Below are 60,948 nucleotides of genomic sequence, written 5' to 3'. Positions count from 1 at the left end.
CTGGGTTGCTCTGTTAGTAGAAGCCAGACATCCCCCGTCCAGGCTCTGGGCAGGCATCCCCCGTCCAGGCTCTGGGCGGGCATCCCCCGTCCAGGCGGGCTCAAGGGGACCCTAAGGGTGTGGCCCGAGTGCACTGGCCAGCGCTGGCTCGACTCCAGGGCGAGGCTTCCTGGGCCGCCGGTCTGGATGGCCCGGCGGGGGCCAGGTGTCTTCAGGCCAGGCTGTAGCACACAGAGCCCTGGGCCCTGGTGCTTCACAGCGCCTGCCCTGGGCTGCCCTTTGCCCCCGTCCAGCGCCTCATCACCTTGGTTCAGGAATAGAAACGCAGAGCGCTCACCTCCTCTCCGGGAGGATGGCCGTCAGCTCTGTGGCCCCCGCCGGCTGTCCCTTCACAGTCAGAGCTCATTTGCCCTTCACAGCCTGCTGCACCCGTGCCGTTGTTGGCGATGGTGTGAGGAGGACACGAGCTGACTTGGTTCGTGTATCTGTGCAGGTGGCGGGAGCGATGGTGCCCCTTGGGGAAGGGAGCGATGACCCCGTGCTGCCAGACCTGCCCCGGGGGCCCCTGCATGCGGCCCGCGCCCGCGCCTCCTTCCCCTGGAAGGAACTGGCGCTGTTCTGGGAAGGGCCGGACATGCTGCGCTTCAAGGTGAGGCTGGGCTGGGCGGCGCCGGGGGACCCTTGCGGTCGGGCAGGGTCTGCTGGGTGGCTGGGTCCTCGGCAGAAAGGTGGGGCGGGCCCTCGGGGAATCATAGGGAGCTGGGAATGAATGAACACAGACAGCTGGAGCTTCCTGAGCCTGGGCCCTCGCTCTCCCCTGGGAAGGACTCTCATCTCTGTCCCTGCACGTCTGAGGCCATGAGACGTGGCCACGAGAAATCCACATAAGCCAGAGCATAGCGACATTCCATACTTTACCTCCAAATCAGCCATTCCGCGCCCCCTGCGTTTCCAGAAAAACATCTTCTCGGCGCTGGAGAACGACCCCCTCTTCGCCCATCCCCCCGGCAGTCTCTCGCTGGAGAAGTACCGGGAGCTGAACTTCCTGCGCTGCAAGCGGGTCTTCGAATACGACTTCCTCCGCGTGGAGGACTTGCTGGGGAGCCCGCTGAGGGTCCTGGCGCTGATCCAGTGCCTAGGCATGTACGACTGGTCCCTGGCCACCAAGTTCTTCCTGCACACGCTGGTGAGTCGGCCCCGGGAGAGGAGAAGAGAGGGATCCCCGCTCTCACCCTGCGCCCCGGGGCCACGACGGCTCTCTGTCCACGTGGACCTAAAACACACTCAGCCTGTGAGAGGGAGACAGGTGCCTTTGCGGGTTCATGGTTGTCAGCGTTTGCCTGCTTCTAAAGTTTTGGGAGATCTGTGCGTTGGGGAAATATTCATTTAAAGAGATTTCTAGAAAATAAGATAGGAAGCAAAAGCAGAGATGAGAATGTGGGGGCAGATCTTGTGACTTTTAGTGAGAAGACCGGTGTTTTTTCAGCCATTTCTGCGAATATTTACGCGTTAAGTCCTTGGATAAAGTGCAGTGCTGTGAAGTTACAGCCCCATAGGAACAGGAGCGTTGGGAATTTTGCTTTATACCAAAAAAGAAAGAAAGAAAGGGAGGGAGAGAGAGAGAGAAAGAAAGAAAGAGAGAGGGGGGCGGGGGGAGGGGGGAGAAAGTAGGTCAAAGGTGAAGCCTGTGTTTCTGCCTCAAATACACGGGTAGAGCTGAACTTGAGAAGGCGGCCTCATCCACGTGCTGTGTGAAGGAAAGGTGGGCTCACTCTGCCCTTCCTGCACCCTCATCCCTCATCCAACCCCCACCTCCTTGCTGTTCGTGGACCCTCACAGTTCAGTGTAACTCAAGGTAAACTGCTTGGGACAAGGACCCACTCCACGAGCTCGAGGCTGTGTCTCAGGGGACCCTGGGCCTTGGGTGCCGGTGCCCTTACCTCTGGGAACCTGATGACCTCGCTGTGGGATGCTGTGGTGCTGAGGGACCATGGTAGGGTGGGTGTGAAGTCCCAGGGCGGCGGCACTCATTAGCTTCCACCTTTTTACGTCATGGTGTTCTGTTTTCAGACCTTTGGATCAGCGATCTACAGCTCTGGTTCTGAAAGACATTTCAAATATCTTCCAAAGATCTTCACTATGGAGGTCAGTTGAGGGTCGTGGTAAGTCGTGAGCTCACGTCCTGTTCCCTGTTCCCCTTAGAGGTTTGTGGAAGGGGCAGCTTGCAGCAGGCGGTAGGGATGCCCCTCCTATCTCATGATGTTTTTAGGCTTTTCACCAAATAGCTAAGGCTGTTGTTTACCAAACTGGGATGTGCCAGATTCCCAGCATTATAGGAATTTAGGTTTTCGTTATCGAGGTAAAGCCTTCCGTTCTCTTCTGCTGCCCGGGAGCCGTTCTTGCCGCCGTGCTGACTTAGCGAGGCCGGCGTCAGCTCTTCCAACCTGCTGTTCTCACAGGCGGGAGCTGCGGCCAGCGGCCGGCATGGCAGGATGGCTCAGTAAGGTCACTGGTTGTTAGATAGGAAATGGAGATTCGGGGCTTTGATGGGGGGTTTAGGCTGTAAGGGAAAGGGTGTTGGCAGGGCCCCTCCATGAAGGGGACCCTCGCCTTACATCATTTTCTGTTTCCACATTAGATTTTTGGATGTTTTGCTCTGACCGAAGTGAGTCACGGGAGTAATACCAAGGCCATGCGGACGACCGCACACTACGACCCCACCACTGAGGTAGGTGATACCCGCCCGTCTGTCTCTGGGCTTCGAGCACGTGAAACGTGGTGTTGTCATGTAATGAGACCAGGAAACCCGTCTTTTTACGTGAGTGCACACTTGAGATCTCTCACGCAGAACACTGGAGCTTAGGAGATAAAGGCTGTGAGATGTGAAACCCAGTCCCACCCGGAAGTCTGTCCTGGTTTGGATTTGGGTGGCATTTGAATGTGGTGAAAGCACGAGCTACCATTTGGTAAAATTTATTTCTTTGTTTACCAGGTTTGGTGTTTGATTTGTAAACCGTTCAGTCTGCTCCTGCTTTGTAGAACAAACAGTAAAGAAGATTCCCTGTGACTCTTGTCCCTCTCTAGCTGTCTGTCTGCATCCCCCTGCCTGTGGCCAGGCTCTTTTGGGCAGTGGCCCGGCCCCTCCGGTCCTGGCACTCCTCCTGCATTCGTGGATTCTCGTGGCACGTGTCCGGGGGACCCTGGCGGTCCTTGCTGTCAGAGGGCGTGTGCTCTAGAGGAGGCGAGCCTGTGAACAGATGATGGGGTCGTGGTGTGTGGGGCGGAGAGGACGGGGCGTGCGGGGGATCTGTGACCTCTGCTGCTCGCATCCTGCGGCCCCTCTCCCATCATTGGCGTCGGGCCCCTTTGCCCCCATGTCTCCCAGAGGCCCGCATCCTTCTGCCACTTTCTCACGGTGCTGGGATCCTGGGACCCTTTGGCCTTCACCCGCCCGGTTGGTCGTGTGGTTCGGCAGTCCCATGCAGCAGAGTGAAGCCGTGTCCCGTGCGTCTGCTCAGCACGCGGCCATCATTCACGGGACGGCGCGGACCGAGTGTGGGCTGTGTGGAACGCGGACAGGCAGTTGTTTTTTTTTGCGGTACGCGGACCTCTCACTGTTGTGGCCTCTCCCGTTGCGGAGCACAGGCTCTGGACGCGCAGGCTCAGCGGCCATGGCTCACGGGCCCAGGTACTCCACAGCATGTGGGATCTTCCCGGACCGGGGCACGAACCCGCGTCCCCTGCATCGGCAGGCGGACTCTCAACCACTGCGCCACCAGGGAAGCCCAGGCAGTTGTTTTTGACCCCGTTCCTCTTGGCGTTTGTCCTTAAGTACAGATCGGTCAAGATTAGGATCCCCGAGCCTCCCACGGGCCGCGGGTTGTGTTGGTCTAGACAACGGGTATTTGTTGAGCACCTACTGTGTGCTAGAAGCTGCGGTGAGGGCCTGGACTCACAGCGGCGAGCAGGCCGGTGGGACTCTTATGCTGGAGGGGAGATGCCGACGGTCACCGGTGTGGAGAAGCTGGATGTGCCAGGGCTGTGGAGACGCGGGGGGTGAGGAGAGAGTGTGGAGGGTGCGGGGAGGGTGTCTGTGTATTAACTCGTGCAGTGCCACACGTACAGTTTATAAAATCACACACACCGCCGGTTACAGAAGGGAATTCTCCCTGTGAGCCCTGCAAGAACAAGGGAAGCTGAACTGGAACCGGCCTCCAGGGGCCTCGGGAATTTATGCGGAGGTGGCACGCTCTCCGCTGCCCGCAGGCGCGGTCCGTCCAGTGACCAGGACGCCCTCTCCTTGGAATGTGTCCCGGGCCCTCCATTGGGGCGCCTCCTGGGGGCAGCCCCCAGTCCTGCTTTCCTCTTGCTCTCGTGCTCTGTCCTGCCTCCCCAAGGCCCCGGCTGTGTCCTCGGAGGACCTGTCCCCTCCTGTCTGCTCCTTCTTTGATTCCTGTGCTTGTCTGCCTCGTGCTCCTGGGCTCGTGGGGTGTCGTCCCCCTGTCATCTCTCCCAGCCTGTAGGTGGGAGAGACAGGGCGAGCTGAGGGACAGAACGTCGTGAATCAGAAGTGGATGAGGGGCCAGGCAGGCGTGAGGCAGGGGAGGGGACCCGTGCCTCATCCCAAAGGCCGTGTTCAGGGGAGGCTTGCTGGGAAGGTAAACCCTGTCGGGCATTGGCAGCTTCCAAGGTATTTTGCGTATATTTTATTGTTCGACATACTGGTCATCGTTTTCCATAGGAAGGTGCTTCTTTAAGTCGTAAGACCCAGCACGTGCTCTGTTTAAAAGCAGGGCGACCTGTGCCACGCAGGAGATAACCTGCAGCCTGTTCTTGCCTTTGCCTCAAGAGACTTTGAACAGAGAAAATTGAGTGTGTCAAAGAGAGAAAGAAATTCCGCGTATTCCCCAGTCTCCAGCTGTAACTTTCATTTTTTTCCCTCGTGCAGGAACTCATCATACATTCCCCTGATTTCGAAGCCGCCAAGTTCTGGGTTGGCAATCTGGGCAAGACGGCTACGCACGCGGTGGTGTTTGCTCAGCTGTACACGCCCGGGGGCCAGTGCCACGGGCTGCACCCCTTTGTCGTGCAGGTAAGGGCAGGTTTTATCGAGGGGGTGTCTGGCCAGTCTGGAGACATTTTCATCACAGCTGGGGATGGGGTGCTTCTGGCATCTGGGGTCCAGACCAAGGGTGCCTTTAACACCCTGCAGTACACACGACAGCCCTGCTGCCAACCCCCGCCAGAAGCCTGACCAGCCCCAAATGTCAGTGTGCTGCCGCTGAGAAACCCTGAGCCCAGGATCAGCTCGGGGAGGATCTCCATCCTCCTGGGGGCCACACTGGCATGGTGGGATGCCTGTCCCCACCCCCCAGGCTCTGGCAGCCGGTCTCAGGGGCTCCAGGAGTCCCGACGTGAAGTCTGACTTGGGGGCTTTCGTGTAGCCCCTTCCTGGGTCACAAACAGAGCTTTGGCCATCGGGGGTGCCTGGGATGGCCGGCCTGTTTCCCGCTGCCAAGGGCGGCTGCAGCGTCCCTGGACTTGGAGCTCTGGGAGGTTCTCCAGGACCTTTCTCTCTGGGCTGACTGGATACTGAATGACACCCTGCTTCCCCCACCCCCCAGACCCATTCTGACATTTTTTATTCTCAAAGACTTTTCTGATGGGGGCGGTGCTCTCATGAGAGAAGAAAATCATCATTTTTTTTTAATTGAGCTGAAATTCATGTAACATGCAATTAACCATTTTATTTATTTTTAAATTAAATTATTTTCTTGGCCTTGCTGTGTGGCTTGCGGGATCTTAGTTCCCCGACCAGGGATTGAACGCCGGCCCACGGCAGTGAAAGCGCAGAGTCTGAACCACTGGGCCACCAGGGAATTACCAAAATTAACCATTTTAAAGTGAGCAATTTAGGGGATTCACGATGTTTATCTCTCTAGTTTCAGAGCGTTTCCTTTCTAGAAGAAACCCCGTGCTCATCCAGCACTGCCCCCCTGCCACCCTCCACAGCTCTGGCAGCCAGTGGCCTGCTTTCCGTCGCTATGCATCTCCCTCTTCGGGATGTTTCATATAAAACGCATCACGCGCTTTGTGACCTTTTGTGTCTGACTTCTTTCTCTTCACGTGTCTTTGAAGTTCATCCACGTTGCAGCCTGTCCCAGAACCCCCTTCCTTTTCAAGCCTGAATGATCCATTATGTGGATGGTCCACAGTCTGTGTATGCATTCGTCCTTTGATGGATGTTGGGTGGTTTCACCTTTTGGCTGTTGGGAGTAATGTCACTGTCAACATTCATGAGCAGTGCCTGTTTGCACACCAGTCTTCAGTTCTTCGGGGTATGTACCTAGGAGTGGAATTGCTGTGTCGTACGGTCATTCTGTGTTCAATTTTTTGTAGAATCCCGTACTAGTTTCCACCATTTTACATCCCCACCTGCACTGCTGAGGGCTCCAGTTTCTTCACATCCTTACCAACACTTGTTATTTTCCTTTTTTCCCCCATAACCACCCTAGTGGGTACGAAGCAGTATCTGGTTGTGATTTTGATTTGCATTTTCTTAATAACCAACGATGTGGAGCATATTTTCCCGTGCTATTTGCCTATCTTCTTTGTCAAAATGTCTATTGAAATCCTTTGCCCTGTGGAACCAAGCAGGGACTGAGAAAGCAAAGGCTGTTTGCTCAGAGCTGGCTGAGCCGGGGGTCAGCCTTTGTCATTGTTATTGGCGGAGACCCAGAGGCAGGCAGAGGCGTGGGCGAGCTTCCCAGTGGAGAAAAGGGGGCTCAGGGTGCCTGACGGGGCTGTGGGCTGTGGGGGTCTAGAAGGGGGGGCATCCCTTGTGACTGGTTAGGGGGCAGGTGGGGCCTTCTGGGGTTGGTCCTGAGTCGGAGGCAGGACAACGATTAGGGAGGCCATCAGTATTGATCGAGTCCTGGCCGATTGTCCAGCGGTGGCTGTTTGGCCTCCTGGCTTGTCACTAGAGACAGCAGTCTGCCCTCCTGCAGGTCCGACTCCCAGCAGGCTGGCTCCCGGGGCTGGCAGCTGCGGGCCGAGGGTCAGAGCCCTGCTCTCGCACGTGGTCTGGTCACCGTCCAGTTGTAGTATGTTCAGACCCTCAGTTCCTTTCTTAATCGGATTGTTTGTGATTTTTGGTGAGTCGCAAGGGTTCTTTATATATTCTGCATACCAAGCCTTATCAGATGGATGGTGGGCGAATATTTCCTCCTGTTCTAAAATTGTCTTCACTTTCTCGATAACGTCCTCTGTGCACAAGGGCTTGAATTTTGACGACGTCCAGTCGACCCATTTCCCTTTGGTGCTCATGTCCTTATTTTTCAATTTGCAATGAACCCCTGCAGACCAGGTGTAGTTTTTGATACCTAAGGCAACCACACGCTGTTTCTGGAGTATAGATTTGTACCCGAAGTGAACTTCTTATGGAAATCGGACTTGAATGCAATGTCTTTCAGCGTCTCCGGCTCTTAGATTGTAGAGCCGCGGTGTTCTGGATTCTTGTGCTTTAAACACTCAGTAGGGTGTTGCGGCCCTCCACCTGACACATCCTCTCTGTACTTAGTGTACTTAGTGCCTATCCAGTGCAGGCTCGAGGGCGGCATGGATCCTGTCCTCGTGGAGTTTACCGTCTACTCAGAAAGAGAGGTTGCAATAAGTCATCCCAAAGCCATTTAATTAGAATGTGGTATGTGCCACAGGCCATTAGCTGGTAAGTGGAGGGGTATAATTTTTTTTTATTGGAAAGTCCAACAGGATTAGTTTAATGCAGTGTAGTGGTTTACGCTATTTAGGTACCAATACTTCTTTTCCTTTAATGAAAAAAGTTTTGTGGTTTTTTTTATTGAGGTATACTTGATTTACAACGTTATTTTAGTTTCAGGTGTACGATGCAGTGATTCAAAATTTTCATGGTTTTTGCTCCATTTAAAGTTATTATGAAATATTGGCTACACTCCCTGTGCTATACCACGTATCCTCGTAGCTTATTTACTTTATACGTAGCAGCGTGTATCTACCAGAGGGCATAATTTATTGCAGGTTGGTTATATCACATCAGGTGGACAGTCTCCAAATAGTATGGGAAATGTTATACGTAAATTGATACAATTTAATACTTTTGAGAAGAGGAGCCCATTAACTTAATTCTGGTTTTGACTTTAGTGAGCGTCCTTTCCTTGATTTGAGAGGTTAACATGAAGTTTGTAAGGACGATGTTATCATTTCTTTCTAGATGAACTGAAAACTGGCATTAGCAGTGTTTTTCTGTTTGATCACTTGAAAATCACTAACTGTTTTTTATATCTCTTCTCCTCTCCATCTTTTTTGTTTTGTTTTTGGTTTTTTTTTTTGGTTTTTTTTTGCGGTACACGGGCCTCTCACTGCTGTGGCCTCTCCCGTTGCAGAGCACAGGCTCCGGACGCGCAGGCTCAGCGGCCATGGCTCACGGGCCCAGCCGCTCCGCGGCATGTGGGATCCTCCCGGACTGGGGCACGAACCCATGTCCCCCGCATCGGCAGGCCGACTCTCAACCACTGCGCCACCAGGGAAGCCCTCCATCTTTTTTTAAAAACTACTTTTTTCTATTTCATAAGGATTTCAAGAGTTTTTATCTGAATCTTCACTGAGCCTTATTGTTTGTCGCTAGCCTTCAATTTTATTTTATCAGTATTATAAAGTTCAACTAAATTAGCTAACTGTTCCACTGAAAGCAAGAAAAACTAGCAATTCATACAAATAGCTAAATTTCTAATAGCACAAATTCAGTAGTTCTTTAACACGGAGCTTTTTTTCAGCCTCCGTGCCGTTGACATTCGGGGCTGGATAATTCCGTGCTGCGGGACCACCCCGTGCACTGTAGGATGTTTAGCGGCATCGCTGGCCTCTCCCCACTGGATGCCTATAGTACCCGCCACTTATGACGACCCGAAATATCAACAGCCATCGGCAGATGACCCTGGGAGGGGAGGGTGGCGCAATCACGCCTGGTAGGAATCACTAAAGGTCTTTGAGAACGAAACTCCATACTGTCCGCTTAGAGCGCACGAAGCGAGGACCAGTGAGCCAGCTGTCTCTGTGTGTGTTAGCAAGTATATTTACAGGAAGCTCATTTGGGGGAGCAGAGGTTTACAAAAGTGATCCACAGCAGGTGTGTTCACAACCATTTTGTCATTTCATTAAAAGCCAGTGGAAAGTCCTCCATCTAAAACGTGACTGGGAAATACCTGGCCTCCTCCAGGCAGCACGTACCAGTCAGCTCCTCCGCCAGTGTCCTGGGGCCGCCATAACCAAACAGAGCGCCACACACCGGGGGCCTGAAACCACAGAAATTTACTCTCCACAGTCTGGAGGCCAGAGGTCTGAAATCAAGGTGTCAGAAAGGCCACACTCCCCCCGGAGGCTCCGTGGGAGGGTCCTTCCTGTCTCTTCCAGCTTCTGGTGACCCCAGAGTTCCCGGGCTGTGGTCGCTTCCTTCCCGTCTCTGCTTCCGTCTGCACGTGGCCCCCCTCTCTCCATGCCCTCTCCTCCTCTGACTCTTGGAGGACAGCGGTCATTGGATTCAGCGCCCACCCAGGTAACCCAGAGTGACCTCACCTCCAGATCCTTAATTATATCTGCAAGGACCCTGTCTCCCAACAAGGTCACATGTTTGGAGGACACTTCAACCCACGGCAGCTACACAGAGGGAGCCTGTGGCTCGGTCACTGGGGGTTTCGAACATTTTCATCTTGATTTTCTTGTGGTCATAAGAGTTGCCATCTGTGGTCTGTGCAGATTCGGGACCCGAAGACCCTTCTTCCCATGCCAGGGGTGATGGTTGGCGACATCGGAAGGAAGCTTGGACAGAACGGTCTGGACAATGGGTGAGCGCACACTTTGTACTTGACGGTCACTCCTCCAGGGGTCGTTCCTCAAGGCTGCCTGCTCAGTACGTCCTACCTGTGAGCCCACCGGCTCCCTCAGTGCTGTCCCCGTACCCTCCCAGGCTCCTGCGGGATGCGCCTTACCTCTGCACTTGAGATCATGTTGGAAAGGGCCGGGTCCTGTTTGTACTCCAGCCTCAGGAGACATAAGTGGCCCCAAGTGCAGAGTTTCTCGCTGGCAGGTGGCCGCTCCAGCTCTCAGGCCAGGCTCAGGCTGGACACCCGTATCCCGTGGGGGCCTCAGCCTGTGACCCGGGCCCTGCTCCCCGTCCTGGAGCTCAGGCACCCAACAGGTGTCCACGCTGGTTCTGGGGACAGAGCCGGGTGCCGGGTAGCGGGGGCAGAGTGGCCTGAGATGAGACCTGGGCTTGGGGAGCTGGAGGGGGGCAGGTGGGCAGGCAAGCCACGTCAGGAAGGGCCTTGGAGTCTCCCTGAGGGATTCCCGGGCTCATTCATGGCATGAGTTTTGGAATCAGATCTGGGTTCAAATCCTGGGTCCACCTCTGCCTCTTTGTGTTATCTTGACCAGCTTTCTTGGCCGTCTCCTCCTCTGTAAGGTGGGCATGATGTCCCCAAGCCGGGCCCTCGCGTAGCCCTGCCTGGGGGCCAGGCATGGTCTTACCGACCTTTGCTACCTGTCAGTGCTCTCCTCACCTGCGCCTGTGGGCGGGACTCACATGCTGTCTCCCGGAAAGCCTGGCTGAGATGCTTTGTGCCCCTGTGTTCTCCTGAGATGCTTTCTACCTGGGGGGAAGCACAGCCGGGGGTTCCTTAGTCGTGTACCTCACGCTGCGTCTCTGGAACGTTCGCATACCTGCCGCTTAGTCGGGTGGGGGGGTGGGCAGAGAACAGAGGAGCCTGCCTCGCCGTAGCTTGAGCCCGCTGCTTACCCTGACCCCGGTCGTTTTGAGTGTAAATCAGGAGGCAGCAGCTCATCTCTGAGAAAGACGCTGGGCCAGGTGGTCTCCCACCACCCTAAGCGTGGAGAAACCTCCTTTCAGCTGTCCCCCCTCCCCAGAGGTAGGGGAGCTGGGGGCACGGAGAGTGTCTCAAACCTCTGCTTGGACCCTCAGAACAGGTGGGGCCCCAGCCTGTACCAGAGAGGGCGGGAGAACCATCGATTTTCACTCTGTGTAGCTGGAGGAGAAAACGGAAGGGTGTTGCTAAAAAGTGAAACCAGAAACACACACACACACAGCCCTTCTAACCTATACCTGTCTAGAGCTTTGAGTGCCTCTCTTGCTGGCCTGTGAAAAGAGCCTGTTAATTAACGCTGGAGCCTGGGGTTGGGGGAGGAGGGTGTCAATTTCCTTCCATCACTGCTTTGTGCAGGTGCATGGGGCCCCCCCAACAGGGATGGGCCATGTGGCCTGTGGTCCTTGGGACAGGGGAAGCTCTGCAGCCCTCAGAGCGAGGCCGCCACGCGGCGTGGAGTGTTTGAGAAGATGGACCCGATCTGGCCGAGGTGAGGCAGCATCAAGGAGGACCATGCAGGAGGTGGAGGTGGAAGGCCCCGTCTTGCTCTGGGCCCTGAGCACGAGCGTCCTTTTATTAGATCCACGCGTCCCATTGTGGGACCCGGAAAATGCGTGTACGGTGACTCCATCTGTGGAAGGGTCTGTGCTCACACGTAAGGCCGGGCAGGTGTGTCTCCAGGCGCCTGGCGGTGGGAAATGACCCTCCAGCTGTGAACAAGTGCTGCTGGGTCACTGCTGTCCAAGGAAGGCCTTGGGTGAGGTCACAGATCTCCAGTCCCCGTTCATTTGGTTTTACAAGTTAGAACCTTTAACACTGTTTGGGGACATCCGTGAAAAACTCTGCCCTTGGTCCTCCCTCCCGTTTTATTTATTTTTATTTATTTATTTTATTTTTTAACATCTTTATTGGAGTATAATTGCTTTACAATGGTGTGTTAGTTTCGTTTCAGAGACTGTTAGTCCCGTTTTAGAGACTATTTGTTTCTTATTGCGATGGTCCCAGGGAGTTACACCAGCGTAGCAAAGGCCCTCCTAAATAAACATGTCACGTCTGAGGGGCAAAGCCCTTCTGAGACTCAGCAGTGCCAGCCCGGTGCCGCCAGGGGGCAGCATGGTGACTACCCTGAAGCCGGCTCAGAGCGGCACCCCCAAACCAGAGTCGCCGTTCCCATGGGGCCACTTGGAGGCCGGCAGACAGGACGTGGAAGCAGCCGTACCCTGAGCCTTTGAAGGTTCAGTGGTGCCTGGGGTCCCTCGGCCGCTGGGCTGGGGCTGGGATGTGGGCCAGGGGCGGTGACGCAGGCAGTGGCCGCCCCGCCAGAAACGCAGCTGTCCCTGCCAGCTTCGGGGCGCACGCCCAGCAGAGGGCGCGCGGGTCTGAGTCCCTGGCTTTCCTTGTTTGCAGGCCGCTTGCAGAGCAGGGTCGCGATTGAGATCTTTTATTTTGAAAAAGTGGTTAACGGTTCATAGGTAGATCACAGGGATTCGTGAGTCTGTGGGAAGACTGTCTAGAAATCAGAGGCAGACGTAAATTGCCCGGATTACTTTTAGCCAAATAACTCTAAGAGCAAATCAGTAAAGATCCCTCAAGTGAACTGTTGAGCCTCACCTTCAAGGTGGGCTGCAGGGCATCCTCACACTTGCTCAGAGGTGAGGTGCGGAAGCATCTCCAGAGCGGCTGGGAGGACGTCCCGTGAGGCTCTGGGGCCCAGGTGGGGCTGGGGCAGCAGTGAGAGGCCCCAGGAGCAAGGAGGCCACTGGGACGTGGAACGGGTGGCCCAGGAGGAAGGGGGTGCAGGGCCCGGGGCAGGGTCTGCCGCCCGCAAGCCCCCCAGCCCTGCCGTATGCTCACACTATCGTGTCACGCGCACACCCCGTGTCAGATACGACCTATGCGGCCCCCGCCCCCTGCCCTCTGGGGACACTGGGGATTCTGACCAGGCTGGCCAGCATCCACTGTTTCTGGAGCAGCCTTTGCCACGTGGCAGTGCCCAACAGACAATGTGTAAAATTTCGACTTCAGTTAAACTCCAGCGAATAGTTTTGCGACTATAAATACATTCCGCCTTGTTCCATCCCCGTGTGGCAGGGAAGGGTGAAGACGTTTCCACTCCTTAAAACGGGCACTCTCAGCTGACAGCATCAGACTTGGAAAAGCATTCCTCGCCTTTAAGTGATGAGCTGGACCAGGCCAGGGACGTTGGCACTGAGGCCGGGCGCTCTAGAGACTGGGTCCTGGGGCCAGTCAGAGCCGCCCCACAAAGGCCCCGACGAGTGGCTCCCTCCAGGCAGTGCCTTCGGGTGCTCGGGCCGGGCCTGCGTTTCACACGCCGGAGGGAGACCCTGGCCTGGATGCTGCTGGGGGCCTCACGTGCAGAAATCCTAGTCGCTTCCGAAGGAATCTGGGAGGGGCCCCTCCAGCCGCCCCACGCCCAGCCCCGGGTCTCAGCTCTTCCCCAGGTGCACTGGCTGTGTCACCCCTCAAGGCTGCCCCAGGACTCGGGGTTCTGTGGAGGTGCACCAGCACCCTTAGGACGATGTCTCGCTGCTGTTGATTCATCCCCGGCACTTATTACGTGTCTGCTAGGTGCCAGGCATGTGGCCCCCTTATAACAGGGTCACTAACGGCCACCGAAAGGCAAGTGGCTCAGTGGGCAACGTGGCCAGGACCGCCATCTAATGGTGCTGTGGGACCCCTGGGTGCTCACCTCGGGGCAGGGGTGGGAATCGTGGCAGGCATCTTGGAGGAGGTGGCAGCGCTCTGAGGGCCGTCGGCCCCGAGGCCAGGAGAGGGCCTGGCCGGCTTGACGGTCACAGGCAGATGTTACGGGCTGTTGCAGCAGTTGACAGGGGTCCCGCCGGAGGGCTTACCACGTTTCCCTACGGGTTTAGATTCTGTTGGTCCCAGGGACCCAAGATTCTCGTGCCGGGTGTGACCATTCCGAGCTGAGGTTTAGACAGGCCTCTGCTCCCGTGTGTGGGACAGGGGGACGAGGTGGGGTCTGGAGAGAGCCAAGGGGGAGGCTGTTGCAGGAAATGGGACAAGAAGAGGCACAGACCATCAGGACACAGCCTGGGGTGGGGGTAAGCACCGTGGCTCAGGACGGTGCCTGGGGAGCCACGCAGCCTGGGATCCAAGAAGGAGCTGGGGGGTGGTACGCGGAGCTGCCCCCCTTCTCCGCAGGGCACTGCTCTTCTCCCCAGAGCTGCTTCCTGTGGTTCAGTAAAAGAATGTTCCGTGTGACATCGAAACTGCTTAGAGATCAGATAAGGCGCTGTCGGAACTATTGATATTTTAAGATGGTTTGGGTTTTTTTGCAGTGTCTGTACCACCCGTTACTTCACATAACCTTGTTCCCTGCACTGTCGTGAGATAGATTTTCCTTCCTGACAACCACAGAAAACACCTTCGATTACTGACACACGCGTGATCCCCAGGGATGCGTGTGCCTGCGTGTTCTCAGCTGCTCAGGGGAGCTGACTCGCCTGCCCCTGGAGCCCTAATGGGATGGTGCGGTACTCCTGTTTGACTCGGGACGTTTAAAACCTCAGTTTGCTGACTTTGTCACTCCGTGTGTGGACTCTGGTGTGGGATTCAAGTGTGAGAACCAGAGATCCTCATCTTTACGAGAACGGTCCCGCCTTTTCTGCTGAATGACCGGTCCCGGGTGTTCTGGCCGCAGCGAGCGAGGACGTTTCCTCCCAGTGTGTAGTGTGGCGGGAGCCCGCGTGCAGTCCTGAGGCCCGAGCGCCGGTGGTAGTGGGGGTGGGGGCGCTCGCCTGCATCATTACCAACAGACGGCCGCTCGACCTCACGCAGAGCCCATCGCTCACACCACCTTTGGCTGACGCCTGCTCTTTTGAATAGAAAAATTTGTTGAAATGTCCTGTCTACTGGTGCCTTCTCTCTCCCGTGTTTTTGTTTTGTTGTGTTTTGTTAGGTTTGGTTTTTGTTTTTGTTTTTTTGGTGTTTGGGGGATTATGTCACCTTTTGAGCTGTCCTTTGCTTTTTTTTTTTTTTTGCGGTACGCGGGCCTCTCACCGTTGTGGCCTCTCCCGTTGCGGAGCACAGGCTCCAGACGCGCAGGCTCAGCGGCCATGGCTCACGGGCCCAGCCGCTCCGCGGCATGTGGGATCTTCCCGGACCGGGGCACGAACCCGTGTCCCCTGCATCGGCAGGCGGACTCTCAACCACTGAGCCACCAGGGAAGCCCTGTCCTTTGCTTTTATTTGACTGAGTTTCAGGAGGGAGAGGAGATAAGCCCCGGGGGCCGACCCCAGTTTAACCAGAAGTGCTGTGTCTCCACACAGATTTGCCATGTTCCACAAGGTCAGGATTCCTCGCCAGGACCTGCTGAACCGCTCAGGAGATATCACCCCCGAGGGCACCTACGTCAGCCATGTTAAGGTACAGCTGCCTCCAGGCCCACAGGACACCCACCCCCTGTGCTCAGAGGGGGACAGTCACCACAGGAGCCCGTGGCCCGTGCAAACCTGTCTAGGATCAGGTCCCAGTGCCGCCAACGGGGACGAGAGTGCTTGGGTCAGCCACACCCCCAGGGCTCCGAGCACGATGACCTCCCCCCACCCCACCCCTGCCAGCCCCCCCGGCATTTCAGTCAGGGAGGTTGCCCCCACCGGTGCTGTTTCCCACCAGGGGCTTAAGAGTGAAAGGGTCGCCCGGTGGGCTGTGCACCAACGGGGGTGACAGTGTCCTCTGGTGTCTGACCACGCCCCTAAGTTCATTGAGTGTAGACATGCAGTGGCACTGGGCGCTTTCCAGACGTGGTCAAGTCAGGGTAGCTGAGCCCTCCCGGGCCTGAACCCACAGCCGGGATGACGCGTCCCGGGAGCACGTGTGCGTGTGAGAACCCCACCTGACATTGAGCTTCGGCTGCTTGGAGCCAAGAGAACAGGGCTTCCACGAGTGTGACGGGTACCTTCAGATGACGAGAGAAGCTAGAGGTGACACAGGAAGCCGTTCAAGAATGGAAACAGCGATATAAAAAATGAATGAAAAGTACAAAAGTAAGTCATTGAGAGAACCCAACAGATGGGGTACATACAGCGGGAGAGTGAATTAGCGGTTGGAAATCAGAGTGAAGGAGGCGGCAGGAAAGGACGGAGAGAACCACGGAGACAATGTTTTGCAGAAACGATGAAGATAAATGTCTCTAAAGTAAAGAAAGAAGGAAACCTTGGCGGAGGGGCCCATACAGGGGGAGTCCGGGTCTCCCATCCCACACTCACTGCGGAGAAACGTCAGAACCTCGTAGAGAAGAAGCTGAGGCCTTCCGGAGAGAGGGTGGTGAGCCAACCCCCAGGGAATAAAAGCCCCTTCAGTCTCAGAGTTCTCCGGCACGACGCCGAACGCGAGAAGTCAGTGAGATGACATTTCAAACCGTTGAGGGAAAGCAACTGTGAACGTGCTTCTTCTAAATCCGACCGGACTGTCATTCGTGCATGAGAACATAGCACATATTGTCGGCCAGAGGCTTGACGTGTTGCCACACATATACCAGAGTGGACATAATTTTGGAAGGAAAGTCCGAATCGTAAAATAAGTGAACCCAGGAGAAGCAGCAGGGGGTAAGGGAGGTGCACGTGACCGGATAACTTGGCGAGCCTTACGGGCAGATGTACCCACACGCCGCCGACGGCCCTCAAAGCACAAGCCACCGTTGGAAACAGCGATAAGCGCCTTGCGATTTACAACACGTTCAAAATAGACGCACACGGGCAATTACCCAGTTTCAAAGATCACAGAGGACAGCAGCTGACCATCACACCGCTTAGAATGGTGGTTTGATGGACCGAGAGGAATCCCAGGTGGGGGGTGAGGGGGTGGGGGAAGGAGCCTGGTTTATAAACGAAATGTCGGTGCCAGCCACGCCCTCTGCTTCGGCTCCTGTGTCGCTCTCGGCACGGCTGTCCGGTCCTCGGTGGGACTGGGAGCGGGGCTTCGTACTTCCAGGTGGCCGTTTGCAGGTCTCTGCAGATGGAGCCCCGTCCTCCTGTCACTAGGCATCCTCCGTGCCTCCCCACAGCATCCCGTGATGGGGACGCCGGCCCCCGTGCAGCTTGGCCTCCTGGGCCCAGGGGCCTGTGTCTGGGGCGCCCTGGGGGCAGGGCCTGGAAGTGTTGAGTGAATAGAGGAGCGCCCCTCCACGTCTGTGCCCGTCCCCAAGGCAGCCTGCGGGTCCCAGGTCCGCCCTCACCTGCCTTCCTCCGGCAGGACGCCAGGCAGCACTTCAGCGAGTCCCTGGGCAGCCTGTCCTCCGGCCGGGTCGCCATCGCGGGCATGTCCGTCGTGAACCTAAAGCTGGCCGTGTCCATAGCTCTGCGTTTCTCAGCCACCAGGCGTCAGTTTGGACCAACAGACGAGGAGGAAGTACCGGTGCTGGAGTATCCGATGCAGGTACAGCTTCCGCAGGCGTGAGTTCACTTTCTTCCTGCCCCGCGTGCAGACACACCTCCTCTCTTAGGTCGCCGCACCTGGGTTGCTGGTTGCTGATCAGGTCTCTTCAGGAGTTAACAGAGGGAGTGACAGACACTCACGGGGCAGGAGTGCGGCGTCTGGGGCCACACGTGGTCTCGATAAATGGTCTTTAGTTGAACGGGAGTGTGTACGACCAGCAGGAGGCGCTCTGGTGAGGCCGAGGGAGCAGGTGTGAACGCTCATCCCACCTGCGGGACCCTGAACGTCCAGGCCGCGCTCCAACGCGCTCGTCCCATCCCTGGGAAGTGACCCCAGGACACAGCGGCTGAGGGTGTAGCACTGTTCGTGGTGACGTCCTTTAGCAGAGGGGACGCTCGCCCTCCGGGTCCTCCGAGACGAGGCAGCCCTCGATGGCAGAGGTGCAACTCAGGCTGGGCATCACCTGGACGCCGGGGCGGGGCGGGGGACGCATTTTATCACAGCGAGCCCCCACCGGTGCCCCCGCGTCCCCAGCCCTTCTGTGCGCACCGTGCAGCTGCCCTGCACACCAGGTGGGCTGGGGATCCAGGTGGGTCCCCGAGGCTCGAGTCAGTGGCTCCTGCCAGAGTCAGCAGCTAAATCGGACCCAGGTCTTGGCCAGTTAGGCCTGAGCAAAGGTGTATCTGAGCGAAAGTTTCAGGAAATTGTAACTGAATCGAAGTTGTTTCTTTTAACACTTCTTTTACTATGGCCGTGAACCTGTTTTAATACCAAATAAACAAGTAAGGAAAAGCCCAGTGCCTGGTTCATTCCGGGCTGGCACGCAGTGTCCACCACACCACCAACCCCGTGGCCCTGGTGAGGTCACGGCACGTCCGACTGTCTGGGCATCAGGCCTGGCTCAGCGGTCACGAGAGCCCACCTGAGCCACATGCTTGGGCTCCTGACCCCAGGTCCACCCCCTCCCTGCTGTGTGTCCTTGGGCAAGCCACTGGACCTCTCTGTGCTCTAGTTTTCTCCTTTGTAAGTTGGGACTGCTGATAATACCTCTCTGTGAGTGGCTGTAAGGATTAAATACGTTAGTGCATGAGAAGCAGTTGGCACCGTGACCACACCCAGGAAACGGCAGGTGACCACGGTGCTGCCGACGGTGGCACCTGTCTCCCGGGTCCTTTCAGGCTCCGCCCCCTCCATCCACGCAACAGCGGATGTGCGCTGGTGAAAGAGACACCCTCCCTCGGCTCTCCACGAGCCTGTTTCCCCGTCTGGCTCTGGGGGCGGTCGCTTCATTCCCCGTAGGCTCCCAAAGCACAGGCATCACCGGGTGGGCCCCGCGCTCGGGCACGGCCGCCTGGCTTTCTTAGTTCTCTTGTAGATCAGCATTTGCTCTGGCTCAGGGGTCACGTGGATAGGAGAGCGGTGAGGGGGCCGTGCAGGGTGGTGCACGCGGCACAGTTTCTCCTTGAGTGGGGTCGTCAGGGTGGTGCGGGAGACCTGGCCACACTGGAAGAGCGTCGGGGGGCAGGCGTCACGGGGGTGGGTCCGGGAGACGTGCAGGACCTTCTGCAATGAGTGGGGACGGCGGGCAGCGAGTTCCTGGCGCTCCAGCCCCGTCACCCACCCCGGAAGGCAGGCGGGCCCTGGGGGCACTTGGAGGTCTCCAGGCAGGGATTTGTCTGTTTCAGCAATGGCGTTTACTTCCGTACCTGGCGGCGGCCTATGCCTTGGACCACTTTTCCAGATCTCTCTTCCTGGATCTGGTGGAGCTTCAGCAAGGCCTTCTGGGGAAAGACCGGAGCGCCAGGCAGGTGAGGGTCTCCGCTTTTCTCCACAGCGTTTATCATCCTTTAAATTTCGCTGGGCTTGGGCAGCACAGATTCGGCCTTTCTTTCAAAACAACCTCGGTGCGTGGATTCGCGGGGACGGAGGCTCTGTCCGACGTGACCCGTGGACTGTGTCCTCTCGGAGCCCTCGCTGCGATGGGAACGTGTCAGGCACGTGTCCACATTCCCGATTCTCAAGGATGTGCTGACACGTCTCCTGGTTCCCGTCTGTGAGTTCAGCTGCTGTTCTCCTCTTGAGAACGTGATGCTTTTGCAAAATCCACATTACCGGCCCCTCAGTCGATTTCACGGTTCTGATCCCTTTGTAAACAACCCGACAAAGGTCTGAATCCAGCTGACTGGATTTGACTTGACAGGCGGGCTTTGCTCCAGAAATGAGCGTGCAAATCCACTGAGACCGGCCCCTTCGTGGAAAGGGGTCCTCCGCTAATTTCTGTGTGGACGGTTCATGTGTTGTTTTCTTCCCCCCTTACGCTGCCTCCTGGGCAGCGGTGAAATGTGAATCACACCAAGGGCGCCTGAAAACTGGTTAGGAACGCTGCAGATCGGGGTTACGTACCACGCCCTGAAAAGCCTGTATCAAATTAGCACGTTTTGGAATATTCAGCGTAAACATCCAGGAGCCAAGAGGTGGGGCGGGGGAGGCGGGGGGGGGGGGGGGCGGTGGCGGGGGGGGGCGGTGGCGGGGGGGGGGCGGTGGCGGGGGGGGGGCGGTGGCGGGGGGTTGCCGGCAGTGTGCACTGCTGAGCGGTCAGGCCGACGGTGACGACCGTGACCCTGAAGACCGTTTCATCAGGAGTGCAGGGTTACGCGTGTTTTTTCTCCCAAGCGTGAGTCATTGAAACTTTTGCCAGCTGACGATGGAGTTGTCCTGTTAAAAATGTCTTGAAGTGTCATCGAGCTCTGTTCTTTCTGAAACTCAGTGCTTCAACCCAGGTACAGGTTATAGAGTAGCCCTTCTTTGAAGTTGAAAATGCTGGTAAAACACATCACGTTATTTAGCGGGTGTGCGTGTGTGTCTTTCTTGTAATTATTTGCATTGAATATCGAGTCGAGGCGAAAGAGTATTTACTAGACGTGTTAAGGCTGGGGATGCTGGCTGGGCCCTCCGCGCAGTGTGGACCGAGTGGCCATGTCTGTGCAGTCGTCTGGGGCCGCCTGCCACCCTCTCTCCTGGGGGCAGTGTCTCGGCACCGCCTCCCAGCCCTTGGGTTTCTTCTTAGCCTCCGCTGCAAACTTCGTGTAAACGGAGTCATAACGTCATGCTCTTCTGCGATCAGCCTTCCCCGCTCCGCCGCGCTCCACCTTCCCCGCTCCCCCGCGCTCCCACCCCGTGTTTACCGGCCAGGCAGAGCTGTGGTCGTTTATTTTCACTGTCATGAAGTTGTGTGCCTGTGCTGCAGGGCATCCGTGTTTACTGGAATCCTGTTTTTTTAAACTAAAATTGGGTTTCTTTCCTTTGTAGTTGTCGGGTACCTCGGATTAGACTGGAGGGGACGTAAGCCTCTGAGGCTGTGCTTGAACTGACGCCTGACCTCTGGGGTCGGAGCCTTTTTTCACCTGTTCTCGTTGGCTTCTGTCTCCCAAGGCAGAGCTGGGACGCGAGATCCACGCCTTGGCGTCGGCCGGCAAGCCCCTGGCCTCGTGGACGGCCCAGCGCGGAATCCAGGAGTGCCGGGAGGCGTGCGGAGGACACGGCTATCTGGCCAGTAGGTTTTGGAGACACGTGGGCTGGTCTTCTGTCCTCTCCCGCACCATGTGGCTCACGGCCAGGGGTCGGCAAACGACAGCCTGCTGGCCAAAGGCTGTCTCTGTGGGTAAAGGTTTTTGTGAATAAGGATTTGTCGGCCCCCCGGTCACGCCCATTTGCTTACATACTTCCCGTGGCCGTGTTCCCGCTCCACCCGCCCAGCTGAGCCGTCTCAGCAAAGCCTAAAACATTTACTGGCTGGAACCTTCCAGAGCAGGTTTGCCAACCCCTGCCCCAGTCCAGTCCCTCGGCTCGCCGTCACCCGATGTTCCTCGGTCGAAACCCGGGTGTCACGAAGCAGCGTGGAGACCGAAAACAGGAAGAGGAAGGAGCTTATCTGTTCATCTGAATTGGAACTTTTTAGTTAATGGCTTTGGCAGTAAACTGGCACCAAGCTTCGTTCCGAAGAAAAATTCTGAAACTTAGGAAAAGAGAGTTTGCTTTTATTGACACTGGCAGCTGTTCGGTCATTTGGTGGATGGTGGAGAGAGGGGGAGACCGACAGCCCGGGACCAGATCCCGGCTCTGCCGGTCACGGGCTTCATAGCCTCAGGCAAGCTGCCCACCCTCACTGCCCCTCAGCTTTCTTCTCCGTAGAATGGGACTAATGACAGGATAGCTCGACGGGGGGTTTTGCAACGAGTAAGTGAACTAACCCACATGCAGGGTCTAGCACAGTGTCGGCATAGGGCGTGTGCCCCGTCATTTTGGTCTGTTATTATTATCATTACTATCGAGGTCGTCATCATTATTGCAGCTTACCTGCCTAACTCCCCGTGTGCTAGTCTCTTCAATAACTGATTGGTTAAAGTCTGGTTACTCAAAGAAGGCAACAACAGAGCTGGCAGAGACCTCCTTGACGGTTTATTCCTCCGGAAGCCTTTTAGGAGCTTTTAGTAACCGGGATGTGTCCCAGTTACTCCTCGTGCGGGGGCGGCAGGCAGGGGGGCCCCTCCCCTCCTCCACACTCCGCGTTTACTGACGTGTGGGTAACCGTGGGGCTGCAGACGTTACTCATCCATGTGTTTTGTCCTCTGTGCAATGCTCTTTGTAGTATTTGTTTGTTGTTATAGCTCATATAGAGACGCTATAAATAGTTTAGAAGGAGGAACTTGAATCACGCAGCCCTTCAGACAACAAAAATGACTAAAGGAGGTGTCATCACATAATACAAACAGGGCTGAGGCCAGTGAGGCCCAACTCAGCAGGGAGAAATGTAAAGCCGTTTATCTAGATTTAAGTATCCGTTGCAAATCATTTCTCTAAGGGCACTCTTAGCCCTTCATGTTCAGTGGTCTAACTGTGGCATGGGCAGCAATTCAGAGGAAGACGATCAGGGTGTCATAGGTGACCACAAGCCTCGTGTCTGCTGCCGAACATCTTACACCCTCTTGGGCTGCTCATAGCAATACGTGAGTGTGAGAAGTCAGGGTCCTACCCTTTCTCCCATCTCAGCCTCACGTTTGGAGAACATTCTCCGTCAGAGGATGGAAACCTAGGTGGTGAAGATCTGGGAAGCATACTTCATAAAATCTGCAAAGGAACTGGGTTATTTCGCTGGTAGGAAAGACAAGAGAAAAATGAGAGTTGTCTTCAGATATTTGAAATGTCTCGTGTCCAAAGAAGGGTTCCTTCAGTTGGAAAAGGAAGAAGGGCACCCTCCCGCCGCTCAGGTAGTCAGCTCTGTCAGTGACCCCACTGGAGGGCGCTTTGCCGGGTGACCTGAGAGGCTCACTGTAGGGACAGGGATGCTGATGCCAGCGGATGCTTCTTGAGCGCGGCACTGGGGCTTCACGGGGAGCCACCGCTTCTCTTCCCCGGGGACCTCGCGGGGTATTACCGATATGTCCTTAAAGAGGGAGCAGCTGGATGGAGAGGGCACACCGCGGGTCGGGGGTGGAGTTGGCAGTGGGAGCAGGGCGGGAAGTGCTTCATCCGGCCAAGCCGGGCCTGGGACCTCGGAGTCCCAGGTGGCAGCTGGGGGTGGGGGGCACTTCTCACGTGTGCACCCCCGGTGACGAGAACGCTGGGGCCTCCTCACAGTGAACCGTCTGGGAGACCTCAGAGATGACAACGACCCGAACTGCACGTACGAAGGCGACAACAATGTCTTGCTGCAGCAGACCAGCAACTACCTGCTCGGCCTGCTGGTGCGCCGGGACCAAGGTGAGGAGGCCGGCGCCCCTGCAGCCCAGTTGGGGGCGGGAGGGTGAGGTTCCCAGGCCCCCTTGAGTTAGCTCTTCTGTCAGGATGGGTTTTGCAGGAAGGAAATGTGTGATCAAATGGGGACGGACCAGCTTCTGAAGTGATGGGCTGGGGCAGGTGGGGTCCTTCTGCCAGACGTCCCCTGGGGTGGGGGTGGGGGGGGTCCCTGGCTCTCCCGAGTCACCGGCTGTGCTCCTAGGCGGTGCCCGCATCGAGAGCCCGCTGAAGACCGTGGACTTTCTGGAAGCCTATCCCAACCTCCTTGGCCACAGGTTCGAGGGTTCCAGCCCTGAGGACTGCTTGGACTCCTCAGGTAAGTACACTCCCTCCGTGTCTCCAGGGTGCACTGTGCGTGGCAGGAGCTGGAAGGGCAGCCCATCTGCCAGAGAGCAAGGGGTGCTGGGTCTGCTCCTGGCCCCCCACCGTGTTAACGGTTGTGATTTTAATCGCAAAAACCGCGGTCGAGGTGCTGTGTGTTCCACGGAATGCTGTTAGCAGAGAGCCTTTGGCGTGGCAGGAGGGCACCTGGCTTTACAGAGTGTCTGTGTCCCCCGGGGGCGGGTCGCTGGGTCCTCCGGGTGAAGGAGCCGCCCCCTCCCTTACTCGGAGGATGGAGAGGATGTGACACATCGCAGCATCAGCAGCTGTGGGCACTGGGCGTGCCGTCTCTGGGGGACCCCGCCAGGCTGCACCGCTGCTCACGTCTCCAGGAGAGGAGACCACGGCTGCCCAGTCCACCCCAGTGCACCCCAGTCCACCCCAGTGCGTGTCAGCGGCCGGAGCAGCCGTCAGACCCGGGCTGGGCTGACTTGCCAGCCGTCTCTCCTCCATCTTCTTCATCGCCATCATCATCCAGAAACACTGCTGTAGTCATTGCTTCGTCTCCCTCACCGCACTTTGTTACAGCTTTTCTGACAACAACGCACCTCCTTTATCTCCCTTTTTAAAGTGCTAGGAGGACGCAGGGACACACTTGAAGATCTCTTTCTGATGCTTACAGAGCTCCCCAAATGTTGCTCCAGGAAGCCCCTGGAAGTGACCTAATCATTCTAATAACATCAACCCCACCGGAATGTTTTCCCCTAATACTGTCCCCCACTGTAAAATCGGCACGTAAGCACGTGGTCTGCCAGCTTCAGGAGGTGTCCGCTACGCCCGCTGTGCCCCTTCCCCGCTCGCTGGAGCTGTGGACGCAGGAGCTGTGTTGCGCGCCGGCCATCAGGAAGCACGCCAGGGCGGCGTCATCTGTTTTTCCTGTGGGTGCTCTAATTTCTGCTCGTTCCAACAAAGTGAAAACATTTTCTGGAGCAAAGAACGCAAACAAAATTCATTTGACAAAAGGGGCTTGGCATCCAACACTGACGATCGGCAGCCCACAGCCAGCCGTTCGTCTCCAGGGCATTCGATCATGAAATCCCACGTCTCGGGGCCAGCCTTTGTCTCAGCTGCATCTTTGGTAAAAAGTCCATAAATGACATATGACCCTGGGGCTCTGTAGGGCTGGACACTCAAGACCGTTCCAGTATTGAGCGAGGGCTGTCTGCAAGGTCGGCAGATTTTTCCTTCAGGGATTAGAAGGTTTATTTGGAGAGGGAGGGGCCGGGTGGGGCAGCTCTCTGTCTGCTTCCTCTGACTTATGTGCTGAGGATGGGTTTAACAAATGGTCCTGAGTGTTGAGGAGCTGCACGTCGCTTAATAACTGAGGCCCAGTTTTTTCCTTTAGTTGGCTTATTTGCAAAAATATTAAATAATTGCAGTTCAGCGTGTTGGCTGCTCTGACCATTGTGTATATACACAGGACAGTAGGGTTGTGTAGCATCACGTGTTCAGAGGGGTACATGGTGCGGTCAGCACACCGCCCAGAGGTTGGGAGCTCAGGGTCTGCAGTCAGCTGTGTAACCTCGAGCTAGATGCTTAACCTCTCTGAGCCTCAGTTTCCCCTGTAAGGTATCAGGAGGGAATGCGGTACCCCCCGCCCTCGTGGGCGGCTCGCCGCCATGAGCTGGGGCCCTCCCTTGGGAATGGTGGGTGCAGAGTGTTTCCCAGGAAGGCGGCTTGCAAGGTGGGTCTTGGAGGTTCAGAGCGGTGCGTTTGGGGAGCAGTCAGCCACACAGGAGCCGTGGGGTGGGCATGGTGGGAGGGCAGATGGCTCCCACACCTGGGGCTGTGTGCCAGCCGGGGATCTGGGGCCAGGTGGCCAAGCCTTGCTTTCTGGGGCGCACCTGGGCCAGAGCCCCACTTTGGAAGGCGTGCTCTGGTGCCGATGCAGAGCAAGGCTGGACTCGGGAGACCAGCCAGGAGACCAGAACCCGGGCAGGGGCAGCACAGGAGAGAGTGACGGGAGCTGGGTGAGGGCAGGGGGGATGGTCGGGGGGATGGTCAGGTGGAACGTTCGATGGAGGGCCAGGTGAGAGACCCCCCGGGGGGTGGGTGCTGGTGAAACTGGGAGTTCAGCAGTCCCATGTTGAGGGCCCGGTGGGCGTGTCGGGGAGCCCCGACACTGAGAGGCCACGCAGGTGGGCAGACCTCGGAGTGATTGACCGTAGTGACAGTGGCCGCCCTGGGAGTGCGCCTGGGTGGGGGGAGCCGGCATGGGGAGACAGGCAGCGCTCAGGGCCTTCGAGGGGTGCAGGGGAGCAGCCGGGGAGCCCCGAGGAGGCCATTTGTGACCTAGGAACCTGGGAGGGACTTGAGGACTGAAGTTGAAGCAGCATTTGTCTTGGGCCTTCAGCAGCCCCCAAGCAAGAGCGTTACCGCCCACCTGTGCCGGTTTCCCCCAGTTTGTTCTCGATGACTCCTCACGCCCCAGACGGACTCTCCGAGTGGCCCACACGCCGCCCGGCCGTGATCGTACCTTTTGTGTGCTCGCTGGGGGCTCCGCCCTTCCGTGTGAACACAGAGCAGTGTGACCCGCTTCTCTGTGAAAAAATAAGGGCTAAAAGTGGAATTTCTAAGAAAAACGTTCCAGCAACTCGTGTATCAAGCTTGCTTCTCACTCGGAGCACAGAGCAAACCGTGAACTGGTTGCTGACGTCAGCACGGGGGCTCCACGTGGTGCGGGGCCCTCGGGGAGCCGGGTCACTTCTGCAGAGGGTCGCCTGCCCGGGCAGCGTCTGGGAACAGTCCGGAGGAGCCGCGGTTGCTGTGTCGTGGGATGCTGGGGCCTCTGGCTGGGGTCAGCAATTAGCCTGAGCGGCTTCTGGCCTTGGCGACTTCCTGGGTTTTGTTGCCACGTAAATAAATCATGGAAAATCTGAGTCCCCGTGGCGCCCACCTGTTACCATCTTGGTGACGGTCCATCCGGCAGGAAGAGTTTAGCCACAAAGACCCTGGGACACACATGCGTCAGAGTGGGCCCCGTCGGCATCTGAGCTGGTTTCCAGTGTCCACCTGGCTTTTCAGGGATGTCCTGAAGGGCAGCACCCTGGGCCGCTGGTTTGTGGGTGTCCCGTGGCACAGGACTGGGTGTGAAAACAGCAGGAATGTGTCTTGGACCGAAGCTCACTGCCCCGGTGTGGGCGGGGCCGCACTCCCTCCGGAGGCTCCGGGGAGGCTCCCTCCTCATCTCCGCAGTTCGTGGGGGCTGCAGGCATCCCTGGGCTTGTGGCCGCGTCCCCCATCTCTGCCTCTGCCTTCGCACGGCCTCTCTTCTGTGTGTGCGCTTCTCCTTTTTCTCATTGGATTCAGGGCCACCCTGATCTAGGATGACCCCGTGTTGTCACGTCATTCCATCTGCAAAGACCCTGTGCCCAAGTAAGGGCACATTCACAGGTTTCAGGGGGTTAGGACATGGATGTGACTTCAGGGGGCCCCGTTCCAGCCACCCGACCTGGCAGGCCTCTGGGAGGGGTGCCTCATCCCGGATCCCCACCCCCACCTCACTGGGCTCCCTGAGAACAGCTGTGTGAGCTCGGGCAGGCTGCTTGCAGCCTTTGAGCCGATTCCTCAGCCCAGTGACATGGATCGTTTGCTCTTTAATGAAGTTCGAAGTTCTCAGCTGTGCTGTGAGGTAACGGATACGACAGCGTGAAACGGTCGGGGGTCTGTAGCAGGACCTGTAGCAGTGGGTACTATGTGTCATCTTCCCAGGGAACGGGCTGTGTGACATCGAAGGAAATCCCAGGTGCCCCGTGCCCCGGCTTTGTGCCCAGACCCAGTTCGGCCCGATCCCACCTGGGAGTCCGGAGCCGAGAGCAGCTGCAGGCCCCGCAGGCCTGGGCGCCCTGGCTCTGGGCCCTTTGCCTGGGTCGGGCGGGAAAGCGTGGACGCAGAGCCACGTGGCCAGGTCACACTCCGCACCCCTACCCCGCTCACCCGCCGTGTGCCTGGGCTCGTCCTCACGCCCTGTGTCCTTCACGGAAGAGGCGGTAGCAGTCCTGCCGGGCAGGCTGTGCTGAGGTCGCCAAGTCCTTGGGAACTAGCGGAGATGTGGCGAGAAGGACCCACAGATGCGGGCGCGGCGTTGGGGCGTGGGGAGGAGGACGGAGGTCTCCCTCCAGGCCCTTCCAGCCCGTCCCTGTCTGTCTACACCCCTGCTGTGGTGCTTCCTCTCTGCGCTTCAGGGCTCTCGGGCGAGGGGGGGCGAGGCCTCAGGGGAGCCGGTGTGAGGTCCAGGGCCCCAGGGCCGGGCTGGCCAGGTGGACAGGGCGCCCCTCCTCCTACCGCCTGCTGGAAAGTCGTCCTGACGTCCGTGCGGATCCGAGTTTCTTCCAGACTGTGTATCCTCATCGTAAATGAGGTGCTTGCCCCCAAAGCGCCTCCGTGACCCTGTGGGCTCCGTGGCTGCTAGAACCGTGGAGAACACGGGCTGGCCTCACAGCAGAGCCAGGAAATACCCTCACCTGCGCCTGTCCCAGCCCGGCCACCACCCGGGCTGTGCCGTGGGCAGTCCCTCGGTTTCCGCACCTGTAAACTGGAGAGCTGAGTTCTCGACAAGGGTGAGACGCCCTACAGTTACATCGGTTACAGTTTTCTCCGTTTCTCGTTTTGAAGTCCCACTGGCGGCATACGAGTGGTTGGTCTGTTACCTGCTCCGCGAGAGTTATCAGAAATTAAATCAAGAGAAACAATCGGGAAGCGACGACTTTGAAGCAAGAAACAACTGTCAGGTACGTGTTTGTTTTAAAGGTTGCTTTTCTAATGATTCGCTCCTAATTCCCGCCCCGTCGTGTCCTGGGTGAGCTGCATGTCCTGGTGATGGCAGGCCCTGTTGCTCAGCCCCTGTGACCTCGGGCGCTTGGCCTGACCTCTCCGCACCTTGGTTTGCTGTTGGGACGGTGGCGCCGCCCTTGCCCCGTGTGGAAGAGGTTGTGGGCATCCTGTCTAAGGCCCCTGACAAGTGTGTGGCCCGTGGGCCAGAGCTGTGCTGGTTGGCGGGGGGACCCGGGGCTGTGGGAGCCCGTCAGCCACCAGGGTTCCTCCCGCCCAGCACAGTGACGGCGCGGTGACTCCTGTGAGGTCCCACCCGTGCTCCGTCTGCATTTGCTTCCTTAGTCATTGTGCTTCTCTCCAAGGAGGCTCGGTGAGACTGCCCCAAGGGCAGCTCTGGTTCTCACTCTGGGACAGGGCTGCCTCTCGTGTCTGGAATCGCCAGCACGAAAACAGCCACTCTAAACACCTCTTTGCGCGGGATCTGGTCCTGCTGTGGTCCGTGGGCCCCGTGCATCTACAGTGACTGGTGTCGTTTGGGAAAAACGTAGCCCAGGAAGCTTCTAAAACTGGTGTCATCCCTTCTCCTTGGACACTGGGCGATGGAGCCTCCCCCGATAGCCTGGGGCCACGTCTGCCCATCACTTCCGAGGGCCCCGCCCCCTGTGCTGCGAGGGACAGCTTCACCCCCTTGAGCATATGCAGTCAGAGCAGAGCAGAGCAGGCATCCGGGGACCTGCCGGGCGTGTCTGCCCCAGGAAGGGGGAGGAGCACACCGGGATGGGGCTTCACTGGAAAGGCTCTGACCGAGGGCGAATAAACCGGGATCAAACCTGTGTCTTCAATGAAGTCAGCAGACGTCAAGGTTGGTGAAACCCTAGTTCAGTCCAGGAACCCGAGAGAGGAGGTGTGAACACGATCCTTCCACGTGGGCTGGGGCCACGGCACCCTCGGTCACTCGGACACTGACGGCTGCGGAGTCCCTCCTTTCTCTGCATTGTAGCCCAAGACCCCGAAGAGATGGAGGACACAGAGGTCACCCCTTCCCAGCACACCCGAATCCCGCAGAGCTGCCCAGAAGGTCACCACAGGCCTCGTCTGAGCCGATCTGCGACACCGCCATGCCCGCCGGCCTGTGCCCGGCACCTGCACAGACAGACAACAGAACCCGAGTGTGTGGCTTGGTCGTTTGAGAAGGAGTTCACATTTAGACCTTCGACTGAGAACCTGGCAACGGCACTTCAGTGAGCCTCGTGGCAGCATACCCAGCCTGGGTCCAGCCAAGACGGGTGTCCCTGGGGAGAGCCTCAGAGCTGAGGTGCGGCCAGACGGAGTGGCCGTGATGTGTACTGGAAGGCGGCCGCGGGGCTTGGAGGGGAGGGTGACCCGAGAGGGGGTCTGCGTTCTCCAGACCTGGTCTGGATCGCGGAGCATTAAGAGTGAGCGCCGGGTCATCCTGACAGCTGAGAGCACCTCAGAGCCCTGGGACAGACGTTCAGGGTCCTGTGGAGATGTGGTCCCCGCCCGTATGGTGATGGGAGCAGCAGTAGAGCACGAGAGGGAAACTTCAGCGAATGTTTACGTGCCCTCGGCGGGACGAGCTGCTCAAGTTTGACAGGAAACTCAGAGGCTGTGAAAGAAGAGAAAACTGGCAGCTCTGACTACACATACGTTCACCCTTTCTAAATAGCAAAAGATACTACAAGCGAAGTCAGAAGACAGATTCCAGTCTGGGGAAGCATGAGACGTACGTAACCGACGGTAGGAAAGAGTTCCTATAGGTTGAGGGTCAGCCTGTCCCGGAAACCAGCCGCTGGCCCGAGGTGGCAGCCACAGCAGTCGCTGACCATGAACCAGGGCCAGGGATGCGCGGGTCAGAGGACAGTGTCTGATGGACGAGGACTACTCCATGCGCTGTCAGCCGAGGCTGTGAACTACTGTGCCCTCTGGGGGAGGTCACTGGCTGCTTTTGTGAAAATATAAAGCGTGTTCACTCTTTGACTCACCGGGGGGTAGGGGGGGAAGTTGATAAACTTTTCTTTATCTGCTTCTGCTAGTAAGAAGTCCCAAGCATTGAACCCAAGCCAGGTGTGACCCCTGAGTCCAGCTCTTTCCCCCACACTGCACGGCTGATGTCCACGCTTGAATAGTTCAGTTTGTTTTTTGCCTAAAATATTTATTACCTGTTAAAATGCAAATATACTCAGAAATCAGAGCACACCAGAAACTGATACCTGGATCTGAATGTTTTACCTGGGGCTGTAGGTTTAGTGGGGGTGGGGGTGCATGGGAGGGAGGACCCTGGCACTGGGACCAGTGCAGGGAGAGGGGAATGGACCTTCCTGGCCTCACACGTCAGACTGCTGGCCTCTCTGGAGCTTTTCGTGGTTACAGAGCTGCAGAAACATTGAGTATGGAGCAGCTTGTACCATGGGGGGTAGGACCACCCCTGAGTGTTTCTGTCCCCACCACGGCCCCAGAGTGGACACCATAAGGACCCTTTGTGGGCACTGGCCCATGTCTGTTAATAGCGTGGTCAGATCTGCTGGCGGCAAGGACAGGCTGTCCGGGAGAAGCCAAGGACGCGTACTGCGTGTAAGGATTTGGGAGGGAAGTTGAGGACACGGGAGCTGGAGTGAGGCCCTCACTCCTATGCGTGTTCGGGCTGTGTGATTTTGGGGGACCTGTCCGTGCATTGTGGGGTGCCCAGCAGTACGCCAGGCCTGTACCCACTAAGATGCCAACAACACCCCCGAGTCGTGACAACCCAAACTGTCTCCTGACGGTGCCAGATGCCCCAGGGGGCAAACCGGCCCCAGTCAAGGACCCCTGAGTCAGTGGAACCTCCCGTCTGGAGCGGGGAGCTGATGGGAAGCGGAAGCAGATCTGTTCTCTGTGGCTCGTGGAATCTCGCCTCTGCCATGTCTTCCTTCAGACACTTCCTGCCTGCCCACGGCCTGCATCCACGTGACCACCCAGGCCCAGCACGTATGCTGCCCGTGCACCGTGTTCTCCACGGCTATTAATTCAGGTTCCCAGGCAGCAGGGCAGGTGGCCTGACGAGCGGCCAGGAGAGCCAGCCAGCCAGCCCCTGGCGCCCAGTCAGTGGGGCGGGGAAGTAGACGTGGGCTCCTGAGCCCGCTGCTGCATCGGGCGTCCTGGGCACGGAGGTCGCGGTGGGGCGGACCCCCAAAGCCCAAGTCCCCCAGGTGGCTGATGGCCTCATCTGAACATTTCCACATAGCAGCTTCATGTGTGTCCGAGTCCTGGGACTGAGACAGAGTAGAAGAGCAGCCACCATCACAGAGCAGCTTCTGGGACCCCGAGCAGGTGCTGGACACGTGAGATGCTGTCTGATGCCCCTCCTGGCAGTGCTTGGAGGCTGCGCCCTGACGCCCCCTCTTCTCAGACCAAGAAGCTTGGGCTTGGGGCGGAAACCGCCTGTCCACACGTGCACGTCTGGAAAAGCCGAGTGGATTTGGAAGCTGGTCCCCTCGACCCTGAATCACTTCCGCGTCAGTGACTCAGAGCTCGGTGGGGCTCAGGACGTGTTTTCTGGGTGGTGAGGTCAGAGGTGGCGCCGCCTTTCCAGGCCTGTACCAGCCGATGCCATAGCTGAAATGGACGTGCGCCGCTTGTACTGGGAAATAAGATGAACGCAATGTGATTTCATACTAGAAAATCCACGTGGTTGAAAAGGAGAGAGTGAAGTGGAGAGCACGGAGAGTTTGGATTCAGTTCTGAGCCCGGCCTCTGGGATTCGCAAGGGCCTCCCACAGAGCGGAGCCCACGGCGCGTGAGCACGTTTAGGGGTGCGGGTGGTGACTGTAATGACACGCTCTAGCGATGCAGTGAAGGGGTGGACACTGGGGCCAGCCTGCCTGGGTTCAGCTGTGTCTCCACCTCTTGCCCGTTGCGTGACCTTGTTTCATCCGTGGGGTCCGGGGAGGATCAAGTGATAACCTGCTGGCTCTTGTGAGCTTAGTGCCTGGCCTGGGGTGAGGGTGGGGTACTCCCTGCCCACGTCCGTCGTCAGCTTCCCTCCTGTGAGGTCTCCTCACCCAGCCTCCCCCAGCGCTCACCCTCCGAAGCCAAGGGCGCACATACCACAGCGTGTGCGAGAGGGAAGGGGACAAAGCCGCTCTGAAGGCCCCGGGCTGGCCCTCCAGGCCGGACATGGGGACGCAGGATGTGTGCCCTTGCGGCTTCAGAAGCCCAGCGGGGTGTTGGGGTCGGACGAGGCAGACCGGCACGAGGCCGGGGAACCATCCTTCCCTTGAATGTTCTCCTGAGGGCGCCTGGTCTCGGGCAGGCCCTGGGAGAGCCTCGGCCTCGGGAGTGACCAAGGGACGACCCAGTGTTTGCTCTGAATGTCGAGAGCAGGCCTTGAAATCATAGCCCCTGCCCCTTGGCGCCTGCGCCCCCTTCCCCCCGCCCCGGACCGCACTCTGGACCGCAGTCTGTCAATTGCGGTCGATGGTCGGGGGCAAAGTAGGCAGGCACTGAATAAAGGTCTTCACCCTGCCCCGTCCCCGGTCACCTCCCTGCTGGATTATTTTTTTAATTACACAAGCAACACATGCTCATTATAATAAATCAGGGACGCATCTATAATTGTTCTAATAAAAAAGCAGTAAACTGATCAATTAGAGATGCGGAAAGAAAAGCTGACGAGCAAAGCCAATGATTAGCAGCAGACGTTTTGGATATTGGTTAAAAGAGAAAAAGCTGGGACCGAAAGATCCGTGGTGACTTCCTGCTTCCACAAAGCCAGCATCAGAACTCACACGCAAGTAAAACTCGGCTGGGAACGGCTGCACGTCTTGGCCCCTGTTCAGTGGTTGCCTTATTCCTGGACGTGATAGGAGAGTGGGAGAGAAAGGCTGATCTTTAGAAACTTGGGAGGCAGGGGCGTGGCCACGCCCTTGGAGGAGCTGACGTCACTCTCAGGTGAGTCCCCGGAGTAGTCTTGTCCGTGGCCCCGGGTACAAGAGAATTGACCTTGTGCTCTCAGGGAGCCCACCTCCTGGAGACGCCACTGGCCGCGCTGGACAAGCCCGCCGTGCCTGTGTGTTGGCTGTGGGGTCACCCCGCGTCCCAGATGGGACTGAGCCGAGAGAGGTCGCCGGGCCTGAGGTCCAGAGCCACTGCAGCTGGGCTTGTGTTCCTGCAGGCCTTTCCGTGGTGCTTCCCCAGAGGCACTGCCCGGCCCCGTCCGTCCCCTGCTGCATTAATGCTGCTGGCTCGCAGATATTGCTGTGCGTTCCCGAACGCCGTGTGCTGTGTTCTGTTGAAGGTGTACTGCTGCCGCCCCTTGGCCCTGGCATTCCTGGAGCTCACGGTCGTGCGGAGGTTCCACGAGCACGTGCACCAGCCCGACGTGCCATCCCCGCTGCGGGCTGTACTTGGGCGGCTCAGCGCTCTCTACGCCCTGTGGTCCCTGAACCAGCACACGGCCCTGCTCTACCGAGGTGAGCCCGCTGCCCAGGAGCTGGGCGCCCTCCGCTTTACCCAGGAGACTCTGCTTTCCCCGTGTGGTGCTCCTTCCGTGCCATTTTCTGAGCACTCATCACACGTTGAGTGAGGAGCCCAGAGGCCACAAGAAGAAAAGCACAGCAGCAGGGTGGCGCCCACAGGGCCGAGCCCGGGTTGCTGGGGCAGCACCCCCAGGAATGCCCAGACTGGGGATCCGGGAGGGCTTCCTGGAGGCGGTGATGAAGGGCCTGATTCCTGGAAGATTGGTGGGAAGGGGGTAAACCTGAGTTTCTCAACCTTCATTTTCATTATTATCCCCCAAGGAGCCCTTTTAGGCGTTTTTTCCTAGCCACCCCCATGACGTGTTAGCACTACAGCTACTCTGTGTATCTGTTCACGTTCTGTGCGTACTTCTGGGCTGTGTGAGGAGTATACTTTTCCCCTCCCCCTTGCCGGGAACCCATGTTTTCCCTCTTGGGGCTGGTGTTGCCCCTGGGAGGTGGTGCCCGAGGGCTCCCGGCTAGAGGGAGCAGCAGGGTGTGGGGCGAGGCGCCCACCCACTCCGAGCGAGCGGGCGCCGTTCTCTGCGGCAAAAGTCAGACAAAAGCCAGTCCCGCAGCAAAGTCGGGGCCACCTCTTTAGGCCTGTTGGACGGCACGGCACAGCCCGCCGCATTGTAGGAGGTGAGGCTGAGGGGCTGGGTCTCGTGCCCAGCCCCTGGTGGCTACAGACGCCCACATGCCCGCAGGTGCAGTTGTGTGCCCGCAGCCCCTGTTGGCCCCCAGCTCAGCCTCCTGCCACCGTCCGCGCTACGCTCTGCCTGCCGCCGGCCCTGCCCCGCAGGTCTGCCCCCAGCCCCCCGAGGCCGCCTTCCTGGGCTTCAGCCTCCCCAGCTCCCGGCTCTGACCCCCAGCACAAGCTCAGTGAGCTGGCGGGAAGGGGGACACAGGAACCCAGCCCTGGCCGGTGCCTTTCTGTGAAGGGGTCGCAGCGGGGCTCGGGCAGCAGTAGCGAGACATTTTCACACAGAATGGGCTCTTTTGGAAAGCTGTTTCAGCATGTTTGCAATCTGTGGGTAATTTGGGAGTTAGGGTAGCAGAACCCAGAGTAACCAGCGCTCTGCTTACAGGTGGCTACTTTTCTGGTGAACAAGCAGGTAAAACGGTAGAGAACGCCATCCTGGCCCTGTGTGCCCAGGTGAGTTGAAATCCCCTTATATCCTTATACGATTTCCACATTACACACGATCACCCGTATATTAACGTTCACTGACCTTAGCTTCCCACTGTTAGCACAGCCGGGAAACTTACAGAATGTGCTTATGTCAGAAATTTCAGGAAGTGTCACTTTCAGAGACTGGCGCAGAATCTGTACACATTCAGCTCGCTCTAATAATTTTTTACAGCAATATCGATAATTCTCTCCAGCATTTCATGTTAGCCTCCAATTTTAGTTTCACGGTATTTTCCTTTTTTATTGCATCCTTCTACCTTTGTCGCCCGGAAAAGTCAGATGGCCCCAGCGCCACATCATGTTCTGAGGGCACTCTGTCCACTGGAGCTTTGTGTGGGGGTGGACGTGTTCTGGGACGGCGCTGTCCCATACCATCACCACTGGCCACCTGGGGCTGTTAGAATGGCGGCCAGTGTGACCAAGGATTTTTAGTTCTCTTTAATTTTTTTTAAACCAATTTATTTATATTTTATTTATTTATTTTTGGCTGCCTTGGGTCTTCATTGCTGCGCGCGGGCTTTCTCTAGTTACGGAGAGCGGGGGCTACCCTTCGTTGTGGTGTGGGGGCTTCTCATTGCAGTGGCTTCTCTCATTGCGGAGCACGGGCTCTAGGCATGCGGGCTTCAGTAGCTGCGGCACATGGGCTCAGCGGTTGAAGCTCGCGGGCTCTAGAGCACAGGCTCGGTAGTTGTGGTGCATGGGCTTAGTTGCTCTGCAGCATGTGGGATCTTCCCGGACCAGGGACCGAACCCATGATCCCTGCATTGGCAGGTGGATTCTTAACCACTGCACCACCAGGAAAGTCCAGTTTTCTTTCATTTTAATGAAACAGTCACGTGTGTTGTGGCTGCCGTATCGGGGGGTGCAGTTAGAGGCATTTCTCTACTTTTGATGGTAAGACATGAGCCAAAGTCCCCAGCATTTTGCCCAGTGTCTCACACGACGGGCGACAGGCCACTCCGTTTCTCCCCTTTCAGGGCTTTCAAGTTGATGTAGTTCTAGGTGATGCCTCTGTGGTTGACATTAAGGCTCTCCCGGGTTTGTTTCCCAAGCGCCCATCTCTCCCCACGTGGGCTCTGGGTAAGGGTGTCTCTGTGATCATGCCGTGTACAGAGGCCACGTTTACTTAAACAGGAGGGGGTCTTCCTTCATGTGTTCCACAGGTGGTGAGTTGCCATTTTTAAAAATACAACCATCGGGGCTTCCCTGGTGGCGCAGTGGTTGAGAGTCCGCCTGCCGATGCAGGGGACACGGGTTCGTGTCCCGGTCCGGGAAGATCCCACATGCCGCGGAGCGGCTGGGCCCGTGAGCCATGGCCGCTGAGCCTGCGCATCCAGAGCCTGCGCTCCGCAACGGGAGAGGCCACAACAGTGAGAGGCCCGCGTACCGCAAAAAAAAAAAAAAAAAAAAAAATACAACCATTGTTTTCCTTGCTCTCAAACGTGACGCTTACACCACGGAGCTGGTGGCTGGCGTTCCCGGGCCATAATGCAGCCCAAGCCGCCTGGCAGATCCAGGCTCATCCTGACTCGGGGAGGCCAGGGTCGGCCGGGTGGAGGGCGCCAGCTCCTTCCCTGGTCCAGCCATTCCCTTATGCATCGTCTGTGGGACCGTCCTCACCGTCGCAGCAGAGGTGAGCGTGAGACAGAGACCCTGCGGCCCGCAAAGCCGGACTCTTTCCTGTGGGCCCCTTACATTAAACGTTGGCCGACCCCAGTCCAGGCTCGTCTCCCCTCGCCCACTGTGGTGCCGAGGGTGTGCGGAGCCGTGGAGCAGCCTCTGAACCACAACGCGGGCTGCACGTCCCTGTTCTTGTGACTCTTTACTCAACGGTTGCTTTCATACGTTGTTCAAGTCGCCCCCGTCCCAGCGTTCTCTTCAGTTCAGCCACGGCATTTCACAGTCATTTTAAGAAAATTGTTTTTTGCATTTCAAGAAAATGCTTGGGAGTCTTCTCATATAAATTCCACGTGTCATATTGAAGAATAATTTGTATAATGGGACGGGAGAGTAATAAAACTACTGGGAACCAAAGAGCGTTGGAATGATGGCTTTTCCAGGTGCTCGTAAATGCTTTTTCTCTTACATTTTTTTCCGGACATATTTTCCTCTGTTGGAACAGTAATTGCCCAGATAAGTCAGGGTTCAGAGACAAACCTCTGAAGACAGTTGCCAATTAATGAGCCACAGATCGTCAGTTTTACGAGCGGTCCGTACCTTGTTGAAAAAAAAACAAAACGTTGGAAGTCTTGAGTGGATAGCAACATGGTGAAAATATTCAGACACGCACTCAGGGAACCTAAAATCCAGGCCAATGAAAAGATAGCACTTTAGTAACTGAGCCGCATGTGCCTGCCCGCCGGAGTTACCGTTGCTAGTGGGCTGTAGGCTCTGTTGCTCGGTGGCCTCCATGGAGATGCCGGGAGTTGCCAAGTGTACGGACTTTGTTTTCCAACAGCTGAAAGACGATGCTGTTGCCCTGGTTGATGTGATCGCCCCTCCTGACTCCATCCTGAACTCACCGATTGGCAGAGCTGACGGCGAGGTAAAGAGCAGAGCCTCCTCCCATGGCGGCTGGGGCCGCTGCACTCAGGACCGCGAGCCGGGGGCTCTCTGGGGCCTGATGGCAGTCGTTGCAGAGCCTGAGATGATGCCGTGGCCCGGGAGTCTCTGGTCACACGTGGGCAGCAGGGAGGGAGTGGCTGGGAGACGTGAGGGTGGTCACGGGCGGGTTAGCCGTCCCCCAGCCTGCCCTCCTCTGAGAAAGGGGACGGCATTGCCGCCCTCTTGGGCCGTGATGCCGAGGTCAGCCCGAGCCTGTGCCACGCTCGGGGCCCTGCAGCTGTCTGGCTCTTTTCACGCTCTCCTGGGAGCCTCTCCACCCCCGGGTCTTCTGACCGTCTCACGGCACTAGCTCGTAACCCCTCACCCTCTGCCTGTGCTTCGCCGGCAGCCCGCACGTGGCTTCCCGAGCTCCTCTCTCGCCCCTCATCCCCACGCTCCACAACGATGGCTTAAAAAGCAGACCTCGTCAGACAGCTGCTCTGATGGAGTCCTGCACCTGAAATGGCACCAAATCCCTTCCTGCGTCCCCAGCCCACGCGACCTGACCTCTGCCCCGTCCTCCAAGGTCATTTCACACCGCGCCCCTCCCACCCTCTGGACTGAAGTCTCACTGTCCCCCTGTTTCTCCGTCGTACTGGGCGCTTTCCCACCCCAGGGCCTTTGCACCTGTGTTCCTGTTGCCGGAGCACTTGTGTTCATTCTAAGCGGAACGCCGCCTCTTCAGAGAGGTCCTCTCCGGCCTCCAGCTGAAGTGCCACCCCCAAGAGTGGCCCCACTTTGTCCTGGTGTGGGACCCACACGGTGCCCACGGGTATCCCTACCTGACCTCCTCCACCACGTGGAGACGCCCGTGCTGGACGATACCCACGGGTCTGCTCAGTGCCTCCCACTACCTGTGGGTGGTTGTCCCTGTGTTTCCATGGAGACGTGGCATTTCACAGTGTTGAAGTCACTGCTGAGGTTCCAGGGCTGTCGTGTTCTTTCTGCTGAGACTTCTGCTGACCCAGGAGACTGAACGTAGGGTGCTAGGAACCCTCCGTCTGTCCCCAGGGGACACTGCAATCAGTCTGGGGGGGGGCAGGCGCCTGGACCGCTGACCAGCCCAAGCCACACCTGGGGTTAGGACAGGAGTACCAGGCACTGGGGTGGGCAGTTCGGACGAGTCCCGCATTGAATCAGGACGGCGGGGACCGTACATCTGTGGAGGGCCTGCCGTCCTCTGGCTGCGCAGCTGGGCGGGGCGTCCCCGCTCGCGGTGTGTGTTACCACGTCCACTTTGCCAGGGAGAAACCCAGCCTCCGGAGGGGCCGGGCAGGTTGTAGCGGAGCCAGGATTGGGGCCGAGATGGACCGTCTGGAGGGAAGGCAGGAGACAGTGAACGCTGCTCTTGGCCAGGGCCCCCGCAGGAGCACGAGGATGACGTGCTGACAAGCCCACGGGAGATGGGCTGGCCTCTGTGACACAGGCGCGTGGAAGCATTAGCCCCGAACAGGCGGCGCCGAGCGACTCTGCAGAAGACGGCCCTGGCTCACGGGCGGGCGGTGGAGGAGTAGGGGAGGGCCGTCCCATCCCGTCCTGTCTCGATACAGGGGCGCCGGGTTCCAGCCCGAGGCTTCACCCAACAGGGTACCTGACGCAGTGTGCATTCCTCCTAGTGTTAAGGGCTGAGGTTTGAACCAGGTGCTCCTACGTAAGAAATTCATTTTATTTTATTTTTAATGTCAGGCATTACTTTTTATAAATTTATTTATTTACTTATTTTTGGCTGCGTTGGGTCTCCATTGCTGTGTGCGGGCTTTCTCTAGTTGCGGCGAGCGGGGGCTACTCTTCGTTGCGGCGCACGGGCTTCTCACTGCGGTGGCTCCTCTTGTTGTGGACCACGGGTCCTAGGTGCGCGGGCTTCAGTAGTTGTGGTGCACGGGCTTCAGAAGTTGTGGCGCACGGGCTGTAGAGCACAGGCTCAGTAGTTTTGGCACGTGGGCTCAGTAGTTGTGGCGCGCGGGCTGTAGAGCGCAGGCTCAGTTGTGGCACACGGGCTTCAGTAGTTGTGGTGCGTGGGTTCAGTAGTTGTGGCTTGCAGGCTCTAGAGCGCGGGCTCAGTAGTTTTGACACGCAGCCTTCAGTAGTTGTGGCGCGCGGGCTCGGTAGTTGCGGCGCACGGACTCTAGAGCACAGGCTCAGTAGTTGTGGCGCACGGGCCTAGTTGCTCCGCGGCATGTGGGATCTTCCCGGACCAGGGCTCGAACCCACGTCCCCTGCATTGGCAGGCGGATTCCTAACCACTGCGCCACCAGGCAAGTCCCAGAAATTCATTTTAGATGACCAAGCACAGCTGTAGGAGATTGAGGTCATCAGTAAGTGAAGCATAACTGACTTACTGCACAGGCTATGCAGTGTCGCCTCGGATTGATGACCTGTGGAGACAAAGCCTGTCCTCGTGTCTCCCTGGGAGCCAAGAATAGCAGAACGTGGGCAGAACTGCTGGGTGTGTTTAGCAGGTGCAGGGGAGGGTGACTTCTTAAAAGTAACATTTGTCGGCATCAGCCAGATACAAAACCGGCCCCTTCCCTGTCTCCACGGACCTCAGCCTGGACGCTGGCCGTGCTGGGAGCAGGGAGGCGTCAGGCGGCTGCCTGCCACGCTCAGGACCTTCCTCGAAGATAACAACTGAGAGCAGTTCCACCCGGGGGGCCCTGAGGCGACGGCTAGCTGGCCCGGTCTGCACAGTCTGACGGGGTAGGCGGAGAGGGGACAGTGCGTGCCCAGGCCCTGTGGCCCAGGGGACAAGCCGTCAGGCTGCTGCTTGGCTGTACCGCCGCCCGCCAGCCAGCAGCCACGTGGGTGCGAGAGAAACGTCGACTTGCAGAATCCACCTTCCAGGAGAATTTCCAAAGCCGAGGGCAAGCGGGATGTCTTCATCATTAGGTGTACGTTATGGTCCCTTATAGTTGCATTTTCACAGTTGTTCTCTCCTGGCAAAGACTGATTTACATGAATTAAATTTACATCATCTGAAAATGTTTCCATGAGTGACAGGAGAGAACTTCCTGGGTTTTCACAGTTGCACTGCCACGCTCAAAATCTTTCTTATTACATACCTGTGTGTCCTGTATGTATTTTCTGCAGCTCTATAAAAACCTCTGGAGCGCTGTGCTCCAGGAAAGCAAGGTGCTGGAGAGGGCGTCGTGGTGGTCGGAATTCTCTGCCAACAAGCCCGTCATAGGAAGTTTGAAATCCAAGCTGTAGTCGCACTGAAGCCGTGAAGACATGGACCTCGGGTTCAAGTTCTGGAGGCCCCAGAGATGGCTGCCGCTCTCCGAACCCACAGCTCTGCCCTTGCCCGGCTGCTCGTCCTGTGGAGCCCAAGGCGGGACTGGCTCATCCTGGCCTGCCCCCCACCCCGAGTCCCAGCAGGATGGGTAACGCCCGAAAGGCAGGGCTGATTTGCCGGGTGAAAGATCACGTCTTCCTGAGGGACTGAGCACTTTTTGATAATTAGAGCTTTGGACGTTCTATTTTCATATGCTGATTGTATAACTGGTCGTTGGTGGTTCGGGTCGGGCAATATCCTACCTTCGTCTGAGATTTCTTACAAGGCTGTGCTTCACCACGCCCTGTACGATGCCCGTCTGATTCTTCGTTCGCTCTGGTTTGACGTTCTCATGTAATTAAATTATAACCTTACTAATTTGCACCATGGACCACCCGAATGACATAGTTGAAGATTTTGCAGGAAAAGAAAATCAGTTTTATTACTTTGTTGTGTGGAACTGGAAACTTCCATCAAAGAAATGTTTCCAAAGGAAAAAAAAATGTGTAATGATTTGAACGTCTGGTCGTCCTTAAGTTCCGGCCTCCCAGTTGTGTACTTTGTCACTTTGTTACGTGAAGTGGTTTGTTCCTACAGGCAATGGAACACCCATTGCTGCCTGGCTCCGCGGCGGGGGGGCGGGGGGTGGGGGTGGGGGTTTGCTCCGGGTCCTGAGAGCCCTGATGGGGTGGCGGGGGGAGACAGATGGAGGAGGTTGATGGGTGTCTCTACCTGTCACTCGAGTGTCCCAGGTCAGGACGATGGCTGGTGGGTGGGTTCTCACTCGACACCCCGTCTCCGTTGCCCCTGGCCTCGGGGGCAGGGGAGGGGCCGTCCTGTGGCCGCACGAAGAGGCCGAGATGGAGGATGGAGGCTGACCGGGTGCGGCCCCCTCACCTCCTGTGTGTGCCCAGGACCGGCTCTGCCTTTGGCCTCCAGTCCTCTTGCCTGGGCAGAGGGTCTTGTCTGAGGACCAGGGACCAGCGGGGCCTCAGGAAGAGCTTCACGTGGCTCCAGGCCGGCCCTTCTCTGCAAATACTGGGCTACACAGAAACCTGCCCTCCAGGGGAGCCCTTGTCACGTGGTCTTTGTCTGTGAGCGCCCTCAACACCTGGCCGTCGAGGGCCAGGGGCCCCACGGACGATCTGCTCTGTCCCAGCGCTGCCTACGTGGCGTCCCAACCCCGGCTCCCTCCGTCCTTCCTTGGCGTGTCCCCCTTCCCTGACCGACCAACGGCCTCTGTGTGGACACGGATGTGGTGTTGGCAGCGGACTCCTTTCCCACCTGGTATCTGAGCCGGGGGGCCTGTCCCTTGCCCTGCTGAACCGTCAGTCGTCTGCCAGAAGGGATTATGTGACGTGCTGCCTTTACCGCGTGCATAGCCCAGTTCCCTGGACAGCACAGCGCTGAATGGTTTGTAGTCAATCTTCCCATTGGTCTGGAAGCTCTTGGAGGTCAGGGACCAGGTCTGAATCACCTGTTTCCAGTTCCCAGCTCGAGGCCACACACGGGAAGTGCTTGGCAAGTGCTGGAGGGAGGCGTGGATGGGTGGATGGATGAACGAATGAGTGAATGAGTTGCGTGAAAAAACTCATGAATGAATGCGTGAAGAAACGAATGATTGGTGTGCATTTAGATGCCGCTGAAGGAAGGAGGACCATTTTGGCCCCAGTGCCCAGCGATGGCAGGTACGGCTGTGGTCCAAGTCACTCCATCAAGTGGGGCCTCTCGCCTTCTCGTGTGAGATTCGGGCCTTCCTGTCTCCACCCTGGGCTTGTTGCTTTGAGCCCATGCTGACCCCCGCCCACCTTTCCAGCTCCGGTACTGGCTGCAGCTCCTGGTCAGCCCCATTCCAAGGCAGTAGCCGGGGCTCTCTACCCTGGGTGGGGCTGCCTCCCCTCTGGATCCCTGGGACCAGGGATGGTCTCCTAGCTCTGCCCCTCACAGGGCGCCACCAGTGAGGTGCTCCGTGGAGGGAGAGGTGAGCAGAGGGGTGGGCACGTCCTTCACACTGAAGACCAATGACATCCCGTCTACAGCAGACAGGATGTGTGGACCGCCGTGGCAATAATGCTGGAGTACGGTGTGACCAGACGGAGCCCACCAGCCACTGAAAAATCCATTTTTCATCTTGCAATATCACTGCAGTTGAAATTCTTTAAACATCATCACAAGGGAAAAAAAAAAAGCCAAAGCCACTGCTCCCCTCCAGCCCTATTAAATGAACAAATGCTATTTCCAGAGCTACTCACTTGCCCGTCTCAGTAACCAAGTGTTTCTTTAATGAGTGTATCTCTGCTCCTATGTAGAAGATCACGTATCAAATGACAGAACGCTGGATAAAGGCGCTGTGACACAGACGCGACTTGGCCAGGGAGGCAGCAGGGGTCACACTCAGGCTTGGTCACTCAGCAAGCGGGTGCTGGCCCTCCACGAGAACTTACGGGAAGGGAGATGCAGAAGGGAGGGCCAGGTGGGAAGAGCAACCCAGGGAAGGGGCGTCCTCGGCATCTTCTGAATTGGCGGAGCTCAGCAGGGAGGACTTGGAGTCCGGGGGTTTCCCTTGTGACCACACTGTTACTGCACCTTGGGTTTGATGTCCTTCTTCCCCAAAGTAACGGCCACAGAAGATGTTATGGCCGGACTGTGTCCCCCCAAATCCATATGCCAAAGTCCTCCCCCCAGCACCTCAGAATGTGACTGTACTTGAAGATGGGCCTTTAAAGAGGTGATTAAGGTAAAAGGAGGTCATACACGTGGGTCCTGATCCAGTAAGACCGGTGTCCTTAGGAGAAGCAGGGATCAGCACACAGACACACACAGAGGGGTAACCACGTGAGGACCCAGGGAGAAGACGGCCTCCCACAAGCCAATGAGAGAGGCCTCAGGAGAAATCAACCCTGCCCACGCCTTGATCTTGGACTTCCAGCCTGCAGGGCTGTGAGGAAATCCGTTTCTGTGGTTTGGAAGCCCAAGCAAGGAAGCACACAGGACCCGTTCCCGTACAATCTCTGTGAGCCCAGACAGGGGCCAAATGATTCCACCTGTTTCAGCGGGTAGCTTGGTGGCTGGTCCAGGGTTCCTCTGGCAGCGGGCACTCTGCTCCCAGAGTGTGTGGTTTGCAGCCTGTGTTTCCGCTGCCCAGAGGGAAAAGGCTAAGGGGACAGGGACTGTGTGTGTGTGTTTCCGGGGAAATCATGAGCATGTGGGCGCTGGCTGGCGTGGGACATTGAAAGGGAAGCCAGGAGGAGACGTGTGCAGGGCTGGCCTGGGGACCGGTGTCCAGGTGGCACCTGACTCACAGCCGGCGTTCCCCTGCCTGCCTTTCTCTTCCACCAGCCCCGGGGATGGCGGCCACAGTGAGGAAGTGGGCTCTCGGGTCAGGTAGCCCACAGTCAGGGGCTGGGAAGCGGACTCGGGTTCCCCGGCTCCAGAGCGCACTGGCCTGCCACTGGGGAGAAACTGCAGGCCGTGTACATCCGATTCCAGAGGTAGGGATCGTCCCCATTTTCCAGACGAGAGCTCAGGTGGCCAGCCTGCAGTCCCAAGTGCTTCCGCCGTCCCTCGGGGAGGGGCTCCCGGGCTGGGGGCTGCAGCCCCTCCAGGGCTAACTTTGTGGGTCCAAAGGTGGCAGCAGAACCGTCGTGCGCTAAGAAGAGGGTGGAAGAGGAGACCGGCTGCCTTGCTTTCTGTCCGGGTGGTCTGTGGTGAAATCGTCCTTCCAGAAGGTTCCTTCGTCCATAGCAGGGGCCTCAGGACCAGTGTGCTGGTTCTCTCTGGCGCGCTGGGTGGGCGGGTGTTCAGAGTCACACTAGTGACCGTGTTGGGAGTGGAAAGCAGAGTGATTTGGGATGATTGATCCTCCCCAGGATGGTGAGGAACCACGGGCATCTGGCCGGTCCCCAGGGCGTGCTCGCAGCCTGAGGTCGGGAGAGCCGCACGTGAGGAGCGCGGGTCTGGGGCCAGGCAAACATCCTCCCAGAGAGGGTGGGCATTTCCAGGAAGACGCCCTGCTCCCAGGGATGCCCTCGGGGAGGCGGGAGGCCTGGGCGCCTGGTGATCCCTCTGCAGGACCCTCACCTCTCCGTCTGCAGCCACAATGACGGTGACAGCTCTGCCGATGGTGCCTGCCCCACCCCTACCCCCTCTCCCCCACCCCTGCCTGGCTGGCCCACAGGGGCCAGAGGCAGCAGAGACAACACTGCTCAGAAAGCAGTGACACTGGCCCAGCCAGGGGGACACAAGAGCCCTTTGTGGGGACGGGAGGGAAGAAGGTGCGGGCATCCTGCCCAGCTGTAGGCCTCAGACGGTGTCTGGTCTGTGTTTGCATGACGTCTTCCTACAGCCGGGCTGGAGAAGCACCCCCGCGGTCCGGTCACCAGGGAGAGGTTTCCTTGCTCTGCTCCAGGACCACAGTGGTCTCAATAAATCTCAGCCTTGGACCCACGCTTCCCTGAAGCAACCTTGAAAACTCCAGGGTGATGGGCTCGGAGAGGCATGAGCGGGACTGGGGCTGCCAACAGCCATGGGCACCCTACCCGCCAGCCAGCTCCACCCCTCCCCCACCTCCACCCAGGCCGTCCCCATCATCCACCCAGCCCCGCCCCCACCTCCATCCAGCCCCTCCCCAACATCCACCGTTTATTTAACAAACACCGCTAAGCTTTTGCTGTGTGCTGGTCTCTGAGCAGGTGAGTAAGTGGAGGTGCTCCGTGGTCGCCGTGCTCGGAACTGCCCAGCAGGGGGCTGGCCGCTGTGGTGCCCTTTGCTGCGGCTCCACATCTCCGCTGACGGGCTCTTGGGTGCTGTGGGGGCAAAGTCCGGCACACAGTGTGCACCCAAGCAGTGGGCGTGGAGGGGATGCAGCACATCTGTCACCGCACGGTCGCCTGGCACTTCCAAATCTAGCAGAGCCGCACACAGCCCTTGACCCAGGGCGGCCAGGGGAGGCTGCTCCGCCACGCACGGCTCCCCTCGGCTGTGCCGCCCTGCACTGCGGCATCCGCTCTCCAGCCCGGGCGGTCTCTGCACGGCCTGACCCGGGGCCCGCGGCCTGTCCAGGGCGGCTGATCCATCCCAGGTGCGGGACCCCGTTCGTCCCTTATCACCGAGCCCTGGGCACTGTGGGAGCCGCCCTGCGAGGTCACGGCTGTCCAGTTAATCGGCCCGACCGTGGGTCAGGTCCAACCCTGGGAGGCGGGCAGGGGTGCCTGCAGCGGGGGGGCTTCTAAGACGGCCCAGGCCCCCAAGGCGAGCCTCTTGGGAAGAGAGGCCCCCTGGTAAACTCTGACAGCTCCTTTGGCGAATTCCCAGCCTCCTGCCAGGTAGTCCGTTAACCACTCAGGTGCCGCCGAGCTCCGGTCCAGAGCTGATCTGCACCAGGTCTGCCACCTGGTACGCCGAGGCTGCGCCAGACCCCTGAGCTAAGCGACCGCTTGAATCCCCCATTCCCCCAGATTTCAGTAGGTATGCTCAGCGAGGTCACGAGTCTCACCCCGGGTCACATGACAAGGCCTGTCGCCTCGGGTCCCTCCCAGGTCCCTCCCAGCGCCGGGAGGACGGAGGACTGTGGTGAGTGGGCAGGCATGCCTCCACCCCGGGAGCCTGCAGAGGCAGACAGAGGGCCCCATGCAGCAGGATGGGGAACTGCAGGGAGCGCCACTGCCCTGCAGGGCTGGCACCATGGGGCCTCTTAAAGCAATTTTAAAAAATTTAACTAAGCCACAATGACCATGCACCGACTCACGCCAGATGTCCGGGCGAACCCTCCCCGCCTCCCTTCTCACTGCAGCCTCTCATGGCTCTTGCCCAGTGTCCCTCTGTCCCAGCCTCACGCCTGCACTCCGCCCTCCCACCTAGCCCGACTCCTGTCTCCCCCGGGCTCCCCCTGCCCTCAAGCCAACGCCCCTTCCAGCCCCTCCGCAGACTGTTTGCACAGGCTTACCCTGGACCCTCGCGAAAGCCACTCTCGGGGACCCTCCTCTGAGCTCCCAGCGCTCTGCCGTGCCAGGCACAAGCTAGGGGCTCTGTCAACAGCAGCGAAGTTTCAGAAGCTCTGGCTGTGAAGAAAGCTGATGGAATTTCACGACCTGCTACCTTTGTGCAAACTTCCCACCGCGGCAGAGCCCATGAACATAGTCCAGCTGAAACCACAGCATTGTAACAGAAATCTTAGCCTAAATGGATCAATAGTAAGCCTTGGGTGCGAAGGGTCACACAGACACGCGGGGCCGCGGCCGCCTTCCTGATTCTCGTGTGCCTCTCACCAGACTCGGGGCTGGTTCGCGGACCCACGTGTGCGTGATTTACAGCTGTCATCTCCTCTCTGCGGCCGGGCCTGACAGGCCTGCTTTCCCAGCCTCCCTTGCAGCTGGAGATGGCTGTGTGTTTCGGGCTGAATTCTGTCCCCAAATCCATATGTTGAAGCCCCAGCCCCAATACCTCAGAGTGACAGCATTTGGAGTTAGGGCCTTTAAAGAGGTAATTAAGGGAAAATGAGGTCCTGAGGGTAGGCCTTTAGTCCAATATGACTGGTGTCCTTGTAAGAAGAGATTAGGACACAGACAGGGACAGAGGAATGAGCCTGTGAGGACACAGGGAGAAGGTGGCCGTCTTCAAGCCAGGGAGAGAGGCCTCAGAAGGAACAACCCTGCCTACACCTTGATCTCAGACTTCCAGCCTCCAGGACTGTGAGGAAATAAGCTTCAGTCTGGTTCTGGGTTACGGGGGCCCCAGGAAACCAGCGCACGGTGCCTGGTGGGTCTGGGCAGTGAGGTGTCATCAGAAGTTTGGGGGTGGGGTTTCTGGGGGAGGTTTTAAGAGAGGGATAGGCTCTGGGAAGCCCCTCCGCCTAGCCCGCCTGCCTGCCTGTCAGCGTCGGGGAAGCAGGTGGTTCTGGGTCGAGGAGAGCGGGTTCCTGCCCTCCCTGGGGCATCTCCTAATCCCTCCCCCACCCCATCCCTGCCTCCAGGTCGGGCCCCCCGGGGGCCACCACAGCTCCCGGCCCAGCGGAGGACGAGGGGCGAGAGGGAGGCCCCGGTGCTGGAGCGGCACCACGGGGCTGAGCGGACCTCACCTCCCCTCTGCACCCCAGCTTCCCCGTCTACCATAGGAGCGAGTGTGAACTCAAAGCTCTACCCTGAGCCTTCCAGCTGACATCCTCTCTCTCTGTTAAGGGTTCTTTTTAAAATCAGAAAAACAATATAAACACATCCTATAAAATTCTCAGCTCAAGGAAGAGAACCACCCACAGCCTGAGCCACACGCCTCCAAACGGCAGATGCTTCATCGTGGGGAGTTCTATCCCACACCTGCACCTGCAGAGGGTTTTCTGGACGTCGTTACACTCCGGGGCTCACGTGGTTTTTCTTGTTTCCTCTGTTAAGATTCGATTCTCAGTGTTCTCCATGGCACCGCACAGTGCTCACACCCATCTTTTCGAGGGGCTGCGTGACATTCCATCCAGCAAGCAGGGCCACGGTTGCTGTAGCCACTTCCCTGTGGTTGGATGTGAAGGCTGTTTTCTGATTCCCCCCATGACAAATGGCCCAGCGAGGGGTGGACAAGGTCGTGTGCGTGTCCTCCCCTGTGTATTTGGGGTTATACGGTGCCCTCCCAGAGTGGGACTCCTGGGTCGAGGTCCATGCACGTTTTTGATGTTTACCGGCTCATACAGGTTTGCTTTTCACACTTGTTAAACCCCGATTTGTCAAGTCAGCAGTGAGGCTTGGGGATGCGGCTGTCAGCTTGCCCTCCCAGTGCAGGCACTGCTGCTACAGGACATTTAAATTTAATAGGTGGGCCAGGACTAGAGGGAGGCAGGGTGGACGTGGAGAGCGCTGGGCAGGCCGGGAGCCCCGGGGTCCCATCTCACCCACCCCGATGGCTATGGTCAGCTTACCCCTCTGCTGCCCAGGTCCCGCCCCAGGGAAGGGCACAGCTGTGGGAGCCCCAGCCAGACACCCTGGGGTCACCGCTGGCCCCTAGCGACCTGGTCCTGACGAGGCCCTGGGGTGCCCCCTCCCTCAGAAGCCCCTCCTCTCCATGCCCACCCATGCACCTCTCTGAGCCAGCGCCCATCACCTGGGCCTGATGGAGAGGCCTCCCCACGCTCCCCGCCCCTGGGGGCCACGGGGGAGCTCCTTGGACTGCATTCAGGGTCCTTCATGGCAGCCTCCACGGCCCCCCTCCCTTCTCCCCTTCTTGCCCCTGCAGCCCAGCACCAGTCACCTCTGGCCGCTCACCAAGCCCTTGGCCAGCCTCGGCTTGGACCCTCTCTGAGACCTTCCCCTGCCTCCGCCCCCCAGGGCACCCACCATGGCCCCTCCCTCTCCGCTTCACCTCAGAGGCACGTGGGGACCCTCTTTCCGGCACTGGTTGTGGGACAGCAGAGGTGGAGGGTGAGGGAGGTGGGGACTCCATCCCCAGCCTCACCGGGCGGCAGTGACGTCAGAGCCCAGCCTGCAATCCCAGGCCCATATTTCCGGGCCCGTGCCTCTTCCCCAATCCCACTGCTTCTCGCCCCTTTTCTAGAAAGGCTGGACCCAGATACCCGGAGGGGAGAGAACTTGTGTGTTGACATCAGGGGTCCCGACCCCGACTCCCAGGATCAGGCAAGCGACACGAACCACTGGTGCCTCAGTTTCCACACCTGTAAAATGGGGCGGCCCTGCCTACATGGCAGGGCTCCTGTGAGGGTTCGAGGAGATAGTGGGCCGGGCTCCTATGAGACGTCTAGCAGGTGATGACCGGCTGCTGCTGTGCAGGGTCGCGGCGGGGGGGACGGTGCCATCTGGGGCTCTGGGGGCGTGGAGGGCGGCCCCAGGCCCGGCAGATGCTCAGGGTGGAGCCCCAGCTGGGGCAGCTGTGCACGGGCCCTGGGCTCAGCCCTGCCTGGCGAGCGGGCTCCACAGAGCACACTGAGTGGCTGGTCTGGGCTCGGCGGGAGGCCCTCGTCTGAGAAGGCTGAAGGGAGCTCGATGTCATGCCGGCCTGAGCCTGAGGCCTGAGGGGGCAGGGTGGGCATCCTGCAGGACGGGGCAGCACGGCCTCCCCCAGGCCTGCGGGAGGGGGTGGCTCTGGGGCCTGGCCCTGAGTGTATAAGCCGGGCCCGTGGCATTGCAAGTTTCTCCAAAACGGCCATTCTCTCCTGGCCTTGCAGCTGTTTTTCCTTAAAAAGAAAAACCCAAACCCAAACCAGAACAACTGAGTGGGGTTTCAGCGGCACGTTTGCCAGGCCGCTGGTGGACACGTGAGCAGAGCCAACAGCTGCGCTGGAGAAAGTTCACCTGACAGGGCCCTGCACCCACCCCTCCAGCTGCAACTGCTGTGTGGCGGGCCCAGGGCTGTCCTCCCACAATCCCACCAGGTCCCTGGGAGGACAGAGGGGCAGCTGGGGTCTCCTGCTCGGAGCCTTTGCACAGGCTGTTCCCTCTGCCTCCCACACCATTCCCTTCGTCGTCCTCCCAGCAGCTCCTCTTCCCAGACCGACCCTCGCTCTGCCTCCCCGTATCCGTGCCCCAGGTGGCCCGCCTGCGTTCCACAGACGGCTGTCTCGCGGAAACACGCTCTTATGGAAGACGCGCTCTCGCAGAAGTCGACTTTGTGGTTCCCCTCCAGGTTCCTCTAGGCTCGCGTGTGAATGACAGTGTCCATTTAATACTTGCAGGACGGAGCCCTACCGCATTGGGTACCTGATAACTCCTGAGGCGCAAAGCTGAGTGGCCAGGGCCCGGCTTCTGCAGACGCTCCTTCGAAGCTGCGTCCTGATTACCAGGGAGGTGAGGCGTCCTTCCTGAGCCTCTGCTGATGGAAGTCACTGAGGGCGCACAGCCAAGCCCACTCGACTGAGCCACACCTCCTCCAGGGAGCCCTCCTGGGCCCCTGAGTCAGCACCCCTACTCTCTCCATCAGAGCCTCAGCCCCCCGGCTGGCCTCCCTGCCTGCGCCTGCCCCCTCTCTGATGCTGTTGTAGGTCGGGGGCACCAAGGGAGAAATCAGAGAGCACTGCTCCTAGGGCGCTGACATCCCCGTGGGGAGAATTAGATTAAAGCATAAACAGTAAACAGAGCGTGCCCTGTGCTCTGGGGAAAGTAAAGGCGGGGCAGGGCTAGGCAGCGGGCAGCAAGGGAGACAGGCAGAGGGTCCCACAGGGACCCACCGGCTGATGGTGGCTCCGAGCGAGGTGGTGGGAAAGTTCTAGGTCTGCGGGTGGTGAGGCCCTTGGGACTTGCTAATCAGATGCTTGAGATGGTGGTAGACAGAGGAGTGACAGCCGGTCAGCGACAGTCTCCAGGAGGTAGACCCTGCAGGGGTAGATTGTCTTTGAGGGTGGCCAGGAGGCAGATTTGGATGGGTCTGAGCCCAGCCGTTCGTTACCTTGTGACTTGGGACAGGTGATGAGTCCTGAGTCTGCTTCCTGACAGTTCAGGAGACACACGTGCCGCTGGACAGGTCTGGGCGCATCCCCTGCGCGGGAAGCCTCCACCTACAGGTCCATGCTTGGTGCCGTTCCCCTGAAGCCTGATCATCTGCCGCATCCCCGGGCACCACTTCCTGGGGCTCCCAGGGGTCACTCTGGTCCCCTAGCTCCACCAGCGTGGCCCAGCTTGCTCCTGCAGAACTCCCTGCCCCTGCCCAGTCCGGAGCTTGTGTCCCTGGGCCTCGGAACCCTTCACCTGGGCATCTCCTGGTCCACACCCGCCCCACCTAGGAAGGAAGAGACGCTGGGAGGGACGCCCAAAGAGGGGGTACCCGTAATGGAGTGTGGTTCTGTGTTCACAGTGGCCTGGGATCCTTCCCGTGAGCTGTGCCCCGGGCTGCAGCCGTCAGCAGTCCAGACCCAAGCCCAGTGTTCACTCCCGGCAGCGTCCTTCATTCCTTTCTACAAGACAAAGGAAGCTCTTTGGAAACACCTCACGTAGGGGTCGGGCATCGTTTCTGACTTTGAGGACGTGGTATCTCATCCCCAGGTGGGCACTGGGTCCGGCAGGCCCGCCTTCCCTCATCTCTCCCCACCTGCCCTGGAGCCTGTTCCCACCCCACTGGGACCAGCCAGCTCCCGGGTGCATCCCATCCCCGAGGGGCCCCTGGTCTTCTTTCTCTCCACCAGACCCTCACCCCTGCTCCTTCTGTCCCAGGTGATCTCAGCCTGGGGGTCTCCTCCTCCCAGAAGCCTCCCCTGATCCCACCTCCCTTCTGGCTGTTCCGTACCACCCCCTCATGCCCCCTCCCCTTGCCCCTGAGCTGAACTTGGCCTAGCGCTTTCTCTTTAATATCTGTTTAAGAAACAATCTAGAGTGCTTGTCTCGCCAGGCTGCGTTGGAAGCACCCTACAGGTAGTAAAGTATTTCACCTCCAGTTACTCTCCATTCACAGAGGAGGAAACCTGAAGCACAGAGAGGGCAGGTCGCTTGCCTAGTGTCACACAGCCAGCCGGGAGCAGAGTCAGGAGGCAGATAGGCACCTGGTGCTTGCACCTGGCCGCCTGGGTCCTTGCCTGCCCACCGCCTGTCTCCCCTGTGAGCGTGTCTGACCCCTCGGAGGCTCTGGCCGGGCCTGCCTGGCCCACAGCGGAGCGCGGGTTCATAACCATGTGTGAGATGCAGGTGCCCTTAGATCTGACCCTCCCCACCTTCCAGCTGAGGAAACAGCCCCAGACAGCTGGTGTCCCTTGTATGTCACCAGAGGCCATGTCCAGACCAGCCGGCAGCCCTTCTGAACCCAGCTGGCCCGGCCCTGGGGTCAAGGCCAGTGGTTTACTCATGGCTGGGTGAGGGGGGTCGGTCACCCAGCTTCACTGAACCTCACTTTTCTCACCCGCAGGTGACACCCCAACCTTGCATGATTGGGCTGTGCATTAAGTCCTATAAACCAGGTAGCCGTGAACTTTAACTTCCCAGGTATCTGCTTGAACGCGGGTCCCGAGTGGGTAGATCTGGGGGTGCCACTGGCGAGCCCCCTGTCCAACAAGCTCTCAAGTGACACCCAGCTGCCCAGCTGCGGTCACGCTCAGCAGCAAGGACACGGGCCCAGCACATCGAGACCCCTGAGCTGGCCCCTCAGCCCCCGCGTCACTGCTGGGGGCAGGTTTAGGGACTGGCAGACTGAACCCTTTGTGTGGCCATGGGGCTCACAGAGACGCGGAGTATTCACAGCTGTTGTCAGAACTGCAGAATTTGCCAGCAACGTGGAGGAAACGATCCTCAAGCCCAAAGGACAGATGGGGCCTCGAAGCGCGATTCTGCACACATACACGCACGCACGCACGCCCACACGTTCTGAGGGCTGCTTGTTCCCACGCTGGGGGCAGAGGGGCCAGATGTTGTGTTTTTCTCAGAGCACAAAGGAATCTCGGCCCTCACTCCCGCGTCCTCCAAATGGCAAAAATCCGGTGTTGGTTTTGCATCTGGGAACGGGAGGACAGAGTCCCCGGGATGGCCTGAGGGCGGCCAAGTCAGCTCAGTTAGGGGCACCCGTGTCGCCCAGGCCTGTGTCCCCTCCCCTGAGGGTCTCCAGATAGGATCTAAGGGGAGGCAAGACCAGGTGGGGAAGCCCTGGGTCCCACCCCGCACGGCCTGGCCCGAGCATCTCGGGGCCCTGCTGCCAAGGCTCTTCCTCCGGACCTGCAACGGGAGGTGGGCATGCCCCATGGAGCGGGTATCCGCCACACTGCCTGGTGGTCTCTGAGATCCCCATCTCCACCAGGGAACCCAGGGCCCTTGCCTCTCACTCATCCTCCCTCCCCCATGCCTCTCAGGCAAGGCAGGGTCTCCATCCGCCTCCCCGGGCCAACTTCCCTCCAGCTGCAGTCTGAGCTCTCGCTTATCCACGGCTCACAGGAAAACCTTTTCTTAAGTCTTTTAAAATCACAGTTGTATGTGCGTATAATCTAAGGAGTTAAATAATTCCCAGGGCTTCTTATAAAAAATCAACAATCCCCTACCTCCCACCCCATCCACCCCAGTTATTCTTCCCCAGAGGCGGCCACTTCCTCTTTTCTAAAAAAGTAATTCTTTTGGTATTTCTGTCTGTATTCCTAAACAACATTCTTGTATTGCTCCTTCTTGTTTTTTCAGCTGAATCAGGATCTACTGACTTCCCCTATGGAGAAGAGGCATAAGATTTCCCTCATCCGCTGCCCCTACCCCTACCACCTCCTTCCCAGCACCAGCCCTGCGATGCAGAGCGCGTGGTTTCAGTTACATTCACACGATCACGTAAATGGAGCCTACGGCAGAGCCAGGTAATATACTATCATTACTTTTCCTGCCTTACCTTTTTCCCCTGTAGTTACCAATCGCTATGTTGTTTTATGTGTGTGTTCTTTTTCTTTATGTACTTATTGTTAATCCAGCTTCAGACCCTCTGCCTCTTGTCTACATCTCCAGACCGCAGACACATTGGGTGTCCTGCACCTTCCTTGGTCTGGATTTACTCCCTTGTCTTGGGAGCTTGTAGTCTGCTGGCTTTCCAACAAGAGTGCAGGGGAGAGTTCAACTGTCTGGAAAGGTCCATGCCATCCTACACTTGATCGACAGTTGGGCTGGCTGTCCCAGGGCGTCCGTGCTGCCACAGCAGAATGCCATTGACGGGGCAGCTTAGAAACAACAGGCGCTTATCTCTCAGTTTTGGAGCCTGGAAGTCCAAGATCAAAGAACCAGATCAAGTGTCCGGCGAGACCAGCTTCCCAGTTCGTAGATGTCATCTTTTTGCTGTGTCCTCATGTGGAGGAAAGGGTGTGTGAGCTCTCTGGGGTCTCTAAGACCACTAATCCCACTCATGAGGGCACCACCCTCGTGGCCCAATCACCTCACAGAAACCCCACATCCCGACACCATCGCATTGGGGGTTAGGATTTCAACCTGTGAATTTGGGGCTGGGGGACACAAACATTCAGTCTATCGCACTGGGTATAAAATTCTAATTTGAAAATCATTTTCCTACAGAAAAGGGTAGGCAGAGGCCAATTTTGCAGGAACTTCTCCATCATCTTCTAGTTGCTATAGTATAACCTCTGTCAAGTCCAAAGCCATCCATATCCCTAATACTTCATGTGTGACCTTTTGCTCTTCTATTACTTATTCAAAAATTAAAGTGATTTAAAAAAATAATTGTGAACGCTCTCATTGGGCCCTCATGCCTGCATCTTTCAAACAGGCAAAAGCAAGTCTTGGTTTTATGTATGTCCGGGGCAGCTGACAGGAGTAAATCTTGGCTTTAGGTGCCATCTAGTGTGGAGCCAGTGGGTACTGTGATGTGGCGGGGGGTGAACCTTATTGTCACGAATCTTACTCCTGTGGGTCTGTTTGCTGTAGAACTGGCTGTGGACGCTGCGTGGAGTGCCTGTCACGCGGTGGCCCTTGGTAGGGGGAGTGTCCAGCGCCATCATCCCCTGCACCAGGGCACCTGCGTCCTCCCCCCATCCACCCGCGGGAGCGCCCACCTGGCCCAGCCGCCTCTGCATCAGCCCCCTCCCGGGTCCCCACGGCCCTTCAGGTAGCTGACTGTGTGCATCTCTCCCAACTCGGGGTGGAGTGGGGAGCACATGAGGCCCCCGATGCTGCAGGCGACCCTCCGAGGGAGGCAGACTCTGTCCCCTCCTCCCGTCTGCCTTGGGTTTGAGTGGGATCCTGCTGGGTGGGTTAGAGCGTGGGTTAGAAGGTTAAAATCACAGGGCCGCCCTCACAGCCGCGTAAGCCAAGGTTAGGGGCTTGATCCCTTGGGCCTCAGTTTCCACACCTATAAAATGGGGAGAGGAGAGCTGTTTTGAAAATTAAAGCAATAATGAGGTATGGTTTGATAAGCACTTAGTGGCATAAGGTGGGTACTCACACTCACCGTCGGACTGTCTGCCAGGGAGCCAGGGGTCCTTGGCGGGCCTAACACTTGTGATACATGCCCTTGAGGCTCCACTTAGAGAGGGTCCGGGCTTGTCCCCGGGGAGCTGGAGCCTGATGCAGACCACAGCCCCCTTGTCCCTGACCTGGAGCTGCGGCATTCTGGGAGGCGGGGGACTCCCGCCAGGAATGGCTGGGCCACCTGCTACCTCTGATTTTCATTAGGACTTGTCACCTCCCTTACCCCTCCCTGTTGGACAGCATCATGGCTTACAGTCCCCTTGGGACCGTCCCAGCCCAAGTTCCGTCAGCTCACCAGGGTCAAGCCAGGGGACCTGCACCTTCCAGAAAGGAGATGGAGGAGGGCCTGACGTGGACTCGGGGTCCGTGAGCCGGGCTGGGCTGGGCCACAGGCGCTGAACCGGGTGGCCTGTGGACCTTCCAGGCATGGGTGAGGATCGTGTCAGAAGCCTCTCTTGCAGGCAGGTCAGAGTGGCTACAGAGGATGGGCCCGAGGCAGAGATGGGCAGAGGCTGGAACCCCGGAATAAGGAATCAGTCCTTACCCTGGGGACCCCAGGGGCCTCTGGACAGTGTGCATTTCCTGGACATGGGGTTGAGGGAGCGGGCGGTGTCCAGAATGATTTCTGTGACTGGGATGGGGCAGGTGGAGCTGATGGGGGGAGAGATCCAGGAGGTCACTGGGTACCTGGCCAGGTGCCGGGGAGAGGGCTCCCACTGTGTCCCCAAGGCCTGCCTGGGTCTCCTGGATCACGCCTCTCGGGTCTCCGTCCTCGGGATTTTCCCCTCCCTGGTTCTCCACGGGTCCAAGCCAGCGGGGTCCTCGTGTATTGGTGCCTTTGCGGGAGTTCTGAGCAGCATTTCTGCCCCCTCCTGCCCCTTCCATGAACACAGTTTGCCAGGAGGGCGGTTTTCCTCTGTGTCAGCTTCGCCCCGCACTTAGGGTGCGCTTCTGGGTGGGCACAGCACCCAGTCTCTGCTGGGCTAGGTCAGGGCCGACTTCTCCAGTGGACATAGCACCCACATACCTGAGGGCCTGACAGGCTCCTAGGGGCCCCTGGAAATGTTCAGTTTTAATTTTTTTAAAAATAGAATAAAAAGTGAAAATAATAATAAATACATAATAATGAATCTGGCCTGGATCACATTCATACTTGGACCAACACAGCTGTAAAATATAACGTTAATTTTTTTAATGAAGGAAGGAATCCACGAAAGCAAAAGTACTGAGCACCGGCGGAGGTCATCATACAGCCCTGGGCAAAGTAGGCACGTGGGCTAAGTGGGATGCACGTGGGGCGCACCCTTGTGCTTCCTCAGGACACAGGTCTTCAAATGATGACTTTCCGCTTCTGAAGACATTTACTGGGTTCATCTGGACCCTCTTGGTCACAAGGTGCAGAAACACAGCTCAAACCAGCTTCAGCCAAAGGGTGACTGATTGACTCAGTGACTGGTAAGTCTAAGTGCACGTCAGGATTCAGGCTCTGCTGGATCCAGGGCTCAAACAGTGTTGTCAGGGCCCAGGCCCCCCTGTACCCCTCAGACGGGCTCTCTTGTCTCTCAGCAGTCCCGCAGTGCCAGCTCAGATGCCCCAGTGGTGAAGACCAGCCCTGGGAGCCCCTGGTTAGCAGTGAGTCATAGTTTCTGTCTCGTGGGACAGGCGCTGGGCCTCGTGCATAAATGGTGCTCAAGCAGTGCTTCAGGGGCTGCGATAGGTTGATCTTACCTGTGGGCGGGTCACCCTGCTCCCTTCCTTCTATCTCCTCCTGCCAACCACAGGCAAGGGGTCGTCTGAGGGCAACCTCCTTGGTTCCGGCAGCTTCTGGGTGGGAGGTGGCTGTGCGTGTCCTGAGCGGTGAGGACAGGTCCTGACGCCAGGCTGAAGTGGACGTGGTGTCCTCACTCCCTTCCTCTGGGCGGCGGAGGCTCAGATGTTGCGTGGGGGATGTGGTACCTGCTGGTGAGCTGAGAGGAGGGCCGCCCATGTCTTCCTGGGGCTTGGACTGCACGGGCTGTGCGTGTGTGTGAGCGTGAGTTCAGTGGGTGGGAACCTGTGAGTCCGCCTAGTGTGAATGTGAGCTCAGTAGGGGTGTGTGTTACTTGCTGGCTGGTGACCTCCTGGCTGCCCACCACTGCAGCCCCCAGACCTTCCCGCCTCCCCCTCTCCCAGGGCTGCAGGGGAGGCCAGGCCACCTGGCACACTCCTGGTCCCCCCTCACTCCCGTTTAACATGCAAAGTGGCTCCTGCTTTAAAACAGGAGGGGTTGGGAGTTCCCTGGCGTCCAGTGCTTAGGACTCTGTGCTTCCACCGCTGGGGCGCGGGTTCAATCCCTGGTCGGGGAGCTAAGATCCTACGAGCTGCGTGGTGTGGCCAAAGAAACCAAAAACCAAAAACAACAACAAAAAAAAACAAAAAACAAAAAAAACACCGAGGAGTGGTTGATACCGCTGTGATCTGGTCCCCTAGGTGCCCTAGGGAGACCGAGGCCTGTGGTCCCTCTGATGCCTTCGGGGTCTCTCTGTGTGTGGGTCCGAGGCCACCCAGGTTCGCCCTTCGGCCCCTTCCCCGTGCAAGTCTCCTGGCCGTGCCTGGGCCCCTCGTGTGGACCCCAGCAGGGAGCCCTTGTGCACGGCTCCTACTGGGCCATGTGGCTGAAGCCCTGACAGCCCGCTGCTTGCACGTGACATGTGTCACCTCCTTGCTGTCCAGACATGCCAGCCGGCTGACGACTGAGGCCCCGCCTGCCCAACCCTCTCCGTGCAGGGCCGTCTGTCCACAGGACTGCGTGTGTGTCCTCACAGTGTCTCTGGCTGTGGGTGTTTGACTGTAAACAAGTGACACCCTCTGTCCCTGTGACCTCATCTTTCTGCCCACCTCCCTCAGTCCCCCGGGCAGGAGGCCAGCTCAGTTCTCTCTCCTGCCGCACAGGTGGGGGGTGGTCCCACGAGGGGAAGGGGCTGGGGGGTGGCCCAGTGCCCTCCACCTGGGCCCCTGCCTGGGGGAGCCAGCTTGCTGTGCCCCGAGTCTCCTCAAAGGCCTGCGCTCTGCACCGCCAGCCCCCCACTCCTGCACCCTCATCGTGTGGGCACCAGAGCCGGGCCCGGCACAGACACTACCTCACCCGCCCAGGGCTGCCAGCCGCAGGACCACTGCCACGGCCAGCCGGCCAGCCTCAGAGAGGGGACAAAAGTTCCTGAGTCTGCTTCGAGCTGGGCGTGGGATCTTGGGGCGGGGTGTGTGTGTGTGTGGTTCATGTCTCAGACTCACCCTGCTGCTCACGTCATGAGGATGGAGGGGCTTGCAGCGTGCGCAGAGCTGGACCACTCACCCGTGGGTGCTCTCAGAGACTCTTCATAGTGACCCTGTGGGGTAGAGCCCGTACCCATTTAACGGATGAGAAAACTGAGGTCTGAGAAGTAAACTGACCAATTCTGGGTCTCAGAGCCGCAGGTGGAGGGGCGGGGCTGCACCTCCCTGCCTTCTGATGACAGCAGGCCTAGCGACCTCCTGAAATGCCACCAACGAGCCTCAGGCCGAGTGTGGAGCCTGCTGGAGCCTTTCACTTGGTGAGGAGGCGACAGGTCGCTGTCTTCTGTGGTCCCGAAGTCAAGGTCGAGGCCTGAGCCCAGGGTGGGGCAGGTGAGGGGAGAGAGGCACCAGGGGCAACATTTAAGGAGGCAGGGCTCTCTCTCTCTCGGGTGTCGGCCTGAGAGCGGCACCTCCTCCAGGGCTGCTCTGGGTTCCTCGCTTTCCTTGCTGGTCCCCCCCAGGTAGGTGGTGGGCTGGGGGCTGGGAGGCGTGGTTTGGGCAGCAAGGACCTGTTTAGAATGCAAGGGCAGGGGACTCCCCTGGCGGTCCGGTGGTTAAGACTCCGCGCTTCCAGTGCAGGGGGCGCGGGTTCGATCCCTGGTCGGGGAACTAAGATCCCACATGCCGCGCGGCACGGCCAAAACATAAAAAGAATGCGAGGGCCAGCCGAGGCATCCAGGACTCCAGGCTTTGATGTTCTGGAGTTGGTCTAATCTCACGCTGGGGAGTGTGATCTCTGGTTCCAGGAGCAATTCTCCTCAGAGAGCTGTAGTGCTAAAACATTCTCAGACTTTAATTTTTGGTTAGATACAATTTGTTTCTTTCTGGTTTGAAGAATAACATAGTCTCATCAAACGTGCCACCTCCAGCACCCTGAGAAGCAGCCCGGCTGACTGGGACAGGGGCCTGAAACTCACCCTCCTCCAAACCCTCACCCCCCCCCTTCTGCCCCATGCTGGCTTCTGGGGAGACGCTGACACCCCGGAAGGTCCTGGGTGTCTCCACCACACGGCTCCCTCACGTGCCGGCTCCGTGCAGGGTGCCGTCCTCCTGGGTCTGGCGCTCAGGAGGTGAAAGGTGAGGCCCTACCCTTGTTCCCAGTGGCTCACGCAGGGCTGGACTAGGGTGGGTGCCCAGGGCACAGGTTAACGAGGTGCCCGCTCTCGGGGATGTGCAAGTGCAGAGGCGTGATTTGGGCATCATAGGTGCAGCCTGATGGGGGGGTCCGGCTGCTCAGCTGCAACTGGGCTCGGGCAGCCTCCAGGCTCCCTTGTCCCCCACACCCCGGGTGCCTGCCTGCCCCCTGTTCCCAGCATCCAGATCCTGGGCCTGGCTTGTCCCCTCCCCCAGGACCATCATCTAGCCTCCTGCTTTCCCGAGACCTCACGGCCCCCCCATCTCTCCTGGTCTCCCCAGTTCTGTCCTCCTCCCAGGTTGACACTCCTCCCGCTTCTCCATCTGCCTCTGTTGCCCCCCAGCCACCGGCCAGAGTCACTATCTTGCAGGTCTCCTGACTGCTTCCTGGTCGGGCTTGGCGCAGGGGCTCCTAGGGGGCACGGGCCTCCTGGGTCCATCTCTGGGTGCCCAGCGTGGGAGAGTCCCTGACCACCCCTCCTCCCTTGGGGTATCGCTGTTCCTCCCAGGGGCCTGGGGTTTCTCTAGAACCCGACTTGGGGGCCTGCCTGGCGCTGGGGTCCTGCTCAGAGGTGGGACCCTGGTGACCTGTCCCAGCCCTGGGGAGTATTCGCTTGATGGGGCAGGCATCGTTCCTCCATTCACTCGTTCCTGACCTCTAAGTCAGGCACCACACCGAGTTTGGGCTGGAGAGACTTGACCCTCACTCAGGCAGGAGAGTCTGGACTCAGAGATCGGGGAGGATGGGAAGGAATGGATAACTGTGAACTGATTCTGGAAA

General features: G+C 58.3%; 1 protein-coding gene across 1 annotated transcript; it reads left to right on the top strand.

The window, feature by feature from the left end:
* The first annotated feature begins 499 nt into the window (after positions 1-499).
* On the top strand, positions 500-40,799 carry ACOX3 (acyl-CoA oxidase 3, pristanoyl). The gene is made up of 17 exons (XM_065877731.1): positions 500-649; positions 956-1,186; positions 2,071-2,145; positions 2,639-2,728; positions 4,949-5,092; positions 9,790-9,878; positions 15,227-15,323; positions 17,151-17,333; positions 19,019-19,141; positions 20,766-20,886; positions 22,971-23,093; positions 23,332-23,445; positions 28,125-28,240; positions 33,577-33,751; positions 34,885-34,952; positions 37,447-37,533; positions 40,680-40,799. The coding sequence occupies exons 1-17, from the start codon at positions 506-508 to the stop codon at positions 40,797-40,799; spliced, it is 2,100 nt and encodes a 699-aa protein (XP_065733803.1). The 5' UTR covers positions 500-505.
* Positions 40,800-60,948: the final 20,149 nt, after the last annotated feature.

This window comes from Phocoena phocoena, chromosome 5, assembly GCF_963924675.1.
Source record: "Phocoena phocoena chromosome 5, mPhoPho1.1, whole genome shotgun sequence".
NCBI classification, from domain to species: Eukaryota; Metazoa; Chordata; class Mammalia; order Artiodactyla; family Phocoenidae; genus Phocoena; species Phocoena phocoena.
The sequence above is the reverse complement of the archived record's forward strand: the minus strand, read 5'-3'. Positions and strand labels throughout refer to the sequence as shown.

What these genes read in the sequence shown, in the direction of transcription:
- ACOX3 (XM_065877731.1), top strand. Translation starts at nt 506, where the DNA reads ATGGTGCCCCTTGGGGAAGGGAGCGATGACCCCGTGCTGCCAGACCTG. An exon ending in ACTACGACCCCACCACTGAG is followed by an intron (nt 2,729 to 4,948) that starts GTAGGTGATACC and finishes TCCCTCGTGCAG; the next exon opens with GAACTCATCATACATTCCCC. An exon ending in AAGACCGGAGCGCCAGGCAG is followed by an intron (nt 19,142 to 20,765) that starts GTGAGGGTCTCC and finishes CTGTCTCCCAAG; the next exon opens with GCAGAGCTGGGACGCGAGAT.